Below are 60,948 nucleotides of genomic sequence, written 5' to 3'. Positions count from 1 at the left end.
CTTTGTACACATCCCCAGCACCAGGCAACAACTTTCCTGTTTCTCGTCACTGTAGATTTTTAGATTTAGATTTTCCTTTTCTAGTTTCATATAAATGTAATTACCTACTATGCAGTCTTTCTATCTGATTTTGCTCAGTGTAGAGTTTATGAGATTCATTCATGTTGCATGTACAGTAGTTTGTTCCTTTTCATTGCTGAGTTATAGTCCGTTGTGTGAACATACTACAGTTTGTTTATTCATTCACATATTGATGGACACATTGATGATTTTCAGTTTGAGGTTACTATGAACAAAGCTGCTATGAACACTGGTGTCCAAGTCTTTGTACAGACCTATTTTCATTCTCTTGGTTAAATACCTAGGAATGAAATTGCTGGGTCATATGGTCAGTGTATGTTGACCTTTTAAAGAAATTGTCAATTTGTTTTCCAAAGTAGTATTCTCTTTAGCCATAAATGAGAATTTCAATTGCTCTGCATCCTTGACAACCTTTAAAAATACTAGATGTAGTGATGTCTTATTGTGGGTTTAATTTGCATTTCCCAAATGACAAAAAAGATTGAACATTTTTGCTTGTGCTATTATTTCCATATGTTCTTTATGATGTGTCTATTCAAATATTTTGCTAATTTAAAAAAGTGTTATTGTATTCTTGATTTATAAGGATTCTTAATATATTCTGGATACACGTTCCTTGTCAGATACATATATTGTGAATATTTTCACTTTTTTATGGTATCTTTGGGATAAGAGAAGTTTTACATTTTGATGAAGTTCAATCATATTTCTTATGATTAATGCTGTTTTTTTATTTATTTTTTTTTGGTGGTTGTATCTAAGAAATCTTTGCTTTCCCCAAGGTCACGAAGATTCTGCTGTTTCCTTCTAGAAGTTTAGAGATTTACCTCTTATGTTTAGGTCTATGACCCACATCAAATTAATATTTGTCTAAAATGTAAGGTAAGGGTCAAGCATTTCCTTTTTTTTAAAATGTGGTATCTAGTTGTTTCAACACTGTTTGTTAAAAAGAATTAGCTTTGCATCTTTGTTGAAAACCAGTTGATTATATGTATGGGGTCTGGACTTTATTCATTGATCTATATATCTAACCTTGTGCCTATCACACTGTCCTGGAAATTGTAGTTTTATACTAAGTTTTGAAAAGAGGTATGCGCATGTTCCAACTTTGTTTTTCCTACACATTTATGTATAAATTTTAGAGTTATTTTGTCAAATTAAAGAAATATTCTGCTGGAATCTGCAAAGAACTGACAGTTTAACAATCTGAGTTCCAATTCATGAAGCTGTAATACTTATTTATTAGGTCTTTACTTTCTCTTAATTGTGATTTATCATGTTCAGGGTACAGGTCTTGCATGTGTCTTGTTGAATTTATCACTCTATATTTCATGGTTTTGGATGCTGATAAGTATTATATAGTTTTACTCTAAATTTCAATTTACTGATTTTTGTATCATTGACCTTGTAACCTACAACTAGTTCCAATAGTTTTTTTGGGTGTGGATTCCTTAGGTTTTTCTAATAATACAATGTTGAATAGTTTTACTTAATTCTTTTCCAATGTAAATACCTTTAAAAACACTAGTTCATTCATTTCAGTTCAGTCGCTCAGTCGTGTCCGACTTTGCAACTCCATGAACTGCAGCACGCCAGGCCTCCCTGTCCATCACCAACTCCTGGAGTCCACCCAAACCCATGTGCATTGAGTCGGTGATACCATCCAACTATCTCATCCTCTGTCGTCCCCTTCTCCTGCCCTCAATCTTTCCCAGCATCAGGGTCTTTTCAAATGAGTCAGCTCTTTGCATCAGGTGGCTGAAGTATTGGAGTTTCAGCTTCAACATCAGTCCTTCCAGTGAACACCCAGGACTGATCTCCTTTAGGAAGGACTGGGTGGATCTCCTTGCAGTCCAAGGGACTCTCAAGAGTCTTCTCCAACACCACAGTTTAAAAGCATCTTTGGCGCTCAGCTTTCTTTATAGTCCAACTCTCACATCCATACATGACTACTGGAAAAACCATACCCTTGACTAGACGGACCTTTGTTGACAAAGTAATGTCTCTGCTTTTTAATATGCTGTCTAGGTTCGTCATAGCTTTCCTTCCAAGGAGTAAGCATCTTTTAATTTCATGGCTGCAATCACCATCTGCAGTGATTTTTGGAGCCCCCAAAAATAAAGTCAGCCACTATTTCCACTGTTTCCCCATCTATTTGCCACGAAGTGATGGGACCGGATGCCATGATCTTTGTTTTCTGACTGTTGAGCTTCAAGTCAACTTTTTCACTCTCCTCTTTCACTTTCATCAAGAGACTCTTTAGTTCTTCACTTTCTGCCATAAGGGTGGTGTCATCTGCATATCTGAGGTTATTGATATTTCTCCCGGCAATCTTGATTCCAGCTTGTGCTTCTTCCAGCCCAGGGTTTCTCATGATGTACTCTGCACACTAGTTCATAGTTTTCATCAAACTTGGACAATTTTCAGCCGATATTTCTTCTCCAGGCACACCTCAGACTCCCCCTCCCCTGTTGCAAAGTCTTCCTCAATTATGTCTAAGTTCCCTCTATCAGGCCACTTGGGCGGCCAGAACCCAGAGCAAAGCTCAGCATGGAACAGGTCTCTCTGGCTCCTCCCCTCCCTGAGGTCTGGCTCACATTCCAGGTAGCTGGAGAGCGTGTTCAGTCCGTCCTGTTGGACTCTTGCGACCCCATGGACTATAGCCCACCAGGTGCCTCTGTCCATGGGGTTTTCCTGGGGAGAATTCTGGAGTCAGTTGTCATTTCCTTCTCCGGGGGATTTTCCCACCCAGGAATTGAACCCAGGCCTCCTGCGTCTACTGCATTGCAGGCAGATTCTTTACCACTGAGCCAGCAGGGAAGCCAAGAATGACCTAACAAGCAGATCGGTTTCCTTGGCGCGTGCAGCATTTATTTCATTGGATGAACTGATCCGGGAGTTGTCCCAACAGTGATAACACTGATTTTGGGTGACTCAAACTGTCAGGGCTGTGAGTGGTTTACATGAACGATTTCACTTAAATCTCACAACAACCCCACGAGGTAGGTTTTAAATTTATTCTCACTGAGGAAATTGAGGTAAGAAGAGATTTTAGTTGCCCAAGTTCACACAGCGACTAAGACTGGTGGAGCCAGGAATTTGGAGGTTGAATTTCAGTAATCTGACTCCAGAGCCTGTCTTCTTAACTGTGTGCTTTAGGAGGAAAGAGGAAGAGCTGTCAGGAGCATGTGTATCTGGAGGAAGTGGTTTTTGTTTGTGTGTGTGTGTTTTTAGGGAGAGAGTGGATAACAGTGGGATACCATGTTTCCTGCGGGAAGGGTTCTTGTTAGCTTTACAGCTATAGATTGCCTCTGTTCAAACTTCTCTCCTTTGATACCTTGTCACGTCCTGTTTCCCCCTGACATCCTGTGTTCCGCGCTGCACTGCAATCAGGGCCCTTAAATCACTGGCTCCAGTGGAATCCACGCAGCAGTGGCGATCCGACTGCGCCTCCCGCCCCTGAATACCTGCTCCACTGGCTGTGAAAAGCGAAACAGGGTGAAGTGGTTGCTCCTTCCCCAGAATCTCTTAAGAATGAGTCTTTGGCGGGAAGATACCTAGGCCCCTCTCCACATCCAGAAATTTATCTTACAAAAGTCTTGGGCGGGGTAGGGCTACGCCAAGTCCAGGTGTGTTTAGACTCCGTGCACTAGCAAGACTTCCCCGGCGTTTCCATGAGGAGGTTCCCCAGTCCGCGAGGTTTCCCCGATAGCGGGGCGAGAGATCGCAACCAGGGGCTCCCAGGACCCCCGCGTCCCCGCTCCCAGGCCAGGCGGCCAGGCCCTCGCGCGGCGCGCGCTCCCGAAGGCCGGGGGCGGGGCGGCGGCCGGGGGCGCCCGCTCCTCCCACCGCGGGCGGCCGGTCTGGCGGCGCCGAGCCCCCTGCGCGCGGCACATGGGGCGCCTGACGGAGGCGGTGGCAGCGGGCGGCGGCGCTTCAGAGGCGCGCTCAGCCGGGTCCCCTCCCGCTCCCCTGCCCCTCTCGTCCACGTCCCCCGGCTGCGCGGCCGCCATGGCGTCCAGCGAGGAGGACGGCACTAACGGCGGCGCCTCGGAGGCGAGCGAGGAGAGGGAGGCGGTGGGCAAGCGGAGGCGCTTGGGCTTGTTGGCCACGGTCTGGCTCACCTTCTACAACATCGCCATGACCGCGGGGTACGTGCGCCCAGAGGGGGCCCTCCCCGCGCCGCCGCGCCCCCGACTCTGCGCGCCCTGGTCGCTGGCGGAGCGCTCCCGGCTCCGGGGAGGGGCGGCGAGGGGCCGGGTGCGCGTGCGCGCGGGTAGCTGGGTGGTCGCGGCGCGGGGGTGCGTGCGGCGCAGGAAGGGGGCGCGGGCGGCGGGCGTGGGGGGCGGGGGGGAGGGGCGCTGCGCCTCGGGGCTTGAATGGAGCGGGGCGGGGGAGCCGGGCGGTGCTCTCCCGGCATTGCCTAATACGGTGCACGGCGCGCGCGGCGGCCGCGGGGCGCGGGCCGGAGGTTAAGTATAGACCTGGGCAGGAATGCGGGGCCGACCCGCGGGGGAGGCGGCCCCCGCCCGCCCCCTCCGCCCCGGGCGCCACCGCTGCCGCTGCTGCTGAAGAAGCGCCGAGGTCCCGCCGCCCCCGAGCCCGGAGCTGTCCGGAGGGTGACTCCAACCCGCTTTCCCGGTCGCCGGCCCCTGGACTGCACAACCTCGTGCTCCGGATCGCTGGGCAGAGTTTGCTAACCGTTCCTGTCTCTGCGATTTTTTTTTAAGTAATAGTGCGCCGGAGAACTTCTTACCTGGGACGATTTTCTAAATACCCTGCGAGATCGGAGCGTGGCATTCGTGTCCAGGATCTTGTGGCTCCGTGACTGATACGCTTTAACTTTTATTTCTGATTTTGAATGCGATTTACAAGTTAAGGTTACACAATGACTATTATAGCTCTGCAAAGAGCGGCCGCAGTGACGTTTAAAAACCTGCTGGGAAATGCTCTTCCGTTTCTAAATGGCATTGCCTTAAAAAAAAAAAAAAGAGCTGTTTTCCGTTATCCTACGAAGTATTACTAACCTCTGGAAATGTGGGGGGAAAGCTTAATATCGAAAACTTTCTCTAGGGCGTACAGAAAACTGTGATTGACCGAGATTTAATAAATGACTTGAGAAGGTGCTGAGTACTTTTGTGCTTAATGCCTAATGTGCTTAATGCCTAACGAGGACTCACTGTGGGGCAGGCACTGTGTCGGTCCATCTCGGTGTAATCTGTCATCATCGGTCCTCTACGTCCTGTGAGGGGCGCACGATGTTACATTTGATAGAATGGGAAACTGAGGCACAAATCGATTAAGTAACTTGCTGAAGTTCACACAACCAGTAAGCGTCAGACTTAGACTTCAGTCCAGTTTGACTCCGGAGCCCTGCTACTTCTGCTTCCCACTCTTAAGTTTTCTGATCTTGAAAAAGAAAACTAATTGATTCACAAGCCACTGGAGAACAGTTGGGTACCCACTGTGTGCTACAGCCTGCAAAAAATCGTCTCTTCTTGCTAGTCTCATCCAGTTAATAAACACTGGGGAAGCCTGCCATCTATTAACTTGTCTGCGGCCCCTTTCTTTTCCAGGCCACTTTCCCTTTTGAAGGCGGAGTTACCTTTTAAAAAAATGAAGATCAATGCATAACTCCAGTTTAAAGCCTTCAGTGACTCTGCATTACCGCCACTGTAATGGAAGGGATTTAGGCTGTCATTCAAGGCAATATCTGCCTGACTACTCTTCCCAGTTTTATTGCTTTTGGTCTCCTCTCGCTCAACTGTGCCCTTAAAGCACCGTGCAATTTTATTTTCATGGCTCTTTCCATCTTTGCTCAGGCTTGTTCATCCTGTGGATAATATTCCCTGTGTTCCTGCCATGACTTTTAACCACCGTCACCTCTTTGAAGTTTTCTGGGTGTCTTACCCCACCTGGAGCAGAATTAAATGTTCTCTCCGGTGTGTTCTCAAACTTAATTCCTGACCTTCCTACCTGGCTCAGCAAAATCACTGCTTCCCCGGAAACTTGTCTGTCTCCCAGTTGTTCAAAGGCAAGGGGAGCAGAAATGGAATAATCCATAAAACTTAACTCTTTGGAAGCTTTCTAGAGGCGTTGAGATTTGAAGAAAGAGTAGGATTTGCATATGTAAAGGGTGGATGTTTCAAGTGAGATGAGTTCTGAAAATAGGCTTGAGATGCAGTGAAGCTTCCTGATTTAATTGAAGGGACATAGGGGCGGGGGAGCCTGGTGGGCTGATGTCTATGGGGTCACACAGAGTCAGACACGACTGAAGTGACTTAGCAGCAGCAGCAGTGCAGACATTGTGCAGATGAGGTTGGCAAAGCTGTGGTATTCAAAGTGGGACACACACGTGTACATTGAGTGGTTTGGAGGTTCTTTTTTTTTGTCTGCTTTTTTTCCTCCAGCTTTATTGAGTTGTAACTGACACCTTACACTGGGAGTTTAAGGTGTACAATACGATTGCTTGATGTATTACTTGGTATATATACATATTACAAAATGATTTTCATCATAAGATTAGTTAGCACATCTGTCACCTCACATAGTTGCCATATTTATTTTGGGATGGAGAACATTTAAGATTTAGGATCCTAGCAACTGAATTTTTTTAAATTGAAGTTTAGTTGATTTACAGTGTTGTGCCAGTCTCTGCTGTATATGCTTTGTAGCATAGTGACTTATATAGACATTCTGTTTTTATATATTCTTTTTCATTATGATTTATCATAGGATATTGAATATAGTTCTCTGTGCTATACAGTAGGACCTTGTTTATTTAGTCTATGTGTAATAGCTTACATCTGCTAATGCAGAGGTTCTTTTTGTTTATTTGCTTGGTCTTTTCGCATTTAGCACAACTTTGGAATATTTATTGATTTTTTTGGTAGTAATTTTGAAATCAAACAATATCTGAGAAGTGAAATTTTTACATAAGTGTAAAAAAGAAATTGCCTAATTCGATAAGCTCAGCATGACTTTTCATTTTTCCTTGTAATATCTCATGAGAATAAGTTTGTTCAGATTTTTACTCCAGTTACCATACTCAGGCAGGCCTTCCCTGGCTGTCTTCATTTAAGTAGCAGCTGCTTACAAATCACTCCTTATCCCCTTTGCCTGCTTTATTTTTCTCCATCATGCTTGTTACCATATAACTGTATGATGAATTTTACTAAATCGTCTTATTGCTTATTGGTCTGCTTCTCAGACCCTATACAATGTTAGCCCCGTGAAACTCTCAAGAAATACTGGATTGGCCAAAAATTTCATTTGAGTTTCTCCAGAACATCTTATGGAAAAACCCAAAGGAACCTTTTGGCCAACCCAGTATTTGTCGAGTAAATGAATGTACTGATATTATAGAGTTTTGTAGTTACAATATCTACTCTGTTGGATATTCAGTTTTCATGCTGTATTTCACCAAATATTTCCATGTAGTTTTCAAAATTACACTCTTTCATGGTTATATAAAAGTGAATAGAGTTAAGTTACAATAATAGTCCAAATCATGTCTCTAATGATATTATCCTTTAATTTGTTTCTCTTGAATTACTTGTTTAGGATGAATTCCCAGAGTAGAACTACAGGATGTAATTAATTTAGTTAAGTAATAATGTGATTTAAAGGATGTGAGGATTTTTATGGTACTTGTTCACAATAGATACTTGGCTAGGAGCATTTTCTCTCTCTTCTTTTTTGTTTTGCCACAAACACTTTTGAAGCCTGCATGTATTTGTGAATTGTCTTAGGTCAAGTGAGAGACAAAAGCTAAATATTTTAGGCCCTGTGCTTGGAGAAGTGTTACCAGGGACATTTATAGATTGCAGTAAAAGGATGAAATAAGTGTTCCACAGAGGTGTCATGTCTGTAGGTAGGGAGAATCAGAGAAAGGTGTGTGTGTATGTGTGTGTGTGTGTGTGTGTGTGTAACCATTGCATTCTAACTCAACTTTGAAGGATGAGCAGTATTTACTTGGCGGGGTTGAGGAAGCAGCAGGAGTTAGGGTACAGAGATGTGACACCACTAGACATGCTGTTGGGATGAAAACAAGGGGGTCTGAAGCACAGGCTAGAAAAGAAAGGTGGACGGGTAGCCTGCCCCTTTGTGCAGGCCTGACATGCTTCGCTAACATGTTTGGATTCTAACCTGTAAGCAGTACGGAAGGTGATAATTGAAGGTTATGTTTTCACCCCTTTTTAGCCGGGTAACCTCAGATAAGTTCCATAACCTCTCTGACCCTGGGTTTTCTCATCTGTCAAAGGAACAACACAACTACTTTGCTAGATTACTACAAGGAATTAAGTGGATATGAAGTGGTTGACAGAGCTGCCTGACACATAGTGGGTGTTTAGAAATGATAATTCCTATTCCTGGTGGTGAATTGTAAAGTGGACTTTGTGCAGAAACTGAGATATTCTTCCTGTGTACATGGTGTATGTTAGCAGAGCACCAGACCCAAGGTTCAGGCATGTACATTTCTCAACATGTTAAGTAATAGAATATATTTTATTCCTGGGGAGGATGAATCCATGTGTGGATCTGTGACAGCTTTTTGTTTTTTAATTGGAATATAGTTGCTTTACAGTGTTGTACAACAAAATAAATCGGCTATGTGTATACACATATCCCCTCTCTCTTGAACCTCCCTCTCACCCCCCCACCACCCCACCCCACTGCATACCACCCCTCTAGGTGAGCACAGAGCACAGAGCCAGGCTCCCTGTTATACTGCAGCTTCCCACTAGCTAGCTGTTTTATACATGGTAGTGCATATATGTCAATCCTACTCTCCCAGTTCATCCCCCACCCGCTGTGCCCACATGTCCACTCTCTCATGTCTGTGGCTCTGTTCCTGCCCTGCAGATAGGTTCATCTGTACCATTTTCCTAGATTCCACATCTATGCATTGATATTGTTTGTTTTTCTCTTTCTGACTTCCTTCACTCTGTATGACAGACTCTAGGTCCATCCACATTGCTAGAAATGACCCGATTTCATTTCTTTGTTATGGCTGAGTACTATTCCATTGTATGTATGTTCTACATTTTGTTTATCCATCCATCTGTCAAAGAACATTTAGATTGCTTCCATGTCCCAGCTATTGTAAATAGTGCTTTTTATGCATTCAAACCACTCAGTGTCTTCAACAGATAAAGTTTTTGAGAAAGAGAAGGGAGGAGAGATGAATGGATGGATGGAAGGGGGCAAAATGTATAGATCGACATAGTCATAAAAAAAGACATAGCAACTAATTACAGTGAATGAATCTTATTTCAGTCATGATTTCTTTTTCTTTTTTTTTTTTTTTGGCTGTATTGTATGCGAGATCTTGGTTCACCAATCCAGGTCACTCCCATGCCCCCTGCATTGGCAGCACTGAGTCCTAACCACTGGAGCACCAGAGAATTCCCCCAGTTATGATTTTTAAAAATTCTGAGACAGTTGTGTCTTAATTCTAAGTTTTGTGATTGAAGAAGTTCTCATTAAATTCTTCACATGGGATAGTGGTGTTTTGGCTCTCTTTATGGAAAATAAACCTTTGAGAAATACATCATTAAGCATTTATCAATCATATTATAGGATGTATAGATTTAATTCAGAATAATCAGAGAGGAAGGCTTGTAGGGAGAGAAGTGACTAGAAGTTTGGATGAAACAAAATAATTTGTAAGATGATACTGGTTGGGTCTTCCTGTGGTCCAGTGGTTAAGACTCTGTGCTTCCACTTCAGGGGGCACAGGTTCAATCTCTGATCAGGGAACTAAGGTCCCACATACCTTGTGGTCAAAAAATAAAATGAATTAAAAAAAATTTAAAAGATGGTACTGGTTGAAGCAGGGCAGTGGTGAACAGGGGTCATAGTATCATTCATGCTCTCAGTTCAGTTCAGTCACTCAGTCGTGTCCGACTCTTTGTGACCCCATGGATGGCAGCACAACAGCCTTCCCTGTCCATCACCAACTCCCGGAGCTTGCTCAAACTCATGTCCATCGAGTCAGTGATGCTATCCAACCATCTCATCCTCTGTCGTTCCCTTCTCTTGCCTTCAGTCTTTCCCAGCATCAGGGTCTTTTCCAATGAATCAGTTCTTAGCATTGGACTTTCAGCTCTACACCTTTCATGCATGCTCTACACCTTTGTATATGTTTGAAGTTGTTCATAAAATTTTTTTAAAATAGTGTTGAAATTTTAAAAAATAGGAGATATAGGTGTAGATAACTATGTTCTTAAAAAAGCAGGTGGTCTCCAAGAGATATAAGGAGAAAAAGAGGCACCAGAAGACATCTGGAAAAGAGAGCTCTACCTTCAGTAAGACTTTTTCGGGTCATCACAGCCATAGTGCGTGAGAAGGAGGAGTTTAGTGAGTGCCATAAGGTATTTAGGAAATTATACATCTCTTTCCTTGCTGCGCTGTTGCGTTGTCTCCACTTACTAGAACTATGTCTTATCTCTAATTCCCCAGGACCTAGCACAGTACCTGGTGTAGCAATAAATGTTTATACTGAAGCTGAATGAATAAATAAATGAATCAAGCAAGTAAGAAACCTTCTACATGTGGAACACATGTTTATATTTTCCAAAGAGAGTGTTTTGTTAAGGACTGAAAGTGTCTGGGTTCGTATTTGTGTAATTGATAGCTCTGAAATATTTTTTAAGAAAACTTTCCAGAAAAGAATTCCAAATTGTAGGAGCTCTAGTTGCTTCTGGAAATATTTAAAATTATAATGACTAAACTGATAGATGTAGCAGTCCAAGGTTACTTAAATGTAGGGCCCTTAAAAGAAATTTTGATCCTCACCCTTTGCGATGGAGAGCTTAGGAGGTGAGAATGGATTAGTTCAGATGAGCTTCTGGCTGTATTTATTGAAAAACAGGTGAGAGGTTAGCACAGATGGTTGTATGGTCCTTTATAACCCTAGAGTGTTCATTTCTTTTATTTCCAACAGGTTAGTGGTGATATTCTCCTAATGCTGTACTATTAACAGTTGGTACAATACTGCCACCTATGGGACAACAATAAAATGTGTTACTGTTAATGATGCTTGGATTTTTGTATCATGCTTTTAAAAATATAGAAAACTTATCATCTCGATGAATCTTCTGATGAATTCTTTGGTAGGGTAATAATTTTTGTTCTGTGCATGTGGTATTTTCCTGGCCCAGGGATCAAACCCGTGTCTCCTATATTGGCAAGCGGGTTATTTACCCTGAGCCTCCAGGGAAGCTCCGAATTAAAACAGCTTATAGAGCTTGTTTTCTTATTCGAAGTCATATAAGGCCTTGGAATTGAAGATATTGAAAATCATAACATTTTACAACTGGAAGGTACCTAAAACATCCTTCAGATGAGCACACTCAGATGAACCCAGCACAGGATTGAGTGTTGGCTCCATGTGGGGTGAAACCATGAGCTGAATCCAGGAAGCCATGGTAGTAAAAAGAGAAAAGCAATGGGCTTTAAAAGACCTCCACCATGAACTTACTCTAAGCCTTAGGGTAAGCCCTTAGATGTCTCTGCATGGTGATTACTTTGTATTGAACAATGGCCTTCAAACTTTCCTGATAGCATACTACTATCAGCTGAAATATCTTTGAGTGTAACACTTTGTATAACTTTAAAAATTACTACAATTTAAATGTATTTTTATGATTAGCTAATATCCCCAGGCTGGTAGCTCAACTGGTAAAGAATTTCCCTGCAGTGCAGGAGACACCCACTTGATCCCTGGGTCGGGAAGATCCCCTGGAGAAGGGATAGGCTGCCCACTCCAGTCTTCTTGGGCTTCCCTGGTGTCTCATATGGTGAAGAATCCACCTGCAATGCAGGAGACCTGGGTTATCCCTGGGTTGGGAAGATTCCCCTGGAGGAGGCTGTGGCAACCCACTGCAGTATTCTTGCCTGGAGAATCCCATGGACAGAGGAGCCTGGCAGGCTGCAGTCCACGGGGTTGCGAAGAGTTGGACATGACTGAGCGACTAAGGACAATGCACCAGGCTCAGTGTATGCTTAGGGCCCAACCAGTGCAGTGGGGTAGTTGACAAGCATAGACTGAGATGAGTGGTGGGTTCAGGTCCCAGCTAACTGGCTCTATGGCCCTTTCTCCTATTTCCACAGAAGTGAAATAGGATAATAGTAGTTGCTACCTCATAGGGTTATTGTGAGGATGAAATATTAATATTTTAACTATATATATACATATATAGATAGGACAGTGTGTAGAACATTGAAAGCACTCCAAAAGTGTACTTGCTACTACCTTAATACTTCTACATTTCAATGGTCTTTGTGATAGTTCCAGACGTTTGCCTGATTTCATGTCATTCTCACTAGAAAGTGATTGTTCTTTACTCATTCTGTGCTGAGGAGGGAACATTCCCAGGGTTGAAGTGCTGTTCTACTATTTTCTCACTGTTCTATTGAGTCTGCTTTTCATCCCACCCAATCAGTCATTTCTTCACAGGCACCTTTAAGCCACTTGTCTATTTTATGAGTGCTTTTTAATTAAAAAGTTAAAACTGTAATAATTTTGTAATTCATAAATCCATTTAACTAGTCACTTTGGAGACCACTGTTTCTGAAAGCCTGGGGCAGCTATTCATTTCCATGAGTGTATATTATTAAAGATGTTTAAAAGTTACAGGTGATGCAACTTTTTTAAACTTCAAAGTGCTTTTGTAATTGCAATGGAAAAAACTGAACTCTTATCAGGGACTCTTGGAGATTGAGTATCTGACTTGTGAGAAAGCTGGTGTCCACAGGTTTGATTTGTGTTTCTAAGTACCATTAATTCACCACAACTACATTTAATGTATAAGAGGACAGAGGAGCTGAGTGGGCTACTGTCCATGGGGTCACAAGAGCCGGCCACAATTTCGTGGCTAAACCACCACCAAGTTGAAGGGCCTGGGGATGTGCTTTTTTTTTTTTTTTTTTTTGAAAATGAACCCTTTTTAAAAAAAGTATAGTTGATTTACAATATTAGTTTCAGGTGTGCAACATAGTGATTCAATATTTTTATAGAATATACTCGATTTGAAGTTATTATAAAACAATGGCTGTATTTCCCTGTGCCATATGATATATCCTTGTTCCTTGTTTATTTTATACATAGTAGTTTGTGTCTTTTAACCCCCTATTCTTGTCTTATCCCTCTCCCCTTCCCTTTCCCACTTGCTAACCCCTGGTTTTAGAAGCAGGCTTGGGGCTTGCTCTGGTGGCTCATTGGTAAAGAGCCCGCCTGCCAATGCAGGAGACATGGGTTCAATCCCTGATCTGGGAACATCCCACATGCCGTGGAACAACTAAGTCTGTGCACCACAACTATTGAACCTGTGCTCTGGAGCCCATGCTCCACAAGAGAAGCCAGTGCAATGAGAAGCCCGTGCCCGACAACTAGAGAGTAGCCCCTGATCACAACTAGAGAAAACCTGCTTGGAAAATAAAGACCCAGCACAGCCAAAAATAAAAAATAAATGAATAAATACAAATTTTTATAAAGCTTATAAAAGCAGGTTTACATCTGACCTTCTATATGTGTTCCTTCTGCGGCCTCACAATTGTTTTTATTTAATGGAAATTATGAAAACATTAATGGTTCTTATTAATGACTTTTACTTATAACTATATATTTGTGTAAAATACATATTTATATACACATAGCTCTTTACATCAAATCTTATTATAATTATGAACTACTTTATAATAACTTCATTTTTGGTAGAGAAACCTACTTCAGTCTGTTACTTTATCTGCTGAAACCAAAAATACAAGGCACATTGTTTGACATCTGTATGTAGCTGATCTTGAATACGGGCTTCCCTGATAGCTCAGTTGGTAAAGAATCTACCTGCAATGCAGGAGACCCCAGTTCGATTCAGGATCTGCTGGATAAGGGATAGCCTACCCACTGCACTATTCTTGGGCTTCCCTTGTGGCTTAGCTGGTGAAGGATCTGCCTACAATGCAGGAGGCCTAGGTTTGGTCCCTGGTTTGGGGGACAGCCTACCCACTGCAGTATTCTTGGGCTTCCCTTGTGGTTCAGCTGGTAAAAGAATCTGCCTGCAATGTGGGAGACCTAGGTTTGATTCTTGGGTTGGGAAGATCCCCTGGAGGCGGGAAGGGCTACCCACTCTTGTTTATTTCCTTGAAGAGTCAATGTAAAAATGATGTTTGTTATCTCTTCCTATGGGTTTTTTGAAAATAGAATAATGAACTGAGCATATTAACACATACATGCTAGTACTGTATAAGTTATGACATATCTTTTCAGGATTCAGGAGACTTCATTCTGATAGAGCTTTATAAAATGCTCTTCTTTTCTCTAGGTGGTTGGTACTGGCTATTGCCATGGTACGTTTTTACATGGAAAAAGGAACACACAAAGGTTTATATAAAAGTATTCAGAAGACACTTAAATTTTTCCAGACATTTGCCTTGCTTGAGGTAAGTTTCAATGATGCATATTTATTTGAAAATATATCTGTTAGAGCAGAATCAGTCTTATTTTGCTTCTTACTTACTCCCCATAGATTCACTTAAAACTAGTGGTGGCAGGGATTTATTTTATGCTATTGACATGTGATTTTTTTGTTTGTTTGCTTACAGATAGTCCATTGTTTAATTGGTGAGTTGTTTTTTTTTAATTTGCTTTTTATGTTCGGCAGAGATTGCATTTGGGGCAGTGGTTGACTTGTTTTTCTTTTTAAGGAATTGTACCTACTTCTGTGCTTGTGGCTGGGGTCCAAGTGAGTTCAAGAATCTTCATGGTGTGGCTCGTTACTCACAGTATAAAACCAGTAAGTGACACTGGTCTACTTGAGTCTACTTGAGCCAGGAGGAAAGCTTTCTTATTAACAGGAACCCAAAATATTAACCTGACTATATTTCAGGAAGCAGAACCCTTGGCCAAAGAAGGGTTGGGTTTGGATGTCAGTGGGATTGTACATTGACTTAGCACATGCATAGAATGGCTTTGAAACACCTGCAAACCCCCAAACTGGCATTTTTATAGCCATAATATACTCTCCTCTGGAGTTTTTCAGTTTTTAAAATCAGTGTTCCTCTGCTTAATGTTATGTGGCAGCCTGGAGGGGGAGAGGAGTTTCGGAGAGAATGGATACATTTTTATGTATGGCTGAGTCGCTCTACTATGCACCTGAAGCCATCACAGCGCTGTTAATCTGCTATGCTCCAGTATAAAATAAAAATTAAAAAAATAAGTAAAATAAAATGAAGTAGAATGTTCCTATTCTGTCACATAGTGAAATGAGAATTTTCTTTTCTGTTGAAGTTGTGTATTGTGTTTGATTATGTAATTGAAGTTGTCAGTATAGACAGTTCCTTTTTCCTCGTTTAGCATCAAGCATTGTAGCTAGAGACACAGTTAATCTAGCTCTGTAGCATTGAATACTTGGAAAAGACTCAATTAAAAGTTAGGAGGGTTAAGGAACTTAGAGAGAAATAAGCTTGCTACTTATTGAAGCATGACAGGAGAGAGACTTGAGTCCAATTAATGGCTTAAAGCCTTTTAGACAAACAAACACCATGTTTAGCATTTCAAGCCATTGGGCCTTTTAAACCCGTGACAGAAGCATTTCCCACATGGGCCCTGCTGACCTTCTTGACAGCCTCTGGAGCCTCCTGTCTACTTGAAGACAGCTCTCTGGCCTCCTCTCCTTCCTCAGATGCCTGACTTGTCCTGTCTGCTTGTGGTGACACATAACCTCCCTTCCACGGCCTGCTGGGCTCATGGCCTCCAGTCTGCATGGGGACAGATTGCTGACCTTCTGCCCTTTACTGCTCTACACTTCAACCCTCTCGACTAGAATCTTTCACTCAGCTGACTCAGTCCACCTGGTCCCTAGCCAGTGCCCGCCATATAGATGGCAGTGGACACACATGTACACGTACAAAATCAGGCCCTCATTCAGATTGCCTTGTCATTTAAGAGCAGGAGTCCAACAGATAAATAAAAGAGATCAATCAAATAAAAGAGACGCTGTTCTAGACAGTGCATACTGGTTCTGAGAGGCTGATATTGTCCTGGGATGGTTGAGTTATTAGCTAGAGCAAAAGGGGACAGAGAGGACCCAGTAGAAATTCAGCCATTCCTCTGTTAATGGCATGTTTAAATCTGATATTGGTAAAGACCTAGGTAATGGTGACTGCATTGAGTTGTCTGTATTGCATCTTTCTAACCCTGAGTCTCCATTATAACAAAAGGCACGTAGTAAATAATGAAAAAAAAAAAATCTTCATGGAGAAAGAAGTTCAACGAACTTGTGACTTTCTCTGTAATTCCACAGATCCAGAATGAGGAGAGTGTGGTGCTTTTTCTGGTCGCGTGGACGGTGACAGAGATCACTCGCTACTCCTTCTACACATTCAGTCTTCTCGACCACTTGCCATACTTCATTAAATGGGCCAGGTGGCGATGATGTCTTGCAGTTTCGTTGCTCATGGTGCTGCGCATGCGTGTTTTGTGTGCTGAGCTAACACGGAAAATTAAAATGTGTGTCTTAGCCGAGTGTTGCTAGGAGGCTGCCGTTTTGGATATTAGCAGTATATAACTTGCATTCTAAAGGCTTAATTTAATGACTAGGGAACAGTCATATTAACATATATCTTGAGTGAAAGCAGTGCCAGACAAATTATGTTAGTATCCTTAAATAAATTCCTAACTGGTCATTCATTTTTCCTTGAAAGCAAGATATACATCTATGGAATTATATTAAATCAGCTCTTGACCCAAAATACGGCATTTTTTCTGATGGACTAAAATTTTCTTTCTGACAGCTCACAAACTCTATATTCTACAAAACAAAGTTAGGAAAATAAACTAAAACACTAAAAATAAACTATAAAACAGGTGAGCTTTAGAAACAAAATGGATATTAAAGAAATTATTGGAAACATTCTGCACCTAGAAATTTTTTTAATATGACGGACTTTCACTGAGTTAAATACAAAATGTTCTTGTAATTGCTAAAAGTGATCCTTACATCAATCAGTCATTAACTTAATATTCAGCCTATGTCATATCCACACTTTTAGTATCTTGTATATACAATGTCAGCTTTGTGTGTGTATTAAGTAGCAGATACAGTTTTTAAAAGTCATCCCTATTTGGAATTGTATTATTTGGAAGGAGGACAACATTTATATTTCAAGGGTTCTAAATATAGCTCTCCAAAAGCAACAGTTTTTAAAATAAAAGATATTCTGTCCTTTTTAAAATTTGCATTCTTGAGCAGCTGATATTTTACAGAATTATTATAAAAACAAGACTGCTCTTTGGAGAACAAATCACAAACCAGCATAGATTTGTTCATTTCATTCTCGACATACTTATAATCAGAAATAACAGTAATAATAATAACATACCCAGGTGTGAGGACAGCAAAATCTCTGTCCTGTCCTGATGCAAGAGGAAAAAATAAAATGACTAACAGGTGTGAGAAACGCCGAGTGGGGAGAAATGCAGATAGGCTGTTAGGGTAAGAGATGTCTGTCCCATATATGGCTATGTACTGAATTGGCCAAAAAGTTCTTTTGGGTTTTTGGCCAACCCAGTAGGTAGGTAGATAGATAGACAATAGATAGATATTAATAGATGGATGAAGCATGTTAGCTGCTTAGTTGTGTCTGACTCTTTGCGACCCCATGAACTGTAGCCCTCCAGTCTCCTCTGTCCATGGAATTCTCCAGGCAATAATACTGGAATGGGTAGCATTCGCTTCTCCAGGGGATCTTCCTGGAGTTCAATCTTCCTCCAGTTCAATCTTCCAGGGATTGAACCCAAGTTTCCTGCATTGCAGGCAGAGCATCTTTACCATCTGAGCCACCAGGAAAGCCCTTAATAGATAGATAGATGGATAGATATCCCACATAGGTAGGATAAAAGAGTTTGATGGTATCTTCAATCTTTAAATTTTTAAAATTTAGCTACAAAAGTAGTATGTTTTCATTATAAAAAACACAAACAGTTTTTAGTCTATATAATAAACATTGAAAATTCTGTTAGTATTCCTACCTGACTGCCCTGCCCTCCCCCTGGAGAAAGTTGGGAGTTTACCATCCAGACTTTTTCTTATTAACAGTGGGAACACACAGATGTGAGTTTTTGAAAAATAAATGAATGACATGATACTTGATTTTTGTTTATATATTGGAGCTCTTGTTTTCTTTTTTAAATTGGTACAGGTCCATTTAGAGCTTGCTCTCTGTCTCTTAATGCTGCATCATATTCCATAGGATGAATGACTCAGTTCTTTATTGCCAGAATTTAAATTACTTCTGGTTTTCTGATACTCTAAATACTGCTTTGTGATATCAAAACAATGCTATATCCATATTTCTGTTATTTTTTAAACAAACTCTGATATTAGTGTATAGCTAATATCAAGGTAATTCATATCTAGTGTCAGACTTGTTTTTGATTACCATATACTAAAAACCTAACACTTTTTCTTAAGAATAAAAACTTAAAATTGTCTATATTCCCCTTATAAAGGATAATTACTGTTAATTATACTATCAATATATATCCTTTCAAACTTTTTAATATTCTCTAGCTCTTTTTTTTGTGGCTTACCATTTTGTATATAAAGTGAGTGAGTAAAAGAAAGTCGCTCAGTCATGTCTGACTCTGTGACCCCATGGACTCTACAGTCCATGGAATTCTCCAGGCCAGAATACTGGAGTGGGTAACCATTTCCTTCTCCAGGGGATCCTCCCAACCCAGGAATCAAACTGGGGTCTCCTGAACTCCAGGCGGATTCTTTACCAGCTGAGCTACCAGGGAAGCCCTTGTATATAAAATAAGGCTTTAAAACTATAATTTGAGCTTAAACATTTTATCTGCTGAAGGTTGCACTACCATTTATAAGCGTTTGGTTGGTTTTATTTTTCTTGTACCAGAAAATTTAATCACTCTAGCAATTGGGCCTTTCACAAGATTAGCGGTTTGGAATGTGGCTGGATGCTAATCCCAGAATGTGACTCACTGCCATTTTGCATGACCTCAGTCTTTCAGACCCTCCAGCACCTTTCATAATACTAATTCAAGATATAGTCTTTTTTTATTTGCTATATTTATAAAATTTGTTTGTGGAAGGTAATGGTCTTTACTATTTTGTCTGCCTTTTAGAATGCATTTGCATGTCTTGAATTTCTGGGAAAGTTCAAAATTCTACCATTGCATGTTTAAATTTGCTGTCAGAAATCCTTTGTCAGTTGCCTTAATGGTAAACAGGTTTCTGTAAAATCTTTCAACTTTGAAATGCATATTTTAACATAATACATCACGTCAGTTCATCATAGTCATGAATAATTATGTTTCATGTAAAAACTCAGAAAGATCCCAAACACCTATAGATATTTGCCCACCCCATTAAACTAACCTAAAATAGCATTTATATTTATGTTCAAATGTTGAAGCCTTTCTTAAATAAAACTTCACTTTAAAAATAGCTTCTTATTTATAAAGCATTGCCCTACTATGATGATTTGGATATTTGGATGTGATTTGATTCTATTTATCTGTCAAAAGTGTTCCTAGAAAAGCTCACTGAATAGATAAATGTACATTGTTATGTTTTCATACGGATTTCTTTTTATTTTCAAAAATTTTCTGATGACAGTTGGGAATCTGTAAGGAAGCATCATATCTTTTTTGGAATATTAGTTAAATCACTCATGCTGCTGTCAGAACTTAGAGAATTGGTGCCGTACAGCCTTTTTAAAGTGCAAATAAAGTCAAATAAATTATGTAATTTCTCCTTATTTCATTGAAAATAATTACTGTTTTTATGACTTTAACTTAATTTACTCTGAGTTACTTTTTTTTTCAATTAAAGAACAGTCCTACCCAAGAAACGTCATCTGAGAGCCACATAAAGTTAAGAAAACACTGAAATTTGAGTGTCTTAATTGAGAAAGGAATATAAAATGTTCAGTTATGTGCTTTTAAATTGAGATAGGAAAAGATTGATTTAAGGGATATACACAGAACAACACAAGGCTGCTGAGAGAGGTGCCACGCACAAGGCAAGGACGGGGCATGGGGGGACCATTGAAGAATCATTCTTCTTTCTTTACCAGTTCATCTATTTTGGCAAATAATTCTCCTCTCCTCCTCTGTCATCTCTTGTCTTTGCATACATATCCTTGGCACATAGAAGTAAGGCGACTTTTAAGTTGTCTCCAAGCTCCTGCCATATTCACACATTTGACTTCTCTTTACAAATATGTCTTAATCCCAACAAAATGATTAAAATCCAGATCAATTTGCTTGCTTTCTTTTTCCACCAAAATTTTGACCTTAACTTCTGTGATAACTATTATAGAGCAACTGACTTGGAGAAAACTGATTTTTTTTTGATGGAGAAATGTTATTACCTGGGGTGCTTGAGGCTGTCCTGTTGGTCCACCAGTAGAGACTTCACAAGGTACCTCTAACTGTAGGCAGAAGTGATGCCAGGCACTTGTGGGCCCAGTGTATGTGAGAGGACGACCTGCAATCCAAATGAAGAAACTGTGATTTGGATTTTGGCTAGAACTTTCTCAGCTCCATTTTAAGCAAGCTAACTATTCCTTTAATATGCAGATTCAGGAAATGACCTATCTTCCTTGTTTTATCATAAAAGCAATTTTAGATAATATGTTGGTTAGCAGTTATTGATGATGCTTCAGATGGTTTTTATCAGTTTTCTAAAATAGGAGTTCCTTTTAATTAATAACCACATAGGGTTTTCCGAATGCCTCCAAACAACTATTTTGGCAGTTTCAAAATTTAGATCTAAAATTAGGATCATAACTGGCCTTTTAAAAACATAGCATTGGATCAACAAATGACTAGCTGCAGGGAAAAAAAATCAATCAGTATGATTCTAGGTGTCCAAGCAGTTACTTTTACAATATCTTACAATGCTTATATTTACTTTACAATAGACTGTAATAAATACTTGTATTGTTTATCATACTTAAAAAACTGCATCAATCAATCATTGACTTTCAAGTGTATAGTTATTTCAGTCATATAAAGTAAGTTGACTTCTTACTTTATTAAGATCTTGCTGTTTAAAATGGGAACTGCTAGAAGAAAAAAAAGTGACAATAATTAAATTACAAAGCAAATGATTAAAGTAGAAAAAATTAACCTTTTATGTGAGGTTAATATAAGTATATAGGAAGGAGAATTTTTAAGCTTAAATAAAGTAGTAGCAAAAGAATTATAGAGCCCAGTAATTATTCTAGAAAAATAATTCTCAGATTTTTCTTTCTCCAGATATAATTTTTTTATCATCTTATATCCTGTTGGAGTTGCTGGTGAACTTCTTACAATATATGCTGCCTTACCATATGTGAAGAAAACAGGAATGTTCTCCATAAGACTTCCCAATAAATACAATGTCTCTTTTGACTACTATTATTTTCTTCTTATAACCATGGCCTCATATATACCATGTAAGTATATATCTGTTAGCACTCTGATGTAGCATATGCTGTGAAAGTGCTTCGAAAGATGTCAGAAGATTGACATATATATACCATGATGTATGAAATAGGTAACTACCCAGAATCTACCATGTAGCACAAGGAACTCTACTGTGCTCTATAGTGACATAAAGGGGAAGGAAATCCAAAAAAAGAGGGGATATATGTGTACATATAGCTGATTCACTTTGCTATACAGTAGCAACAAGCACAATATTGTAAAGTAACTTCATTCAAATAAAATTTTTTTTAAAGGGGAGAAATAATGTCTTACAAATATATCAAAACCTCTGTTCAGTCCCATAATTTGAAATAATTGAAAGGCAAATTGTGAGGAAAAAAGCAAATTAACACACAATGACTGCCTTCTCAAAATCATTTAAAAATAAGCTTAGTATGATTTATGTTTTTAAAGAAAAGATAAGCCCACAGTGAACTCTTTGAAAGCATTTAGAATTATGCATCTGAACAGAAATATTTTATCCAAGGAGATCTGAGATCATTTCTATTCATTAAGCACATACTTAGAAAAAGTGTCCCAAAGTACTTTTTAGTCTTATGTGTGTTTTCCTATGTACTAGAAAATAATGAATAAGCTACTTTTTTAAAGTATTTCTAATAACTCAGTTTTTCCACTAATTTCTTCTCATCTTTCAATAGTTGCAATGAATTGATGAGACTCTATTCATTTCATTTAAATACAGAGTGGTATATTTTTATGTCAGATTTTGATAATCATTAGCAGGAAATATGAAGATACAGCAAGACTGTTGTTTGCCCTTGTCAATAAAATTAGAGACTCTGAGGTCAGTGCAGGAGAAAAAAAAAAAAGAGAAACATTTATGGAATCTAAAATCAGCATTGACACAGTATAAAATACTTCATTTAGAGAGGATGAATATAAAATTTGGCCACTTCTTCAGCGCCTCCAACTTTTAAATTTTTCTGTATTAAAAATTGACTTGATGGTCATATAGTATTTTTAGTTTAATTTTTTTAATTAATTTTTTAAATTATTTGGACTATAATTCTTTTACAAGTTGATGTTCATTTCTGCTATATAACGCTGTGAATCAGCCAGAAGTGATACATTTATAACCCCTCTTCTGGAGCCTCCCTCCCAGCCCCCAACCATCCCATCCATTTAGGTCAGCACAGAGCTCCCTGTGCTGCATAGCAGCTAGCTATCTGATTTACAGATGGTGGTGTATATATGTCAGTGCTACTCTATTTGTCTCCCTTCTCCCTCCTCCCCTGTGACCCCAGTGACCCCCGTGTTCACTGCAGCGCTATATATACCACAGCCAGGACGTGGAAGCAGCCTGAATGTCCATTGACAAATGAATGGATAAAGCAGACGTGGTACATAAATACAATGGAATATTACTCAGCCATTTAAAGGAACAAAATTGGGTCATTTGTAGTGATGTGGAGGAACCTAGAGCTTGTGATACAGAGCGAAGTAAGTCAGAAGGAGAAAACCAAATATTGTATATCAATGCATATATGTAGAATCAGTGGTACCAATGAACCTATTTGTGGGGCAGGGATAGAGAGAGATGCAGACACAGAGAACGGACTTGTTGTATAATGTTTTTACTCCCTGGTCTTCTCTCTTCTCAGTCTGACTCTCCTCTTTTTCTCCACCAGAACCAGTTCAGGGGGGTTCAGGGATGCTAAGCCTACAGTACTTGTTCCTTCCCCTGATTTTCCCAGCATCTAGTGAATAGCAGCACACCCGGAGCAGAGCCACACTTGTCCCCTGATACTTACAGGTCCAGGTCTTGAGTTCCCTTTTTCCTCACAGTCACTGAGGCATCTTTGTGAAAACCCAGGGTCCAAGAGATCATGGTTGGAAACCATGAAACCAGTAACTTGTAAGAGCGCGTTTTCAGGTGTCCCGTGAAGACTGGGCTTTGCCAGTAGCAGCTTCTCAGGTTATCAGGCTGTCCCCCTCCTGCTGGAGGATCAGTCAGTCAGTAGGGGATGTTTTTCACCTGATGATTAGTATTAGTTTTGATGTTGTTGTTTAGTCGCTAAGTAATGTCTGACTCTTTTAAATGCTTTGCCAGTTACAAGTATAAAAGTATATTTTGAGCGCTTATCTTAGCACTCAAAACAAGTCTGATCTAATCAGGATGTTATAGACCTATTTTCAAAACTTGGTCAGTTAGCTTTACGTCTACATTGCCTGAATATATTTAGACTCTTAGATATAATATGATGGTTACATTTATGAAGGTGGATAGTACCTACTTAAATAAAAAGTAAAATCTTTCATGCATTTTGGCTCCATTTGAGCTAAATTCTATAAGTACTTACCCATAGTTCCCCGAGCAAAATATTCAGAGCTTGTTTTGTCATTAGATTCATTCATTTTGGTTATTCTGTTCATCATTTTCAGATATATTTTTACACTTGTATTATTTATAGCTGATGTTAATTTGCTCATCCACTAGCATTTACCCTATAATTTACAGTACTGGTTCAAATTGACTCAAAATAATTCTCCAAATTCGACAGGGTGGATAACCATTTGTTTAACTGACCTAATACATGTGCATTTGTGTATTTGTAGATAACAGACCACCCTTACGCCCAACCAGTAGGGGTTTTTGCTCTGGGCCCACACTGATCACTCTTCCACGCTGGACCCCTTTCCTTCAGCTCACATTCTAGAAAGCTGGGACCATGGAATTTGCTCCCTAGATGGCACTGGCCATGCATCCAGGGACTGCCTGGCTGTCTTCCCCAGTCTGTTCTCCTGAGGATTAACTGCGTCACCTGTGTGCACATCCCTGAGACTAAGGGGAAGCTATTTGGGAGGCGGATGGATGCAGCTGGGTTGCGTGGAGTTGGACATCCACACAGATGTTCCTGAAACCCTTCATGGCATAGGACAGCTGATAGAACACAGAGAAGGGGCCCGGTTTTTTTGTGCCGCATTGTTCTGATCTTCTTTTTTCTTAATCGGAGTTTCGTTGCTTTACAGTGTTGTGTTTCTGCTGATCAGCAAGGTGAATCAGCTATACATATGCACATATCCCCTCTTTGTCACCACAGAGCATTGAGGAGAGTTCCTTGTGCTATACAGTTGGTTCTCATTAATTACCTGTTTTATACAGAGTAGGGTATACATGTCCATCCCAGTCTCCTGATTTATCCCACACCCGCTTCCCCCCCGCTTGGTGTCCATGTTTGTTCTCTCTGTCTGTGTCTCAGTTTCTACTTTGCAAATAGGTTCACTTGCACCATTTTTCTAGATTGCACATGTATGTGTTAATGCATGATATTTGTTTTTCTCTTTCTGAATTACTTCCCCCTGTATGACAGTCTCTAGGTCCATCCAGAGTTATAGAGTTCTCAATTCAAACATGGCCTTCCAGGTCATTATAAAGATATATTTAAGAAAATATTTAAGTTTGCTAAAAAAACCTGACAGTTTATGGCATTAAAACATTTAGGCATATGGTATAGGAGCCTCCATTTGCACCCTTACTCTGAGGCCTGTAATGATTAGGGCAGTAGCCATGGTGCATGACAGGCTTGCTCTCAAAGATCACCATATTTGAGAGGCTGTAAGTATAAAGCATTTCCAACAAAAACTTACCTTCTTGTTTTCTTTTCTCCATTAAGTGTTTCCACAACTCTACTTTCATATGTTACGTCAGAGAAGAAAGGTGCTTCATGGAGAGGTGATTGTTGAAAAGGATGATTAAATGATCCCCACAACAAGGTGCTTTTTCCAGAATAACCAGGATTACTTGAGTCCAAGTTTTAATAACAAGAATAAACAACTTGATAAATATTGCGGGTTGTATTATTTCTTAAACTATAACTTGGGGCACGTTGTATTTGCCAATATTTGTCTTCAGATTGTGCTGCTCCATTTGCTACAAGAACTATGCAAGTATTTAATATAAACTCCTGGGTAGGTGATGATCATCAAAAAAAATAATTGGGTATATTACCTGGGGTGGAGTGGGGGAAAAGCTTCAGTAGTTTTTAAGTTTCACTAAGTAATTTTTGCTACATAGGTTCAAAGCTTTTTACATCAATATTTAAAAATTAGTTTAATGATTTAAAGTTATGATGCCTGCCAGTGATATTTGTGTGATATTTATAAATGAAACTAAATACAGAATTATAATAACTTGTTAATAATGTATTGGCATTTCTTGAACCCAGGGTCTATTTCTCTGAAGTATAACAGGTAACATTTTTGATTAATAACAGTTTTTGGAAATGTGGACATAATTTGCTAGGATAAATCTTTTGATTTAGATAAAGTAGCCATATAAAAGTCAAAAATATTCAAGAAAATGTCACAGTTGGAAAATAGTCTTTAGAAATGTGTTTAGGCCATTGAAATTACTGCTAAGCACATTTATTTTCATTTGAACTGACTACCCAAGGTCAACCTTTCCAACTGTAAGGATTTTAACAGATTAGAAAGAATATAAGTGTATACCTAGTTTCACTTGTAAGAAGGAAAATGAGATTATTGAGGTTGATGGTCACACGGGGTCTGTTACATTGAGAACTCTGGCTGAAAAAGGCTGCTCTACAGTGTGGGATCATCTAATAAAATTCATCCTGTGATACACCTTTGTGGTACTTAGGTAACAGAAATTTTAGGATATGATCTGAAATAGACTTATTTTATTCTGAATTTTGTTGACCAGTAAAAAGTCTTATAATAAAGCTTCTGTTCACATGTTTAATAGAAAGATACACTGAAGATAATCTAATCATGCTTTTATTCTTAAGTATAGCCTTTAAAATTTTCCCCTCTAATATTAAGATATATTGCTTTCCTGACCTGTTTTAAAGAGGATTTTAAATATGTGACTTTAAAAGAAAAGGAATTTTTTGCTTGCTATAGATGTGTAGGTATAATTTTGGCTTTAATTGTTCTGTATTGTTTCCATTTACAGTCGACATGTAACTTTTCACTTTTCAGAATTGCTTGTTTTGTGTTATCACTTCCTCTTCAAATGATTTCATCTGGAAATTTGTAGTTCAGAATAGTTTTGCAGACTTACATCTTAGATAACTTGATTTTTAAAAGGTGCTATTTCTTTTATTACATTTTAATATTTTCTCTGTAATATTAGGTTACTAATTTTCAAAAATGCTGACATTCATTCTGTATTTATTTGACTTTGATTGTTTTTATCTTGAATTTTTATATGGAAGAAATTTTCAGAGACTTTTCCCCTTTGGTAACATAGTACAAGAAGTTCACATGTTTATCCAATTAGATGCCTGTCTTATGAAAAGTATTTTCAGTCTTCTTCCTAAAATTTGCATTAATTCACCTTGTATGCCTAACCAGCAGATTTCATGCTCTTTTTTCCCCTTTAAGTGATGGAATATCTTGAAGTAGAAATTGTGATCAACTTTAATAAAAATGCAATACATCAGACTATTCAGAGACTATGTTAATATGCTCAAAGTATGCCTAAACTTTAGATTTAGTTTATCTTTGGGAACTTTTATTTCAGCTAATTCTCATCCATCTTTTGTGTAGAAAATAGAGTGCTTAAATGGTAATTTGATTGCAGCAAGGAGAAATATTTGAAAGTCCTTTGCACTTGTCTCCTGTGATAGAATCTTTAGAAAATCTCCCAAAGCCACTAAAACATTCCTTTGAGTATGCACATCAGGCTTGAGTCAAATAGATTTTGAATTCAGTCCTGAAGATTTTGGATTTGACAAACCATGTACCAAGAAATTTTGATGCTAGCAACTTCCAATGGGATTTGACATTCCTTACAATTCTAGTTTTAAATTTTTCATAGCTTTATAGTTTATCACACAATAATAGATACAATATGCATTTAAAAAATTATCCACAGTCTTTTTTTTTTTTTTAACATTTCATGGTTTTCAATTTGTTATTTTTGTTAATTGTTGTTCTTTGGCTATACTATGTGTTACGTGGGATCTTAGTTCCCCAACCAGGGATCGAACCTGCGTCCCCTGTAGTGGAAGCACAGATTCCACACAGATTCTTAACCATTGGACTGCCAGGGAAGTACCTCAGTTTGATATTAATAAAGCAGTTTCCCTAATAGTTACAACTTAATGAAAAATGCCAAAATAAATATTAAATAGTTAATGTTAAAAAGTCACTTTTCACCGAAGGTTTTTGTTCTTTGACATCTGTAGAGTCTCAGAAACATTACATCTTCAGATTATTAAGCATCTAATTATTATGCCACTATCTCATGGTTTCTGGTGATATATTACAAAAGTGATTTAAGATTGTGCAATAATCCCTTCCCCTCCTCTCTGCCCCTAAGAATATTTGTGCGCATTGTTTGCCAAGGACTGTTTTAGGGAATTAGCATCTTCCTCCTAGCGTACATCTGTCTATCCAACATACATAGTGAACTTCTGACATAATTACTAGGTCAGATTGGTTAGAAAATCACAGTGTGAAATGATTACCTGTGCTTTAACGAAGTTGAGTGCATAGGTAGCCTGATGTGGCAGCTTATTGACTTTTTAAAAAACTTTTTATGTATGTTAAAGTATAGCTGATTAACTAGGTTGTGATAGTTTCAGACGGACAGCAGAGGGACTCAGCCATGCATATATATGTATCCTTTCTCCCCATCCAGATGTGGCAAGGTTCTCACCTGTATAAGTGTATCAGACTGCCATTAAATAGGTAATATTCTGGTTTAAATTTATTTTCAAACCCTTACAGATATGCAACTGTTAAATCATCAAGGTGCAACACTGAAGGAATAACTGTAAGAAGCAAGATTTAAATGAATGTGTAAAATGTAGACGTATTTTCCATCAATATACACATAGATCTGGAATGTACACATATATATGATAAAAAGAACAACATAGTTTTGTAATTTCCAATATGAAGGCATGAAATGAAATTGAAAATTCAGTTTGTTTAGTCTAAATTTATGAAACAGATAGACATTTGTTGTTCCTCTAGACTGAAAGCTTAAAAATATGTTCTTAAAATTTTATATTTTTTTCTAGTGTTCCTTTTCCAGCTTTTAAAAATACACGGTTCACTTTTTGTTTTGAAAGAATTTCAAACTTACAAGAAAGTTGCAAGAATGCTAGTCTTCACTTGAATCCCTACTTGTTAACATTTTGTGATTTTGCTGTAACATTCTATCTATTTGAAATATTTTGTGAACCATTTCTTCAGTGTATGATCTTAAGAACCAGGGCATTTTCTTAAACAGCCACAATACGATGACCCAAATGAGGAAATTAAAACTGATAGACTATCTAAATTATGAAGTGAAAGTGAAGTCGTTTTAGTTGTGTCTGACTCTTTGCATCCCCATGGAGCCTCCTAGGCTCCTCTGTCCATGGGGTTCTCCAGGCAAGAATACTGGAGTGAGTTGCCATTTCCTTCTCCAGGGGTTCTTCCCAACCCAGGGATTGAACCTGGGTCTCTTTCACTGCAGGCGAATTCTTGTCGTCAGAGCCACCGGGGAAGTCCTTCAAATACCAAGAGGGGAGTTCTGATCATATGTTCTGGGTCAAGAGCCCATCCAGGCTCAGGCACTCTTTTAGTTGTCATCTCTTCTTGTCTGGAATGATTCCTTGGTTTTTCTTCATTTCATGGTTTTAACATTTTCATCAGTACAGGATAGTTGTTTTGGAGAAAGTCTCTTAGTTTGGGTTTGTTTGATATTTCCTCATGACTAGCTTTAATTTATGCACTCTTCCACAGGAATATTGATTTGTCCCATTTACTGGTGATACTAACTTTGATGTTTTAGGTGATTTGTTTTTTCATATTTTGGTTGCAGAGTAACACATAGGTCTTTTTGGTCTAATTCACTGGAGTTTGGCTTTGAAATGTGGCATTGGGATTTTTTTTTAACCTAATTAATATGCCTTGGTATGACACATGAACATTGATGTCTTTTTAAGGGATTAAAAAGTGCTAAATGATTTTTACACATGGAATTTCCAGGTGTTTTATTAATTCAATCTTTATGTTGATTTTTTAGCCCCTAGACTGTAAAACTCTGTGATTAATTAATATACTTTGGTTTTGCTTACAAGTTATTAACTACAGTTTCTATTCTACTTTACTGTATACTCTCACCATGATATTATGCTTTACCAAAATGATACATAATGCAAGGTTAAGAGTGCTCTGAAAATACATTTTAGGGTCTTCCTTGGAGGTACAGTGGTTAAGACTCCAAGCTTCCACTGCCAGGGGCACGGGTTCAATCCCTGATTGGGAAACTAAGATCCTACATGCCATGCAGTGATACTAAAACATTAAAAAAATTTTTTTTAATACATTTTATTTCTTGATTTAGGGTACTGCCTTCCCCCTATATTTTAAAATGTCATTTGTGCAACTTGAAAATTAAATCCACTTTAAATCCACTTAACATCTTGTGGATTTTACTTTTAGGATTAAGACTATAGAAAAAAAGGATTTTGACCACAGCTTCTTTAAGAGTGATCCTAGGACCCCAGATCCCCTCCCTTAGAGATTCTGCATCAGTGGCTTGGTAACTGAGAAATCTGCATTTTTTGCAAGGTCCTGGGCAGTTTGATATAGGCAGTTTAGAGGTTCCACTATCTGTTTGAAAAACACTGCCTTAGAGAAATACCAGGGGACCAAGAAAGGTGACTTCTTACAAGTGCCGTATTTCATGTACTTACGTAACTGAAAAAAATCAGCATTGCTACGTTGTTCTGTTGTCTCTCACCAAAGTGAACACCATAGCTTTAAGTTTATATAGATGAAAAACTTGATATTTGCATAGTGTGAGATAGTAAGACATTTTGTATGTGTTTTTAAAGTGTGTATTATTTTATAGCCATACAATTGATCTGTCTGTTCACTTAAGTAGTGGAGAGCATAAGACAGAGAACAGTATTAAGATCCAGAGTGATAATCAGGTTATTTATTGTACTGAATTTAATCTTGTGAAATCAATGGACATCATTACGGTTAGATTTTAGTTTAGTAGTATTGTTCATTGAACAGAACTTCCAGTCTCTTCTGTTAACTAAAAACATATAGGAACAGGGACAGAGGAGGTGAGCTTTGAGTCACTGTCAGGAGGCCTTGTGCTGAAAGGATGTGAGCACTGTCCTTACAACAGAAGATCTTTTTAGAGAATTCTCTTGTGTCAGCATATCACTAATAACGGGCTTTCCTGGTGGCTCAGATGGTAAAGAATGTGCCTGCAACATGGGAGACCTGGGTTTGATCTCTGGGTTGGGGAGATCCCCTGGAGAAGGGAATGGGCAATCCACTCCAGTATTCTTGCCTAGAGAGTCCCATGGACAGAGGAGCCTGGCGGGCTGCAGTCCATGGGGTCACAAAGAGTTGGACATGACTGACTAAGCAAAGGACAGCAGGCTCAGTGTATGCTTAGGGCCCGACCAGCACAGCGGAGTAGTCGATGAGCATAGACTGTGAGATGAGTGGTGGGTTTAGGTCCCAGCTGACTGGCCTATGGCCCTTTCTCCTGTTTCCACAGCAGTGAAATAGTAGTTGCTACCTCATAGGGTTATTGTGAGGATGAAATATTTAATATGTTAATTATATGCAAAGAGTCAGATATGACTGAGTGATACTTTCACTTTATATGTATGGTATTAATCGAAGAATGTAAAAGTATTATAGGTTTCTCAAATGAAGAGTTCTTTCATCAGAGTAAGATGAAATACTTTTGTTCAGAAATGCTTCATTAATCTGCCATTTTTAGCAATAAAATGATTTTCTAGAAACCTTCAGCAACCCCATTAAAAAAAATACAATCCCATTAAAAAGATAGATATAAATCTCTGATATCCTAAGTGGTGTGCAGAATCTAGATTATACATTATCTTCTTTCATTTCTAATCTGAAAAACTAGATGACCACATTGGTTAGAGTTGACTGAAGTCATATGGTCCAACTGTTATGGTTTCAGATAAGTCAAGTTCGTGGGTTTTGTAAGGAACATTGCAGCTTCTGTTGGCTGTTCAGAAAGATCAAAATCCAGGCAATACAGAATGACTCACAGTGAAAGTGTGTCTCTTCACTTTTCCCTTTTGTTCCAATACTTTAGGCATACTTAACAGCTTGGTATCTTTTAGACCTTTATAAAACACATATTTATTTTTTTCTCGTCCCCTTTGCATACAAATACACACAGACACATACACAAATTTTTATATAAATGGAAACAATTTAACCATTTTATATGATTTTGCTCACATGTCTTGGAGATTTCATGTGGATACAAATGTACTTATGCATGCTGCTTCTTAATATATGATGGACATTTTTGTTTATAATTATTGATAAGTCCTGAAAATAACAAGATGATAATGCTGATAATTGTAATATCAGTGTATAATAGGTATATATAATATTTATTGACACTTATACACCAGACCATTTATCTCACTTAATAAGCAAATGAGGTATGCATATTTTAATACATACTTTATCAATGAAGGATCAGACTTGGAGAAGTTAAATAAGGACTTTTTGGACTCAAGGACTTTTGGACCTTTGTACAGATGTATTCACATAAGAGAGATTCCTTGGTGTAAAATTGTTATGTTAAAGAGAACACCCATTTTAAATTCTGATTGATGCTTCTAAATTGTGTTCCAAAAACTTTGTATCAATTTAATCCCAACAGCAAGGTATGGGAGCACCTGTTTCTTCATATTCTTACACTAAATACTGCAAATCTTTTCATTTTTTCCCATTTATATTTACCCAGTTATTTAAATTGAGTGTATTTTCATGTATTTATTAGTTATTTGTATTTTTTTCTGTGAATTGCCCTCCCATATTGTTTGCCCACACTTTTGTTGAATTGTTAGTCATTTTTATTGATTTGGATTAGCAGATATATATATATATCTGTGCATTCTTTGTCACATGTGTTTCTATGGTACACTTACGTTTAGTTTGTTTATGATGGCTTTTGTCTTACAGGAGATTTAAATTTTCAGGTACAAAATCTGCCAGTTTCCCCTGGTTTTATGTTTTTCTTAAAAAGACCTAGACACCTCAAATCTTAAGTAATTTTCTTATCCTTCTATGGCTTGTGTAACTTTCTTTCCATTTGAAATTTTGAGTTTTATGGTGTAGGGTAGGGTAAGAACTAGTGTACTTTTACCTTTTGTGGATCTCAAATTGTTCTAACAAGAATAATTTGAACAAGACCTTTTTCTCACCAATGTGGGACGCCTGTGTATATGTCAGGGAAACATTTCATCTCTCCTTTACTTGAATATACATTACTATTATGAGATGAAGGACCTTTTTTAAAAATAAGATTATTTGTTTATTTTGCTGTGCCAAGTCTTAGTTGTTGCATGGAGGGTCATGTTCCCCAACCAGGGATGAAAACCTAGGCCCCCTGCATTGGGAACATGGAGTCCTAGCCACTGGACCACCAGTGAAGTCTCTTGGCATTTTTTTTAACTTTATATTTTAACTTTTATATTTTTTATTGGAGTATAGCTGATTTTAAAAGTGACTTCTCAGGTGGCTCAGTGGTAAAGAATCCACCTGCCAATACTGGAGACACAGGAGACACAGGTTCGATCCCTGGGTCAGGAAGATCCCCTGGAGGAGGAAATGGCAACCCACTCTGGGATAATTCCATGGACAGAGGAGCCTGGTGGGCTACAGTCTAAATAATAAAATAATAAAGTAGTTGCTCAGTCATGTCTGACTCTTTGCAGTCCCATGGACTGTGTAGCCTGCCAGGCTCTCCTGTCCATGGGGATTCTCCAGGCAAGAATACTGGAGTGGGTTGCCGTGGTTTCTTCCAGAGGATCTTCCCAACCCAGGGATTGAACCCAGGTCTCCCACACTACAGATGGATTCTTTACTGTCAGCCACCAGGGAAGTCTGGGCTCCCAAAGAGCTGGACACAACTAAGCACGCAGTGACATGCATAGCCGATGAACCAATGTTGTGACAGTTTCAGGTGGACAGAAAGGAGCTCAGACATACATATGCTTGTGTCCATTCTCCTACAAACTCCTCTCCTACCCAGGCTGTCCCATAACTCTGAGCAGAGATGGGACTCTTGAACTTGTCATGAGTGGAGGTGATTTGTGCGTTTCAGGTCCCATTCTTTTCTCTATTTTTGTCTCCATGTCTCTTCCAGTACAAGCATGGGTCTACTTAAACTCTGAAACTGAAATAATTTTTGGCAGAGTTATGTTTTATGCTATTAACTAGAAATGCCCTGGGCCCGTACCACCTGGGGGAGCCCCAACAGACTCTCCACTGACTGGAGCCAATCTTGTGAGGGTGTGGCTGGTCCAGGGCTTGTGGTTCTTGATATGATTGCAAGACACACCTCAGCAACAACCACCAGGGAACTTTGGAAAGACAAGGTTTGTGACTCACAAGTGTCTGTGGATTGCCCGGACACATCCCAGGGCCACACAGCAAGATCCTGGGGAGAGAAGGAGAGCTAACTTGGGTTCTGCCTTTACTGGGGTCAAGGATGTGGTATCTAGGGTTTCTTGGGTTCACTCTTTATAGGTGAATTTTAAACATAAGAGCAGGAATTCAAGTGCAGAAAGGGGGAAAGTGGGATCACTCACGTATCATCAATTATCTAGGTTATCCAGGGCTTTTGTAAAGGGGGACGTCATGACTGGGGGTGCCTGACCCTTTGTCCCGTTGTGCATTTGGCAATGTGTTTATTCGAGATAGACGTCTCCGAAGTAGATGCTTCAGCAATCAGAAGCTTAATGTCAGGCACTTACATTACAATCAAAAAAATCTTACACTACATGATGAAATAGGAAAAACCCGTTATAATCTGCTTATTGATTATTTTGTCTCCTTGTAAGGGCAGGCCTCAGAAATAGTGCTCTTGGGGGGCCATTTGTGAATCTAAAAAGGAAAGAGCCACCAATGTTCTAAAATCTCTTACCTTTTTGTGGGTGGTCTAGAAATTCTTTGGTGGGATAAACAGCATTTTAATATAAAACTAGTCATATGGCAGAAGTTTTTTTTTTTTTTTAAGAAATATGATTTAAAAGATCAAGTTCTTACCATGTAAAAATTCTCCAGCATGTATTGTTAATGTGGACTAGTATGTGTAAGATACATATTTTGTTTAAAAAGTGGGAAGAGGAGAAACATAATGTATATTTGTATGTATACATAGAAACTTGAAGAAGATATCTTACAAAATACGAATGATTTTTACCTATTTGGGGCAGAGATGGGAGTGGAATTGGCCAGGTGTGGAAACAAACTGAGAGAAAGCTTCCTGCTGGTGACAATTTTAAGCTTTCCGGTTTCTGAACTATATGAAAATATTACCCATGTATTTTTTAAACAGGGAATGGTCAGTAATCAAATACAGCAGGAATTTCGGTAAGGCGAGAATGGGACATGTCAATCGTGTTTCCCAACAATTTGTTAAATTATGAGTTTTACCAGAACAGATTTGCAGGAGTGTGAATGGCCAGAGCAAGACTGCATGCAGTGAATTGAAATGTGGATGAGAAGTATTTTTAGTGTATATTACTGAGTGAAGAAACCACTCCAGGACTTTCCGTGGTTCAGACTCAGGCTTTCATTGCTGGGTCCTGAAATCAGTCCTTGGTTGAGGAACTTAGATCCTGCTAGCTGTGCAGTACAGCAAAACAAAAAAAAACACCCCACCATCTCAAAACAACTTGGTGGCTTAAAACTCGTCATTTTACTCTCCCACCAGCCTCTGAGTTGACTGGGCTCAGCTGGGTGGTTCCTTTTCTCCATATGATGTCAGCTGAGGTTGCAGTCACCTGGGACTCAATGGGTCAGAGCATCCATGATAACTCGCACATGTGACTGTCACCTGGGAGCTGAGCTGGGGCTCTTGACTGGCTTTTGCATGGATTTTCTGTCTGGGCTTGGCTTCTCTGGGGGTAGCTGGGTGCAGAGAGGCCAGAATACTGGTGTGGGTAGCTGTTCCCTTCTCCAGGGGATCTTCCCAACCCAGGGACTGAACCCAGGTCTCCCACATTGCAGGCAGATTCTTTACCAACTGAGTCACTGAGGAAGCCCAAGGAAGCAAGGAGGAGAAGCTGTCCTCATAAAGGTGAGACTCAGAACTGGTTCAGCATCACTTGCAGCCCATTCTGTTGATCAGGCAGACCTAGGGTCAACCTGGAGTCAAGGGGAGAGGACAAGAAGCCACCTCCGGATGTGGAGAGTAACGACTCATTTATGTCCATCTTTCTTTTTATTTTGGCTGTGATACGTGGCATATGGGATGTTAGTCCCATAACTAGGCATCAAACCTGTGTCCCCTGCATTGGAAGCAGGGAGTCTTAACCACTGCACGACCGGGGATGTTGCTATGTCCTTCTTTAAGTAGTCACAGGAAGCCTTTACCAGAAATTAATTGCAACTGAAATGTTCACTGCCCAACTCATATTAAAACAAATCCGAGAAAGGAGATTTACAAACTTATTTGAAGAAAGTTTTAAGATTATAGCTTAACAAAAAGTCTGCATGTCCTACCCCCTCAGAACAAGGAGGAACGTAACTGATCAGTTCAGTTGCTCAGTCATGTCTGACTCTTTGTGACCCCGTGAACCGCAGCACGCCAGGCCTCCCTGTCCAACTCCCGGAACCTACCCAAACTCATGTCTATTGAGTCCGTGATGCCATCCAACCATCTCATCTTCTGTCATCCCTTTCTCCTTCTGCCCTCAATTTCATCCTCTGTCATCCCTTTCTCCTTCTGCCCTCAATTTCATCCTCTGTCATCCCTTTCTCCTTCTGCCCTCAATCTTTCCCAGCATTACGGTCTTTTCCAATGTCAGCTCTTCGCATCAGGTGGCCAAAGTATTGGAGTTTCAGCTTCAACATCAGTCCTTCCAGTGAACACCCAGGACTGATCTCCTTTAGGATGGTCTGGCTGGACCTCCTTTTAGTCCAAGGGACTCTCAAGAGTCTTCTCTAACACCACAGTTCAAAAGCATCAGTTCTTTGGCGCTCAGCTTTCTTTATGGTCCACCTCTCACATCCATACATGACTGCTGGAAAAACCATAGCCTTGACTAGACAGACCTTTGTTGACAAAGTAATGTCTCTGCTTTTCAATATGCTGTCCAGGTTGGTCATAACTTTCCTTCCAAAGAATAAGCATCTTTTAATTTCATGGCTGCAATCACCATCTGCAGTGATCTTGGAGCCCCCCAAAATAAAGTCTGTCACTGTTTCCATTGTTTCCCCATCTATTTGCCATGAAGTGATGCGACTGGATGCTATGATCTTAGTTTTCTGAATGTTGAGCTTTAAGCCAGCTTTTTCAGTCTCTTTCACTTTCATCAAGAGGCTCTTTAGTTCTTCTTCACTTTCTGTCATAAGGGTGGTGTCATCTGCATATCTGAGGTTATTGATATTTCTCCCTGCAATCTTGACTCCAGCTTGTGCTGCTTCCAGCCCAGCATTTCTCATGATGTACTCTGCATATAAGTTAAATAAGCAGGGTGACAGTATACAGCCTTGATGTACTTCTTTTCCTATTTGGAACCAGTCTGTTGTTCCATGTCCAGTTCTAACTGTTGCTTCCTGACCTGCATACAGGTTTCTCAAGAGGTAGGTCAGGTGGTCTGGTATTCCCATCTCTTTCAGAATTTTTCACAGTTTATTGTGATCCACACAGTCAAAGGCTTTGTCAATAAAGCAGAAATAGATGTTTTTCTGGAACTCTCTTGCTTTTTTGATGATCTAGCAGATGTTGACAATTTGATCCCTGGTTCCTCTGCCTTTTCTAAAACCAGCTTGAACATCTGGAAGTTCACAGTTCACGTATTGCTGAAGCCTGGCTTGAAGAATTTTGAGCATTACTTTACTAGCTAACTGGCTACTTAGTCCAAAATGTTTAGGTAGCTTGAAAAATTGTGTTTAGTGAGTTTTGCTCTGGAAATGCCCTATTCTTACCTTGAAGGAATCAATAAACCATCATAGGCAATCTGCTTCTGCATTTGTCTCAGAGTATGGATAATATTCTCTACATTACCTATGTGAAGAGCATTAAAGAATTTTTTCCAAATACCAAGTGCTAGGAAATCTTTTATTTTTTATGAATAACTAATACACTTGTTTCTTACAGTCAGTGCAAAACTGATTATAAAGAACATCCAAAAAATTTACAGGTCAAATTTAATAATACTATAGCATGTGATCTGTATAAAGTTATGTGTTAATTACACCCTAGTGATGATTTTCTATACTAGCTAGACATTCCATGAGGTTATTTTCTATCTGTATTTCTATTTTCCCAGTTTAGTATATATAATAAATAAATCTTCTAAAATCTTTTGTGAAATAAAGAGTACATGAATGAATAAAACAAATGACAAAATATTGCTATGCTGATAGAGATTAAATGTCTTCAATATATATCCTATTGACTGAAAGCCAGAGTTTGTTTAATAGAAAGGCTCGAGCAGGAGACTGTTGAGTCTCTAAGTATCCAAAGAAATCTCAGAGGCATTAGAAAGGGGATCCTGGAGTCCCAAAGGTACTTTATCACTCAGAAATTCTTGGTTGTAGTTACCCTGTTCTTTAAGTCGAAAATGAAAGGGATTTTCTTAAACGAATACCTTTTATCTACAAAAATTCCACAGCAGACATCATATTGAATGAAGGTGATCTAGGGAAGGGGTTCCCAGCCTCCAGGATCTAATGCCTGATGCTTGAGGTGGAGCTGATGTAATAACAATGGAAATAAAGTGCACAATAAATGTAACGAGCTTGAATCACCCCCTGGTGGCCCAGACAGTAAAGAATCCGCCTGCAATGCGAGAGACCTGGGTTTCATCCCTGGGTTGGGAAGATCTCCTGGCGAAGGGGATGGCTATCCGCTCCAGTGTTCTAGCCTGGAGAATTCCATGGACAGAGGAGCCTAGCAGGCTACAGTCCATGGGGTTGCAAAGAGTCAGGCATGACTGAGCAACTTTCACTTTCACTTTGAGTCATCCTGAAACCACCATCCGCCCCTGTCTGTGGAAAAATTGTCTTCCACAAAACCAGTCCCTGGTGCCAAAAAGGTTGGCGACCAGTGCTCTAGTGAATGTTTTCCTTCTCGTAACAGGAAACATATGTCTGCTATTACGTTTTCAATTCAGCTTTGTCCTGGAGGGCCTGCCTAGTGAAATAAGAGGAGGAAAAAGCATGAGGAAGAAAGAAACAAAACTGTCATTCTTCACAGGTGATACGGCAGAGATTCAGGCAGCAAATGAAGTTCTCCTGGTTATTAGGAATAGAGGAGACTGAGAGCTGGAATAAAGAGTGCGGAACTAGAAATGTAAGTGACAAAATGAAAGGTGACATTCTGCTTTGTAATTGAGACTTATAGTCTCAATCCCCCAAATCTGTTCTCCTCTTTTATGGTAATTGAACCCTTGCATTACAACTTGCCACGGGGAATAAAGATATTTCCCAGGGTCCCTTACATCCAGGCATGCCTGCGTGACTAAGTTCTAGACGATGGTATATGAGGAGCAGTGACACATGCAGCTTCCAGTAATTCTGCTTTTAATGGAATGTGGATGCAGTGGCAGCAGTCCATCTTGGAGCATGATACTTGGAGCAATCCAGCTTAAAGCTCCCCAGAAATAGCAGAGCAATAGGAAATAGGAGCATGGATTTCTCTCATTGTGGAGCTGGTACAGGGCTGCCAAATACAACTGTGCAACTGGACGTAACATAGTGGGTACCCTTCCCAGGGTCCACAGTGTGAACAGGACCCCATAGAGTGATGCAACAGACATCAGGAAAAATGAGTACACAGCATCCCAGAGTCACCTGCCCAGGTAGGGCTCCCCTGTAGGGAAGCTTACACCTGGACCATTTCAAATATTGTTACTTTGGGGAATTGCCTGGCAGTCTGTGTTTTCATTGCTGAGGGTCTGGGTTCGATTCTTGGTCAGGGAACTAAGATCCCTCAAGCCATGCAATGCAGTAAAAATAAATAAATAAATAAACTATGATGATTAACAAGGACCTACTATACAGCATGGGTAACTCTGCTCAAGGTTTTATAGCAGCCTGGATGGGAGGGGAGTTTAGGATAGAATGGATACGTGTATATGTATGGCTGAGTCCCTTTGCTGTCCACCTGAAATTATCACAATGTGAAATTATGTTGTTATATCGGCTATTAGTTCAGTTCAGTCGCTCCAATATAAAATTAAAAGTTTATAAATTTATAAATGACTGTTACTTTGGATCTCTGCTACAGCTTCTGAACCTCCATTACAGTTAATGAAAGTGTGTGTGTTAGTCACTCAGTTGTGTCCAACTCTTTACCACCCCGTGGGCTGTAGCCTGCCAGGCTCCTCTGTCCATGGAATTCTCCAGGCCAGAACACTGGAGTGGGTAGCCATGCCCTTCTCTAGGGGATCTTCTCTACCTGAGGATTGAAAGCCGGTCTCCTACATTGCAGGCCGATTCTTTACCATCTGAGCCAGCAGGGAAGCCCCGTTACAGTTAATACAAGATTCTAAGTCTGGGATAGGTCCTTTCAGCAAACAAAGGAAGTCAAACAGAGTAGTAGCCACGGGGCAAGATGAATTTCACATTTATTGAGTGAATGCTCTGTGCAAAGATCAGAGGTCAGTGCTGGTAGAATATAAATAAAGGACAGTTCCTGCCCTCCAGGAACTGAAAGTCTAGTGAGGAAAAATCCATTTATAAATTCCAACAACTTTCAAGAATATAACCCTCAAGGAATTTATAATCTAGTGAGGAAAAATATACCAATAATTTCAATACATAGGAGTGAAGTCAGGCTCTGAGGACAGCAATCTAGTAGGAAAAGACCGTCATGCCAATAATATTAATATATGTCAATGAAGTGAGTACTGGAGGCATTTCTGATATTAAACGGAAAATAACTAGCCAGCCTCAACTTTCCAAATCATGGCATTCATCAGTTTTCCCTTCAGATAGCCTTAAGTTATGAGATGCAGTACTAATTTTTCTATTTCAGTGCCCTTAGACATTTAGCTTTCTGTAGCATGGAAGCAGTTTGCCTAGTGTATTTTAAAGAATTTTTCTCAGTAAAAGAAAGGGAAAAATCAATATTTTTTTATTTGCTCACAGAAATGAAAACATACTTGGCCTCAAAGGAACAAAACATCTAATTTATTTTGCAATGTTTTCTAAATGTTACTCTAGAGAGGCTTATATTTATGGAGAGTATCTGAATATGACCTTTAAAAAACTTACATTGATTTGGTGATTTTTTTTCTAAATAGACTATGAGAATAATAATACCCAATAAAAGAAAATGCATTTGAAAAATAACATGTGTGTGTACTGGTTATGGGTGGGTGGGGACCAACCACAAATTCTGAAAATCTTTTCTCAATATTAAGACTCTTGTCACTGTAGGAGGAATTTGCAATTTAAGCCTACCATGGATATTTATTGAGGATCTATTCTGAGCTGTGCTCTGCTGGGCACTGTAGAGAGTGGGTAATAAAAAAAATTCTTTCTCATACAGTAAGCCACTATCCAAAAGGATATATATATCCTTTATATATACACATATATGTATATAAAACCAATACAGTTTTTTTTTTAATTCAGCATTCCAAAAACTAAGATCATGGGATCTGGTCCCAACACTTCAGGGCAAATAGATGGGGAAAAAATGGAAACAGTGATAGACTTTGTTTTCTTGGGATCCAAAATCACTGTGGACAGTGACTGTAGCCATGAAATTAAAAGATGCTTGTTCCTTGGAAGAAAAGCTATGATGAACCTAGACAGTGTATTAAAAAGCAGAGATATCACTTTGCTGACAAAGGTCTATCTGGTCAGAGTTAATGGTTTTTTTCCAGTAGTCAGGTACAGATGTGAGTTGGACCATAAAGAAGGCTGAGTACCAAAGAATTAATACTTTTGAATTGTGGTGCTGAAGAAAACTCTTGAAAGTCCCTTGGACAGCAAGGAGATCAAATCGGTCAATCTGAAAGAATATCAACCCTGAATATTCACTAGAAGGACTGATGCTGAAGCTGAAGCTCCAAATACTTATGGCCACCTGATGTGAAGAGCTGACTCATTGGAAAAGATCCTGATGCTGGGGAAGACAGAGGGCAGGAGGAGAAGGGGGCGACAGAAAATGGGATGGTTGGATGGCATCATCAACTCAATGGACATGAATTTGAGCAAATTCCAGGAGATAGTGAAGGACAGGGAAGCCTGGTGTGCTGCAGTTCACGGGGTCACAAAGAGTTGGACTTGACTTAGCGACTGAACAACAGTCAATATAGAGTGCTAAGTAGAGGCCCAAAGAAATGTGAATACGTTGGGGAGGAAAAATATTTATTTACAGCAAGGAGTGGTGGGTGGGTTTGGTAATCAGGCTGTAGTTTGCTGATCTTGTTCTAGAAGAAGAAAGACTCCAGATGAGGATCTTCCTTTTTGGATATAAAGAACAATCAGAAGTGCCTTAGGTCAGAGCCTTTCCTTCCCTGGGTAGCTTGATTTATTCTTTTAAGACAGTATGTATCCTTAGAGTACATTCCTAGTCTAAAAGTCATTGCCATGGGAATTAGGGCTCTGATCACCTGTTACAGCTATTTTGGTCCATGAAGAGGGACTCATGGAATTTACTTCTTTGCCTGTGTTGGAGATGTGGTAAGGGAAAAGTCCATGGTCTTATTCTCCAGCTGTTGGCCAGTCTGGCAGGAGGCTGGCTGGTCATCGTCTCAGAGCCTAAGCGCAAATCTTCACCCACAATTTTATGCACCAGGGAAAAGATGAATTCTTATCTGGTGAAGCTTAAAGTCTTCATTAGAATGATAGGCATTAAAGTTTATCCTCACTGCTTATTCATTCTATATATAAAAGCTCACATCTGATCATCTCAACTTCCCAGTCCAACCCTCCATTTCTACACTCCTCCTTGGCAACCAGAAGTCTGTTCTCTATGACTGTGAGTCTGTTTCTGTTTTGTAGATAGGTTGATCTGTATCACATTTTTGAGTTGACATACAAGCAATATCATATGGTATTTCTTTCTCTTCCTGAATTACTTCACTTAGTATGATAATTTCTAAGTCCATTCATGTTGCTGCAAATGGCATTATTTCATTCTTTTTTATGGCTGAGTAGTATTCCATTGTGTATATAAAATCTTTTTATCCATTCTTCTGTCATTAGACATTTAGATTTTTTCCTTGTCTTAACTATTGTAAGTAGCATCTGATGAGTAAAGAGAAGCACCTCATTAGGAATTTCTGGTAAACTACTGTTGGTAAATTGTAATTTGCCGAGGTCCAGCCCCGGCAGGACCAGGAATACCCAAGGGATGAGTGGCGTTGGCGAGGAAGAAGACAGACAGACAGACACACACAGACGGTTTCGTAGAAGAGGTAGCTTTTTTTAATTTTTAAGATAGCTCAGTTTTTATAGAATGAATGTTACCTCCCCCTTAAGTCACCACATATTACATCAGATATTGGTTTGTGCTTCCATCAATATTTTTTTCCCCATGTTTTTCCCCTAAGCATTCATCTAGAACGTTTCTGATTACAGGGTTTATACTTAAATGTCCCGTACATAGTCTTCTTGCCTCAATGGCCTAACATTCTCACTCTAACAAAAGCAATGTTCCACAAATCTCAGGTATAATGTAAATTCTTTGGACAATAAAACAATACATGGGAAGGGTCACAGTAACATGTTTGACATTTCTGAAAATAGTGCCATGAGAAAAACCTGATTATTTTTCTTTACCTGAAACCACAAAATCTCAATTTACAACGATAACTATTAAACAGCAAAAACACCTCTAAAGCAGCAAAACACCTCTATTAATAGTAAGATAATGGCAGAAAGCTGGTTAATATAAATCTTCTATTAAAATCCTATATACCCCATTTTCTAATTTTACAAAAATACCCATAATATCCCATGTTGTTTAAAGAAAGGGAAACAATGAACAAATAGCTGCAAGGAAATAGCAATAGTGAAAACTCTTTCAACCCAGGAGCAAGTAAACTAAAGCAGTATATCTACTTCTAAATCGAAATACCTCTACTCTTTTCTATTCTAGAACATTATAATCTTTTAAGCAAGCAGCCAAATTATACCTGTGGCCTTTTCTTTTATGACTTGATGTTTATGGTCATGTCCTGAGCCAAAGCAATCTTGAGCATTTTCAAAAAGGCTTGGACTTTTCCAGCGAGGCCTTATTACTATATATTATCATTTCCAAAAATTAATAGAAAGCCCAACAACAGTAAGACAGAAGGAAGAAAGGGACATACCGGGCCCCTGGGACAACCTCGAGGGGAAGAGCTGCCTTGCAGGTTCCTGCGGCTCCGGAGGGGACATATTGGGCCCCCGGGGCAGCCCCATGTGAGGAAGAGCTGCCTTGCAGGTTCCTCTTTCGTCCCATGACCTTGTCACGGACTGGGTGCGTCCCAGCGGCTCCCAACAGTAATTAAAAAAAAAAAAAAAAAAAAGGCCTAGTCTTAAAAAATCTAAAATCTACAAGATCTTAGTAATGATGCTGCTTCACTGAGTTTTGCAAACTAAAAATTTCTGAGGTGTGTGGTTAGGTTAACAAGTGATTTGGGCATCATTTTTCAAAACAGCTCTGATCTGCAGAAGTCACCCAATCAATCATATAACAAATTAATTAAACAACTATATGTTAACACTGTGCCCTGGACATGGAAAGATGGGAGGTTTAACCTACCCTCAAGGGTGTCACAGTCTGTTAAAAAAAAAGTCAGCTTGCAACTAACACTGTGTGTGCTGAGTGCTGTGTGAGGACGCTATGGTGGAGTGGAGGCAGGCACAGAAGAGAGGCAGCTAACCCAGTTGAGTCTGCAGAGGCGGCCAGGCAGACGCTGAGTCTTGGAGGCTTATGTGGGTTCCATGGAAGTGGAAGAGATGGGACGGGTCATGTTGGGGCTATTGTAGCCGTGAGTGTACCCTTTTGGAGGAGTTTGGGAAACTCCAAGTAGTTCTTTGTAGCTGGTACACAGGTACCTTTCAAGAAGTGACGAACATGAGGATGGAGGTGTAGGAAGAGCCTAGATTATGAAATAGGAGATACAAAACTAATGTATGATGGTCATTCTGAACAGGGCACATTGTGATAGAAAGTGGACCTGTAGCGACAAGGGGGTGAAGCAATCCATACATGTCATATTATAGTTGATATTTAATTTGGGTGTTGTTTAATAGCACTTTTTCTAGAAAAACTGTCAAGTATTATATGGTAAGTATAAAAATAACTAATACTGAACCTGAAGATTCTCATACTGAGTGAAGTAAGTCATACAGAGAAAGACAAATCTTATTTGTGGCATCTAGTAAAAGGCTACAAATGAACTTATCTACAAAACTGAAATAGAGTTACAGATGTAGAAAATAGGCTATGGTTACCAGGGGGTAAAGAGAGGGAGGGATAAATTGGGAGATTGGAATTGACATATACACATTACTATATATATAGACGTATATATATATATATATAGATGTATATAATAGATATATATATATATATATTCAAGCCCTGGGTCAGGAAGACCCTCTGGAGAAGGGAATGGCAACCCACTCCAGTATTCTTGCCTGGAGAATCCCATGAACAGAGAAGCCTGGCAGGCTACAGTCCATGAGGTCAGCAAAGAGTCAGACATGACTGAGCAACTAACACACACATATGTATATATATTTGTATAACTAATGCACTTTGTTGTATACCTGAAACCAACACAACACTGTAAATCAATTACATCTCAATAAAAATTTTAAAAAAGAATAAATAATACTTTGATCACACATCAATTTTGATTAGATTAATTGAATTGATAAGTTAAACAGATGGAAAGTTACACACTTCTGTTTTGTTTGTATCAGGTAAAGTTAATGCTGCCATCTGTGATTTTTAAGATTTTGAAAGTATTTTCCTTTTCGCTTTGAAAGTTCCTATTTCTGATTCTGTGCTCCTGTTTCAAGGCACTTAAATAATTTTGTCAGCTCGGTAAGGCCCAACCCACTGTCCTAGGGCAAATAGCCTTGAACTAAAATTGCAGGATTTTTAGAGAAAATTCCTAGGCTTTGGAGCAGTGGAGGCAATCTCTCATGTTTGACTCACTGATTGATGGTTAGTGGCCGCTGGGGTGTTGTGCCAAGGACTCAGAATCATGCCAAGATCAAGAGTGACATCTGCATGGGAGGAGATCGCCAGTGCTGGCCTGTGTAAGTGTTATCATCCTTGCCGAGGACAATACACTCTGTCAACTCAACCTGGTGGCGCCAAGATTGGGGCACTCTTTTTAGTCTTCTCCTTCAAAGCCTTTGAACTCTTGAAAGTTTCCAAACCATGCTGACTTTTAAACTCTTTGAATCATAAGAGACCCAGGGATTGAATTTCGACACATGAATGTGTTTCCTGGCCATAAACTTTCAGACAGTTTTTCCTTGCTCTTGACCTTCCTTTGGCTGCTAGACAGGTTACCTATGTCTGCCAAACACCCACCTGGTTTAACTGGTTGTGGAGCAGTCAACGAGTGATGCTCCTGCTTCCATACATATCAGGTACGGCATTTTCAAACGCTTATCGATATGATAATTAGACACCAAAAGTATGAGTTTTTGCTTAGGTGAAAACATAACGTCTAAATAAGAAGGGACATGGCAGAGAAGAAATTGGAAGTTTTCTTTTTTATGGAAATATAACTGACCTATAACATTATATTGGCTTCAGGTGTACAACAATAATCCAACCTAAGTATATACCACAAAATGATTGCCATGCTAAGTCGGATTAACATCCTTAGGGAAAGGGTTATCCTTATAGAATCAGGGTTATGTGCATGGGAACTACAGAGTTCTGACGTGGAATTTTTGTAGGACAAAGGTCCAGCTTATTTCTTACTAACTACTTGCTAAAGTTAATTAGAAACCTCAAACTAAAAGTCAAGCGGTAGTAGAGGAAAACTAGCTCTTCTAACTAGTATATACAAATGTCTTAGCAACTTACTACAAAGTCAACAATGGATTGTGAGCAGCTCGCTCCAAACAGTGACTGGGGACCCAGCCTCTTTCTCTCCCACGGCTGTGTCATATTTCACATACGGCGACGGAGAACAATGAGCCTGTCTGTATCCAGGTAGCCCAGCAGAAAAGACGTACAGATTCACATGTAAGAAGTTTTATGGGCCGGATGTGACCCTGGCATTCACAGATGTTCCACTGGCAAAGACATTTTCATAAAGCCAAAGCAAATACTGAAGGATGCTGGTGCCCAGGAGGTAAAGCAAATAGGCTGGTGAAGAGCTTCCTTATTTTTCAAAGGAAATAGATACATCACAGATTTGCTTTTTCTATAAGGTGCCCATGGGCTGGTGCCTATTGACAAAAGGGCCTCCGGTTTTATTTTTTTTTAATATTTTTGACGGCACCGCTCGCGCGCAATGGAGCCCAGGACGCCGCGGAGCCCCAACCCCAGGCTGCATAATCTCTTCACTCTGCTGCCGCTGAGCTGCCCGGGAGCCCAGGGGGTGGGCGGAGCGATCCCGCCCCAGCCCCACCCCCCCACCCACGGCAGCCCCGCCCCTCTCATAACGGCCCCGCCCTCAACAGACGGACCCCAGGAGGCCAACCCACCTGTGAAACCAGGTTGGTCCTCTGGCTACGCACCATGTCGGCCTCAGCACCCACAGCCTCTTTTCACGGAATCTCATAGTAACTTGTGGCCTCCTGCAAGGCCAGTTATCGTCACAGCTTTGGTTGACCTGGATCTGGGAGTCTCCACGGCTTTGGGTTCTGGACGACGCCTGGCTGAGGGGACACAGACAGGAGGTTGTTGTCCTCAGAGCTTCTGGAAAATTCTGAGTCCCGTCCACGCAGACAGGAACCCAGTGTCTTCAGGACCCTCTGGGAGCGTGACTGCTGGAGTAAAAGGTGAAGAAAAAGTGGGGAGCAGCTTCCTGTATGTGACTGCTGAGGAGGGAGGGGTTCATTTTCATTGGAGCCCCCAGAGGAAGGGCTTGGTGTGGAAAAGTGTGGGTTTCAGGTGGTTTTTTGGCTGTGGTGTAGACAGTTACCGGTGTGTCTCTGTGGTGTTGTGATGGGGTCTCTAACCTTGGGGCCACAGACCGGTACTCCTTGTCAGATCGGTACTCCTTGTCAGATCGGTGACGGCAATAGATTAGAAATTAAGGGCGCAATAAATGTAATGTACTTAAATCATCCCGAAACTATCCCCACTCCTCCCCGGTCTGTGGAAAAATTGTCTTCCTCCAAACCCGTCCCTGGTGTCAAACAGGTTGTGGTCTGCTGGTGTGTGGTATCTAGTTTCCTTGGCATCATTCTTTGGTTGTTTTTTTCAGAACGCAAAACATGTTTTCTGTTTTATTTCAACCTTTCAAACTTCATGCTAATTTCTATCATAGCTGACCATGTTTTGAACCTAAAGAGAAATTTTTCAAAATATCATTCCAACTTTGGTAGGTTGATAGCATATAAAGCCACCACAGTCTCTAATGTTTAAAAAATGTATTGGGTCTTTCGTGATAAGGTAAAATAACATTGGATTTTAAATTGATGTTGGAGGTGTTATCCTTTTGAATGCTTCTTTATTTTAAAGACTCTGATTCTGTACCTGATTTTACAGACACTTTTGTATAATGACTAATCATCTCTTCCTTCCTTGTGCTAAAACCTTTATTTTTGTTTTGCTTTCTTTGCATTAGCCAGGACCTTGAAGTATTACAGTATTACCTTGCCATCATTTTTGAGAAATTTTCTGCAGTATATGACCTTGGCAACTTTGTTATAAATTAACGGACCACATTGTTGTTGTTTTCATTGCTAAATTGTGACCCTGTGAACAGTAGCCTACCAGGAGCCTCGGTCCATGGGATTTTCCAGGCGTAAATAGTGGAGTGAGTTGTCATTTCCTTCTCCAGGGTATCTTCCTGATTCAGGGATCGAACCTGCGTCTCCTGCCTTGGCAGGTGGATTCTTTATCATGGAACCATCAGGAAAGCCCAACAGACATAGACATGTGGATTTATTTCTGGGCTCTCTGCTCTGTTCCTCTGGTGCCTGTTTTTATGCCAGTTCCACCCTGTTTTGCCTCCGTAGCTTCACAGTGTAGTTTGAACTGAGGGAGCAAAGTTGACTCCAGCTGTGTTCTTTCTTAGAATGGCTTTGATTATTTGGGGTCCATTTTGGCAACTGAGAGGACTGTGTGTTCTGTTTTAGTGAAAAATGCCATTTTCATTTTGTTCAGGATTGAATGTATCCAGTGCTTTGGCTGGGTGAACTTCCTTCTTAAGATTTTTTTTTTTAAATGTGGACCATTTTTAAAGTCGTCTTTGAATTTTTTACAAATTGTTTCTGTTTTGTTTTTTGGCCCTGAGGTATGTGGGATCTTAGCTCCCTGACCAGGGGTTGAATCTGCACCCTCTGCATTGGAATGCAGGTCTTACCCACTGGACCGCCAGGGAAAACCCTAGATGTATATTTTAACAATATTCTTCCAATTTCTGACCAAAGAATATTTTTTTAGTTCTTTGTTTCTTCTTCAGTTTCTTTACAAGTGTCTTACAGTTTTCATTGTGCAGGTCTTTCACATCACTGTTTGGACGTATACCTGGGTATTTTGTTCTTTTTGATGCAGTTGTGAGTGGGATTGTTTTCTTAATTTTTCCGATACTTTTGCTTCTTTATTAGTGTTTAAAAAAGCTCAACTGATTTTTGTGTAGTACTTTTATATCATGCAGCTTTACTCAGTTCATGTATTACTTCTACCTTTTGGTGATTCAAAGTGAAAAATGTAATTAAAAAATATAGCTGTTTCTGCTGTATTCCAATTCATTCACAACACCCAAGACATAGTGACTACTAATATTAAAAGGTGCTGTGGGAACATTATATGTGGATTCCTACAAGAGTCATTACCTTAACCCTTTAGGGTTAACTGAATCTGGATATGGCTTGTCCCCTATAATGAAGTTTGATGTCTTATCTACTTTTCTGGCATGGTATTGACATGTTTGTTTTGATATTTGCTTTCTAGTAACTTCAAACCTACAGAAAGCTTGTAATAGAAGTACAATGTACTCTTCATCTGTAGATTCAGATGTCCAGTCATCATTAATTTACCACCTATGCCAGTTTACATGACAACTTCCATTGTGCTTTACCCCAAAAAGGACATTCTCCCAGGGAACACCCACATAACCCTCAAATGAGAAATCATTATGGTTCTCACTTTCTAATTTAATCCTCAGGCCCACTTCCATTTTCACCACCTGCTGCAAAGCATGAAAGTGTCTTGCCATTCTGATCCAGTTTTCTTTTTCTGAAAATGTTCTTGAGACTTTCCCTCATTTTCACAACCCTGATGGATTTAAAGCACACAGCTGAATATGACCTGGGTGGCCTTTTCTGTATAGCTTCTTTCCCTTAGGATCTTGTCCATGTTCATGCATGTTGTAACATGTACCAGTACTTCATTCATGTTTTCTATGGTGATTAAAGGTATCAAATATAACATTTACCATTTAAAGCATCTGAAGTATGTGTTTCTATGATAAGAACTGCATTTACATTGTTGCACAAATATCCTCACCATCCATCTCTCATACTTTTTCTTTTTTTCCAAATGAAACTGCATCCATTAAGCACTAAATTTCTTCAACCCTTGTCAACCCGTTCTGCCTTCTAACTCTGAATTTCATTTCTCTGGATACCTCATAGAAATGGAATCATAATATTCATCCTTTTGTGACCGGGTTATTTCACTTAGCATAAGGACTCTAAAGTTTATACATGTTGCAGCATGTGTATGATTTTTCCTTAGTTTTTAAGGCTGAATGTGTATATATCACATTTTGTTTATTGTTTCATCTGTCCATGGACACTTTCATGGGTTGTTTCTACCTTTTGGCCAACGTGAATAATGCTGCTCTGAATACAGATGTACCAATATCTGTTTGACTTTCTGCTTTCAAACCTTTTGAAAGTACATGCCCTGAAGTGGAATTGATGAATAATATGTTAATTTATTTTTAAGTTTTTGATGAACCACCATACAGTTTTTCACAGCCACTGTGCTATGTTACTCTATTTCTGTATATGGCAGAATAATAATGGAAGTTTATAGATCTACCCTTTTTGCTTATTCATTCATCTACTGATGGACATTTGAATTGTTTCTACTATTGGGCCAGTGTCAACTAGGCTGCTATGAATATTCATGTACAAGTTCTTGTCTAAGCACTTGTGTAGTAATTATAATGATTTAAAATGACTATGTCATATTTCATGGAACCAATACTGTTTACATAATTTCTCTTTTTTTGGATATTAATTTGATTTGATTCTAAGCTCTTCTCCATGTTCATATATGACTGCAGTGAGCAAATTCTAACAGATAATATTTTCATCTTTAAGATTTTTAAAAATAATTATACAGTTGCAGTATTGTATAAATAATTCTGAAGTGAACACATTTCGGCAGAGTTTTTTTCTCCTACTGTATTATTTTCTTGGAATAAATATAAATCAGTTACTTTACTGGTTTAATAGTATGAATGTTTTAATAACTCTGGATGCATTTTTTTGGTTGTGTTGCTTTTCAGACATTTATACTAATTTTCTAATATATATTAGTATATGTTAATATATATTATATACACTAGCATATTAGTATATATTAGATATAATAATAATTTTATATTATATTATAATATATATATATACTAGTATATTAGTATATATATCAGAAAATTAGTATATATATAAATGTTATTTATTTATTTTTGGCTGTGCTGGGTCTTTGTTGCTGCACGGGTTCTTCTCTAGTTGCAGTGAGTAAAGGTATACTCTCTAGTTGTAATGTGGGAGCTTCTCACTGTGGTGGCTTCTTAAATTGCAGAGCATGGGCTCTAGGGTGCATGTACTTCAGTAGTTGTGGCATGTGGGCTCAGTAGTTGCAGCTCCCAGGCTCTAGAACACAGGCTTAACAGCTGTGGCAAATGGACTTAGTTGCTCCATAGCATGTGGGACCTTCCTGGAAAAGGGATCAAACCCGTGTATCCTGCATCGGGAGGTGGATTCTTTACCACTGAGCCACCAGGGAAGCCCCTATATTAATTTTCACTGCTGTTATCTTTACCTTTGTTTTCCAGCCTCACCAGCATTTGTAAAACATTTTCTGAAACTCATTTAATAAGTAGGTGTAAATGGTATTTTTAGAGTTGTCTTCTTAATGATTACTGAGCTGAACATATTTTCATTGTTTGCATGTATAGAATGCCTGACGTTTTCTTTACAAATTTGAGAGTTGTTGATCTGGTAGAGATATTTGTCTATTGGTTTTGCTGCAATTTCTTTTCCTCTCTCCTGTTTCTTGTGACTGTAGGTTTTCCATACTCCCCTCCGCATGGACACAAGTGCTTCTGTGTACACAAGCTGTTTATGCTTCCTATTGTGATGTTTCACTTTAAAATTTGGAACCATAGAAATTCATGTATAGTGGAATCTCTTTGAGACTTTGTGTGTGTGTGTGTGTGTGTCTATTTGGTTTAGTTGCAGCATGTGGGGTCTTCATTGTGGTGCCAGCTTCTCTAGCTGTGGTGTGTGAGCTTAGCTGCCCCACAACATGTGGGATCGTAGTTCCCCAATCAGGGATTGAACCCACGTCCCCTAGATTGCAAGGCAGATTCTTAACCACTGGACCACCAGGGAAGTCCTGAGCCTTTGTGTTTTATTCTGTTGATCTGTATATTTATCTCTGTGTCGATTCTGTACACTGGGTAGTTGTAAGGGTACAATGTGTGGTGAAAGGAGAAATCAACCACTTAATTTTCTGCATCTAATTTTATTAGGTTGACTTAAGTCTCTCAAATAATGGATGAGTATGTATTCGTGTCTGTGTTGTTATGTCTGTGTCAGAAAGAGGGAGAAGTGAGGAAGGACACAGGAGGTGGTGATAAATTGTTGGATTGGGATAAAACTAGTGAGCTGGTAAATTGTTTGGCATTCATGTAATAATCAGCCTACATTTCTCTATGGACTTCATGGATTCCAAACAGCTTCTGAATTGTCAAACTTGATAGAGCATTAACTTGATTATTAATATCTGATTTAAACAAGACTTCAAAATGAGTCATTCATGACAGTGAACTAAATTCAGGTTCTCATATTTTTCCCTAAAACAAATCAGGCAAACGACCTTAAAAGGTATTAAAATTAAGGACTTGAAAAAATGCTATCAGGAAGGTAACAGAGTGATGTTTAATAAAAGAATTTTGTTTTTCAGAAAGATATGGAATAAATGACTTTTTGAATAAACACTGCAGTAACCGCATGCAGAATTCATATTTTCTTAGGTTGAAAAACAAAAAAAAGGATTACTTCAAGTGCAAAGAAATTTATAGTTCAGTTATGAGAATGCATTGAAAAGTAGAATTATAGCAGCCTGAGGCTTATTTAAATTTATAATGAAGGCCGTTCAGAAGGAAAGTACTGAAGACTAAATCTACCCAATGTTGTGATCATTCTTAAGACTTTCCAAATTTCTTGATAACATAAAACTGAATTGTAGCAGAATTAGTGAAAGTATATGGAATCTGCACAGAACCCAAATCTAGGGCAGTCCAAGGGAAAAGTTCTTTTGCATGGTGAATATACAAAGGCATGATACACACTAACCTTCACCTATTTATTCTAGTTCATGGTCTGGTCATGTCCCTTGCCAAAGCTTTTCTGGGAAGCTGTAAGGAGAAAATGATTTGTTGGCCTAGCTTCTGACTTGACTTCATTTCTCTCTGTGGGGGATCACTTTACATTTCCTTAATTGCAAGGACAGCTTGTATGGCTGGCAGTTGTTTGAATTGAGAAATGGATTTTAATGAACTATAGTTTCTTTTGCTCAGCTGGAATTGTAGTAGTCATTGACTAAATTAACAGTCATGGTCAAAGCTAAGATGACAGCTGTGTCACAGAAAAGGAAAGGTAAGGGCTTATTTTGAGCTACTATATTAGGATCATGCTCTTAAAATAATGGTTTTTGCAACTTCACACTTTTGAGTTACTTTGTTATTCTTTTCAAAGTACCAAAAGGCTCCTCCAAAGCACTTTGGAAACCTCAGATGTCAGGATAGGGATAGAAACCTGGCTAAAAGTCATTCATTATTAATCAGATAGTAATTTATATTCATCTTGTGATTTAAAGTACATAATCTTAGATTTTTCTTCATTACAACCAAACACAATAGATCATTAACGTTATCCGTCTTGAGCATCTAAGGTTACAAAGGCAAGTGAATGTTAAGACATGTGGACCAAACAGAATAAAAATTGAATTATATTCCCTAACTTTTAATTTGGGCTTCCCAGGTGGCGCTAGTAGTAAAGAGCCTGCCTGACAATGCAGGAGACTTTAGAGATGCAGATTCAATCCCTGGGTGGGGAAGATCCTCTGGAGGAGGGCACAGCAACTCATTCCAGTATTCTTGCCTGGAGAATCCCCGTGGACAGAGGAGCCTGGTGAATTACAGTCCATGTGCTATGTTTAGTTGTCTCAGTCGTGTCCCACTCTTTGCAACCTCATGGACCCCATGGACTATGGTCCACCAGGCTCCTCTGTCCATGGGGATTCTCCAGGCAAGAATACTGGTGTGGGTTGCCATGCCCTCCGCCAGGGGATCTTCCCAACCCAGGGATCAAGCCCAGGGCTCCTGCATTGGAGGTGGATTCTTTACCAGCTGAGCCACCAGGGAAGTCCAACAGTACTGGAGTGGGCAGCCTGTCCCTTCTCCAGTGGATCTTCCCCACCCGGGAACTGAACTGGGGTCTCCTGCATTGCAGGCCAATTCTTTACCAGCTGAGCTACAGTTCATAGGATCACAGAGTCGGACACGTCTGAAGCGACTTAATTTAACAAGTAGTGTGGTTTTACTATTTCTGTGTGCTTCACAAACCCTCCTTCAGGTAATTTGAAAGCACTTTTTATTAGACATTTTGCAAATTAAAATTATTAGTGTTGTTTGTTTATGTTCATTTTTAGTTCATTACTTCCTAGGGAAAGGAACTTGCCCAGTACTTTTCCAGGAAACTGTTAACAATGTATTTTAAATGCATTCCTACTCATTTATCATTTTGATAAATAGCCTTAGATTTAATGTATTATATGATTTAGTCTCTTTAAAAGCCATGTAGTAATTTTGCAGCAGACAGTGGAAATGTTGTGGCTTAAGTTTAAAAGATGCTATCTTTCCAAAACCTTGGATGAAGCAAAATGAAAGAAAAAATCTAGTGAGAAAAATATTTATGGTGTTCCCTAAGTTCCTTAAGCTACCATCACTCCTTTTCATTCTCTTTTCTTTTTGTTCCTCTGACTGGATAATTTCCACCAACATACCTTCAAAGTATGGTAACCCTTTCTTCACTTGATTGAGTCTGCTATTGAACCTCTCTGTTGAATTTTGCAGTTCAGTTATTGTGTTCTTCAATGTTGTGGTTTCTGATTGGTACTTTTAAAGTATTTTTGATTTCTTTGTTAAGCTTCTCACTTTGTTCAGGTACTGCTATCCTGACTTCAGTAGTATCTTTATGACTGTTAATATGAATGCTCTGTCAGATAGATCAGTTTCCAGACATTTATTCTTTTGTTTGGAACATATTCTCCTGTTTCTTTATTTTTCTTTTCTCTCTGTGTTGGTTTCTTCACATTAAATGAAACAGTCACCTCTCCGAGTCTTCATAGTCTGGCCTCATGTAGGTAGTGAACTTCTCCAATCAGCCCAGCCTAACCTTCTGGTTACATCTTATGCCTTTGTATTTGTCCAAGCTGTTGTTTTTATTTTTAATGACTCCCAGAAGAATAAGGTGTGCCAAGACTCATCAGTGTCCCAAAGGTGTGAGAGATGCACACATGCCCATTCAGGTTCTTGGAGGACTTTTTTGTTGTTGAAGGTGATTTACAATGTTGTATTAATTTCTACTGTACAGCAAAATGATTCTGTTATATATGTCACATATATATTATTCTCTTAATATATTCTTTTCCATTATAGTTTATGATAAGATGTTGAATATTGTTCCTTGTGATATAGAGTAGGACCTTGTTATTTATCCATTTTATATATAAAAGCTTACATCTGCTAACCCCAACCTCCCACTCCATTCCTCACCCAATCCCCTTCCCCTTGGCAACCACAAATCTGTTCTCTATGTCTGTGAGTCTTTTTCCATTTCATACACAAGTTCATTTGTGTCATATTTTAGATTCTACAGATAAGTAATATTATATGGTATTTTATTTCTCTTTCTGACTTTACTCTCTGACTTTCACTATCATACTTCACCTGGTATGATAATCTCTAGTTGCATCCATGTTGCTGCAAATGGCAATATTTCACTCTTTTTTATGGCTGAGTAATATTCCACACTATACATGTGTCACATCTTCTGTATCCATTCATCTATTTATGGACTTTTAGGTTGTTTCCATATCTTGGTTATTATGAATAGTGCTGCTTGAACATGCGGGTAACATATTATCTTTTTGAATTATAGTTTTTTCTGGGTGTATGCTCAGGAGCAGGAATGCTGGATCATATGGTAGCTCTACTTTTTAGTTTTTAAAAGAATCTCCATACTGTTCTCCATAGTGGCTATACCAATTTACATTCCCATTAACAGTAGGAGGGTTCCTTTTTCTCCACACCCTCTCCAGCATTTGTTATTTGTAGACATTTTGATAATGGCCATTCTAGCCAGTATGAAGTGATATCTCATTGTAGCTTTGATTTGCATTTTTCTAGTAATTAGCAAAGTTGAGCATCTTTTCATGTGCCTTTTAGCCATCTATATGTCTTTGGAGAGATGTCTGTTTAGATCCTCTGCCCATTTTTTGAGGGTTCTTTGTTTTTTTGACATTGAACTGTATGAGCTGTTAGTGTATTTTGGAGAGTAATCCTTTGTTGGTCATATCATTTACAAATATTTTCTCCCATTCTGTAGGTTATCTTTTTGTTTTATTTATGGTTTTCTTTGCTGTGCAAAAGCTGTCACATTTAATTAAGGTCTGTTTGTTTATTTTGGCTTTTATTTCCATCAATGTAGGAGATTGATCCAAAAAAAAATTGCTGAGCTTTATGTCAAAGAGTATTCTGCCTATATTTTCCTCTAAGAGTTTTATAGAATATGGTCTTACATTTTGGTCTTTGATCTATTTTGAGTTTATTTTTGCATATGTATTAAAGAATGTTCTAACATCATACTTTTACGTGTAGCTGTCCAGTTTTCCTAGCACCACTTGTTAAAGAGACTGTCTCTTCTTCATTGTAGATTCTCGCCTCCCTTGTAGATTCTTTACCACTGAGCCATCAGGAAAGTCTTATATGCAGAGTACATCCTGCAAAATGCCAGGCTGGGTGAATCATAAGCTGGGATCAATTACTGGGAGAAATACCAACAGCCTCAGATATGCAGATGACACCACACTAATGGCAGAAAGTGAAGAGGAACTGAAGAGCCTTTTGATGATAGTGAAAGAGGAGAGTGAAAAAGCTGGTTTAAAACTCAACATTCAAAAAAAAAACTAAGATCATGGCATCCAGTCCCATCACTTCATGGCAAATAGAAGGGGAAAAAGTGTAAGCAACACATTTTATCTTCTTGGGCTCCAAAATCACTGCAGACAGTGACTACAGCCATGAGATTGAAAGACATTCCTTGGAAGGAAGGCTATGACAAACCTAGTATTAAAAAGCAGAGACATATTTTGCCAACAGAAGTCTGTCTAGTCAAAGCTATGGTTTTTCCAGTAGTCAGGTAATGAGTTTAGAAGTGTTCTCTCTTCTGAAATTTTTTAAAATAGTTTCAGAAGGATAGGCATTAACTCTTCTCTAAATGCTGGGTAGAATTCACCTGTAAAGCCATCTGGTCCTGGACTTTTGTTAGTTGGGAGTTTTTAAGTGACAGATTCAGTTTCAGTACTTGTAATTGATCTGTTCATATTTTCTGTTTCCTCCTGGTTCAGTCTTGGGAGATTGTACCTTTCTAAGAATTTCTCATTTCTTCTAGGATGTCCATTTTATTGGCATATATTTGCTTTTAGTAGTCTCTTGTGTAATGTTTCATTATGTGGATGTCCAGTAATCCTCTTAGTTACCTCACTGAAAATTTCACTAACCAATTTCATAAGCCAAAATGGAACTTTCTGATAATTTTATATGAGTGAGAGTCAAATATACAGAAATGATAATGGAATCAACTATACAGGCTTTGAGGTTAAAATTATGTCCTTAAAATCTCTGGTAACAATTGGGGAATTTAACTTAAGTCATGCACAATAATTTTCCAACAGAGAAGACTCTTGCTTTGTCTTATTAAATATTAGAACCTCAAACTGCATGACTTGCCTGGAGAATCCCATGGACAGAGGAGCCTGGTGAGCTATAGTTCATAGCTTGCAAAGAGTCTGACACGACTGAAGCAACTTAGCATTGCATGCATGCTGCATGATCACCAGAAGATGCAAATAACTCCCTTTTCAGAGAGAGGATGTATTTTGCTATGGAAATCATTTTATCAAAATGCCTCCTAAGAATATTGAGAAAAGACCTTAAATGCCAACAGTTTAGGTTTCAAGAAAGGTCCAAAGAGTGAAAAAAGTATTAAAAGCAGAATGAAGATCGATTATAGTTATCTTTTCATAGTGAAAGCTACTGAAAGAAATAAGATACTGATTTGATAGTATGTCAGTAGCTTTCTGAGGGGTTTCCCTGATGGCTCAGCAGTAAAGAATCCACCTGCAATGCAGGAGGTGCAAGAAACGTAGGTTTGATCCCTGGATTGGGAAGATCCCCTGGCAGAGGAAATGTCAATCCACTCCAGTATTATTGCCTAGAAAATCCCATGGACAGAGGAGCCCAGTGGGCTACAGTCCATAGGGCTGCAAAGAATTAGACACAACTGAGCATGCATGCAAACAATAGCTTTCTAAAAACAGAGTGAAGAATAATGGGCAGATCTAAAAAAGAAACAAAGAGTACCTGTAATCATTTTATTCTTGGACACTTATTTTTGTGATCCTTTAAATAAAAATTAAAAATTTGAGACAGCATATTCAGAGATGATCACCTGCACAATTAGGGATTATGGCTCCTAGAAAGATTTTCATGTTTAAAAAAGCACAGTAGCAACTACTGACCGCAGAAAAGAAAGAAGTAGCCTTTAGCAGATAGAGCAGAAAGTTCATTCTCAGTTGTTCTGAATTTTGAGAGCAGCGACCCATGGGGACTACCTAGAGCTACAAGATGGGGTATTATCTTCAATTTATGAGTAAGAAACACAAAATGAGAGCGTTTATTAGAAAAGTCTTTTTTTGGGGGGGTTTGTTACAGAAGCAAAGAAAGGAAAACTGCAGTGCAGGATAAAAAGAGCCAAGTGTTTTATAGAGAGGAGTTCCACTATGTATTCTGTGTCAAGATTTGTCTTTGACAATCACATATTAAATAATTTTAGAATGGTAATATTGAACTTCAGAAAGAAAAAAGTAAATGCAAAGAAAAATACAAATATGAAAGAAATAATATCCACAGTTAATTTTCCTGGCATTGTTATAATCTTGAATAAGCATGTATACAGTGTATTTGGTTTAGAAAAATTAATAACATACCCACAGTATGGGAAAAATATTGCAAATCACATATTATAAGGGACTTGTGTCCAGGATATACAAAGAATTCTTAAGACTCAACAATAAAAAGATAAATAACTCAATTAACAAAAGCAGAAGATTGGAATAGATAAAGAGGATATGCAAATGACTAATGATCACATGAAGAGATATTTCAACATTATGATTGGGGAAATGAAGACCAAAACCATAATGTGATACCAGTTCAAGCCCAGCAGAATCATTATAACTTTAATAACATACAACAAGTGTTAATAAAAACTATCTAGAAATTCAACTCTTAGTATATTGCCAGTGGGGGCATAAAATGGTGCAGCCACTTTGGAAAACAACTTGACAGTTCCTATAAAATGTTAAATATAAAATTGCCATATGACTCAGAAAAACCACTCCTAGGTATATACCCAAAATAAATGAAAACTATTTCTATGCAAATGTTCGTAGCAGTGTTATGCCTAAATAGCAAATAGTAGAATATCTAAATGTCTGTCATTTGATGAATGGATACATACAATAAGGTGTATCCATACAATGGAGTATTCATGAGACCTAAAAAGAAATGAAATGCTGGTGAATGTTGTAATGTGGTTGAACCTTGAAAGCGTTATTCTAAGTAATAGAAACCAGTCACAAAAGACCATATGTTGTATGATTTCATTTAAGTGAAATAGCCACAGTCGGTAAATTCATGGAGACAGAAGGTAGATTAGTGGTTGCTAGAAGCTGGAGGATTGGGGAATGGGGAGATTGCTGATGGGTATGGAGTTTCTTTGGGGGCTGTTAAAAATTTTCTAAAATTAGATAATGGTGATGCTTGCACAACTTTGTGAATATACTAAAAACCATGCATTATCTACTTGAGGTGTGAATTTTATGGTACATAAAATATATGTGAAGAAAGCTGTTATAAAAATTGATAACACTTAAATTTAGATTATAAACACAGAATTTCTAAAGATATGGTATCATTAGATTTCTAGATTCATATATCACCTTTAATTTTTCTTTTAATATTATGAATAATTATACTGCCTTTGTTTACTTGACTGTATCATGAAAGTGAATTGAAGTGGTAACTACTCTTCTATCTGACCAAACTAAGCTTGGTTTTGCTTTCATTCATTTATTTAAGTCTCATTTTAGGAAGGAAGGAAATGGAAGGAAAGAGGAAGGAAAATGGGACTTCTGCTTTACTTGTTGAGATAAAGTAAACGTATTTCCTGTTTTTCAGTTTTAATTATTATCTTTCTTTGTGTGTTTCAATAAATTGAAAATCTTCCCCCTTCCAGAATGCACAATTAAAGAAAATAATTGGCCATACTAAGTGAATTAAGTGAGAAAGAGAAAGACAAATATCATATGATATCATTTAAATGTGAAATCTAAAATATGACACAAATGAACTTATCTAGGAAACAGAAGCAAACTCACAGACTGGTGGTTGCCAGTGGGGAGGGCAAGTTGGGGGAAGGATGGATTGGGAGCTTGAGATTCGAAGATGCAAGCTATTATATATAGGATGGATAAACAACAAGGTCCTACTTTATAACATAGGGAACTATATTCAGTATCCTGTGATAAACCATAATGGGAAAGAATTTTTTTAAAAAGAATGTATAAGTATGTATAACTGAGTCACTTTGCTATACACCAGAAGTTAACATAGTAT

General features: G+C 38.9%; 1 protein-coding gene across 1 annotated transcript; it reads left to right on the top strand.

Moving 5' to 3' along the window:
- Positions 1-3,887: 3,887 nt before the first annotated feature.
- HACD1 (3-hydroxyacyl-CoA dehydratase 1) lies at positions 3,888-25,387 on the top strand. The gene is made up of 7 exons (XM_070472115.1): positions 3,888-4,232; positions 14,409-14,526; positions 14,689-14,707; positions 14,791-14,879; positions 16,389-16,510; positions 21,371-21,549; positions 25,216-25,387. Exons 1-7 carry the CDS (start codon positions 3,976-3,978, stop codon positions 25,296-25,298), a joined length of 867 nt encoding a protein of 288 aa, XP_070328216.1. The 5' UTR covers positions 3,888-3,975; the 3' UTR covers positions 25,299-25,387.
- The last annotated feature ends 35,561 nt before the right edge of the window (positions 25,388-60,948 follow it).

Source organism: Odocoileus virginianus, chromosome 9, assembly GCF_023699985.2.
Source record: "Odocoileus virginianus isolate 20LAN1187 ecotype Illinois chromosome 9, Ovbor_1.2, whole genome shotgun sequence".
Taxonomy (NCBI): domain Eukaryota; kingdom Metazoa; phylum Chordata; class Mammalia; order Artiodactyla; family Cervidae; genus Odocoileus; species Odocoileus virginianus.
This window is presented reverse-complemented; position numbering and strand designations above follow the sequence as displayed.

Excerpts from the sequence above, each read along its gene's own strand:
- HACD1 (XM_070472115.1), top strand. The coding sequence starts at position 3,976 with ATGGGGCGCCTGACGGAGGCGGTGGCAGCGGGCGGCGGCGCTTCAGAG. Across the intron at positions 16,511-21,370 it reads TACTTCATTAAATGGGCCAG|ATATAATTTTTTTATCATCT; the intron begins GTGGCGATGATG and ends TTCTTTCTCCAG. Across the intron at positions 21,550-25,215 it reads CATGGCCTCATATATACCAT|TGTTTCCACAACTCTACTTT; the intron begins GTAAGTATATAT and ends TTCTCCATTAAG.